This window comes from Triticum aestivum, chromosome 3B, assembly GCF_018294505.1.
Source record: "Triticum aestivum cultivar Chinese Spring chromosome 3B, IWGSC CS RefSeq v2.1, whole genome shotgun sequence".
Classification (NCBI taxonomy): Eukaryota; Viridiplantae; Streptophyta; class Magnoliopsida; order Poales; family Poaceae; genus Triticum; species Triticum aestivum.
Genome location: NC_057801.1, coordinates 172,487,702 through 172,549,865, shown reverse-complemented (window position 1 = coordinate 172,549,865; position 62,164 = coordinate 172,487,702). Strand labels below are relative to the sequence as shown.

At 47.2% G+C, this 62,164-nt stretch overlaps 1 protein-coding gene and 1 long non-coding RNA gene across 2 annotated transcripts; one reads left to right on the top strand and one right to left on the bottom strand.

Moving 5' to 3' along the window:
* Positions 1-8,494: 8,494 nt before the first annotated feature.
* LOC123069213 (uncharacterized) lies at positions 8,495-12,787 on the top strand. The gene is made up of 3 exons (XR_006432355.1): positions 8,495-8,865; positions 8,957-9,050; positions 12,772-12,787. It is a non-coding gene; the product is annotated as an uncharacterized lncRNA (long non-coding RNA).
* A 7,178-nt stretch (positions 12,788-19,965) lies between these two features.
* LOC123069211 (protein trichome birefringence-like 38) lies at positions 19,966-23,144 on the bottom strand. Its single transcript, XM_044491999.1, has 5 exons — positions 22,680-23,144; positions 22,405-22,588; positions 21,011-21,186; positions 20,749-20,907; positions 19,966-20,518 (listed from the first exon to the last, which is right to left on the bottom strand). Exons 1-5 carry the CDS (start codon positions 22,982-22,984, stop codon positions 20,212-20,214), a joined length of 1,131 nt encoding a protein of 376 aa, XP_044347934.1. The 5' UTR covers positions 22,985-23,144; the 3' UTR covers positions 19,966-20,211.
* Positions 23,145-62,164: the final 39,020 nt, after the last annotated feature.

The window sequence follows — 62,164 nt, the reverse complement described above, 5'->3', positions numbered from 1 at the left end:
TTGTTTAACTTATGTCTGTACTCAGATATTGTTGCTTCCGCTGACTCGTCTATGATCGAGTACTTGTATTCGAGCCCTCGAGGCCCCTGGCTTGTATTATGATGCTTGTATGACTTATTTATGTTTTAGAGTTGTGTTGTGATATCTTCCCGTGAGTCCCTGATCTTGATCGTACACGTTTGCGTGCATGATTAGTGTACGATTGAATCGGGGGCGTCACAAGTTGGTATCAGAGCCGACTGCCTGTAGGAATCCCCTTCCACACTCCTTGGCCGAAGTCGAGTCTAGTCATTGCAAAACTTTTACTAACATGGCTGTGTGCCTTACGGGCCCACGTCGCCATTGGGTGGTATTAGGATCTTTTACTCCTCGACCTTTATTCTGGGATTCTGAACTCTCTTCTATTCGGGTTAAACGATTTTGCTAAAAAAAACTAACTTTAGGTTCTCACAAGTACTTTCTCCCGGAGAGCCCCTTACTTCAGATGATCGCCTGCTACATCGGAAGATTCCGAAGATACTCTCTGATGTTCTCTCGAGACTTTGTGCCCATCACTTATGCTATTCCTGACCACCGATAAATTCGTATGGATAACTACTTACACTTGCCATTCATACGATCATCCCCCATTGATCTTGTTATTACAAGATACCCCGAAGTTTTCTCTATTGTTCCGAAAATACTTTGTGCCTACTGCCTAGCAGTTCTTTGCCACATGAATACCCCTTCAAATAAATCCTTGCACTTGTCGAGTATCCGCTCATCCCCAGTTGTTCATGTGTTCCACAAAAGTCTTCAAAATACTATTCGATCTTCCGAAAATCCTCTGGAGCCTTTGGCTCTTGAAATTCTTGCTTGTTTGCATTATGGTTAATCCTATAAGTCTCGTAGTCTTATTGACATTCCTTGTCATTATCATTTTGAGTCTGTCGACTCAATATGTTTGCGAATACCCGCAATCATCATTGATCCTTATAAATTACCTTTCCGGCTAAGCTGCCATTCTTTTAACTGGAATTGGTTCTCGACCAATCCAATTGTCGTTGATTGTACCCTAAGTCTATTCAACTTATCCATCCCTAATCAGAGCATTGCTTCTGATCCCTTGATTTGGAAATCATAATTCCTTGGCATTTGACAATTGAGTTAGTCAGTTGTTTCTATAATTTGATCTCCTTGCATTCTTCTTCCTCTAGTTGAGTACCGATGCTCACGTCAGATCCCTTGTGGACCACCAGATCCTTTGTTGGATTTTATCTGACAACGCCCTTCATATTCAATAACCTTGTGAGCCTTTCCTCTGATACATAATGCCTTTGGTAAATTGTATCCTCTGCTTTCTCAACCATGCTCTGCCTTCGAGCTTGAGTTAATTATTTCTAAAGATTCTGGTATATGATTCCAAGAAGCCCCTATGGGTTGAACATATGCCTTCACTAAACCGTGTGAACCCGAAAGTTTTCACGAATCATACTCTTCTGGTGCTTCGCCAGATAAAATTTCAACACTGCAACTTCATCGAACGTGAGAAGTGAATGAAAGGTTATGCATTGGAGAAGTGGGAGTCGACCTTGAACTTGTGTTCATGCCCATGGACACGATGTAGATCTTATCATTAAAGCTTCTCTTAAATTAATTATTCCTTTGGTATAAGTTCATCTTATATCAGGGATCTGGCCTTTTGCAATCGTGGTTCCGACCATGTTCTCTTTTAAATACCATTTCTCGTGCAAGTTTTAACACTTGTCTTCTGTAGAGCAATACCCCCCGTCCAACCTCTACTTTGATATGTCATCGAGTATTACCCCCTGGTATCTCGAGATTATCTTGGAACTGCATAACTTCTTATGAGTTCTTCATCAAGTGCTACCTTCCCACTGATTCCAATTTTTCACGGGCTCTGAGTTATTAAACACTCAAAGACACCGATAACTAAACCGAGTCCGCTCTACGGTTCAATAACTCTTCAGTAAGCTTCTATAAGTACGAGTTTGTACCCGATCACGCCATTCCTAGCCTGTTTGGCTATATCATTGTCGTGATGATCTTAACTGTGCAACCCGACCCTTATTCTCGGAGCACCAATTTGCGACGATAGCTAAGCTTACGTTGATTTTCCTCGTCATACCCTTTCACCTTAAACAACAAGGTTGAGTTCGAGTTTGTGTCGTACCTATGGTTCCAATAACCTCTTGCTTCATCATTCTTTTGACTTGATGTGATCGCGGATCGATTACATCTTCGTGGAATCTCTCGACAAATGTGTCATGATCACCATCTACATTCTGATGCTCTTCCAGGATATCAATTGAATTAATGATGAGAAATACCATCCTTGCCCTCGATGATTTGTGTTGTCATCGACCTCTTTATTGCGTTCCCTCCAACAAAAACTTGTTTGTGTTCTGTGTTATACCTCGAGTTCCTTGCTACCTAGCATTTGTTCTTCTTTACCATGGAGTATTACCATCTTTTATGTCAAGAAGGTCGTGAGGATTACTCCACCTCTTAAGAATTCTTGGTATGGTGATACTTCTCACCCTCACCATTCTTTCTTGGTACCCGTGTTGTTTCTAACCGGAATACCGACAATTGAACTATGAGGTGTGAATTCAAAACTTCTAGCAACCCTATTGCTTTGAAGTAATGGTCGAGTTTCATTCTAATTCTTTTGTTCGTCAAGTCACCACTCTAACATTGATCGTGCGACCCAACCCATATTCGGGTGCACCTTTCAACCAATGTTTAATTGAGTATGTTTCCTCGAGCATACATCATTATACCATTTGATCTGACAAATGTTATCTCCTTGTTCACATAATTGTGGAAATCCATCTTGTCGGAAATCTCGATGGATTATCGCCGAGCCCATCAGCCACCTCCTCCTCTCCTTGGTTTAATGATGAACTATTGTTTCAGGAACCCACTCCCATAGTTCATTTCCTGAGAATCCTGAAATGTCATTTCGTCTATTTGTGTTGCACCTTTTATTCTCGGACATCCTGAGTCTGAGGTATCATTACACCAATCGGATCTGAATCTCGGTCAGATATGATGGTTGGGACAACTTTCCAAGAGTTATGTTGTTGGCCCTTTGATGACCTGGTAACAGGATGTCATGCCTAGCACCCCCCCCTGGCTGGAGGACCTATCATTATGATTTCTTTTGCAAGGATAACCATTCCTCCTAGAGGAAGTGGTAGGACTTATTTTATAAGTTACTCCTGATGGGTCATTGGTGTATCCGAAGTCGGGCCCTTGATTGAAACACCATATCATTGCTACCTGAAGCATGTCTGTGGTACTCCGTTCATCACCAAGAACATTTGAAGCACAATGCTAAATTCTCTTTATCAATTATCCAAACACCGTTGTATGGGTAATGTCATGAAATTTTTCTCCCCTTACCTAAAATGGTTTTCTACCTACTATCATGTCATGGATATCATCTGCTTGTCCTTGGGAAGGATATACCCCTGGAAAATGTGTTTAAACACATTTTTCCTTTCCATTGATTTGGTTAAATCCGATAATCATATCTTCCTTTCCATTGTTTGGTTTAACCTTTCTTGTGATCTATGAGATCTAAGCAGTAATATTCTCCTACTTTTGTAAACACCTCGGTGTACAATTATGTCAGAAAGACCCTGTTATTTTGGTGAGGACATTCCGGTAACCACCGATGGACGAGAACTTTGCCTATTGGTCCGCCTCGTTCAACGAGCAGGAAGATGGTTCTCTTCGTCCCTCGCCCTTGGTACCGACATTGTTGCCGACATAACTGTCAGGCTATCCTCTAACATGCCTTGCTTACATGATTGTGCAAGACGTCACTGCCTTTCCTACTTTTAACCCACATGGTGGGCCCATAACCCACAGTTCCACAGGATCGAAACCTGACTCTCCTGCACACCCCAGTTTCCAAAGTTATTCCTCCCGCGTGGACTCGTAAGTAATTCATGAGCCACCTTTCCGATGAGATCATCAATTCTGGCATCGGACACAATAATTATCCCGTTGCTTTGAAACCACTTTCACCTTCTGACTAGGCATTGAACGATTGCCTGGCTACTTGAAACTTCTTATTGTACCTCCCAACTTTACTCTCGATGTCTTTTAAATGTTCAAACTCGAGAGGTACTCATATGCTCATTCATGGGTTAATCCCAGATTATAACACTTATAACATTCTGTCGTTGCCGACCTGCCCCGTTACCTATTCGTAAATGCGATGGAGTTCCCGAAGAAAAGAGCCGACTTCACCATGAGGACCTGAAACAGAGAAATGAAGACATCAATGAAAGGGATCAACCTCTTCGAAAGGGCAGCCAAGACCGAGAAGACTCGTTAGGTTTTTCGCTACCAGCACCTTTCCCCCATTACTCCACCGCTTAAATCTCGGGACGAGATTTCTTGTAGTGGAGGAGAATTGTGACGCCCGGATACTTAAGCTACAGTAAACCACTGTTAATGATGCCACGTCAGCACAATTACTGTTGCTAATCTCGCGTTAGTTCGAAACTGATTCAAATTCAAATTCAAAATCAAATCAAACGGTAAAAGTTTTCAAACTTTAAAACTAAAATATTCGAGTTGTGCCAAATAATGCAAAGTTAATTGTGGTGAAGAAACCCCACTTTTATAAAATGTTTTAATACCCTAAAATGATTAAAACAGTAGGTAAAACAATTAAATAAATGCATTTTGGGTTTTATAAAATACTAAACTATTTTGTTCAGGGATAAAACCTTTCGTGGCAGTAGTTATAATTGTAACTCTATTTTAGCTATGGGTTTCACTTTTTGTAAAACTATAAACTATTATATAAGAAAAATAAAACAGAACAGAAAATAAATAAAAGAAAGAAAATACAAAAGAGAAACAGAAAAAAAGAAGAAGAAAGGAAGCCCCCCTGCTGAACCGCGGCCCAGCTGGCCATTGGGCCAACCAGGCCGGCCCAGGTCGGCCCCGCTCCTCTCCCTTATCCCCTCGGTCCAACCCACGTTCCCCCCCCCACCGACACTCCCCCCTCCCGAAAATATCTCTCCCCCTCTCCCCCGATTGGATCGGGATCGAGGGAGGAGACCACCGCCGCCGCCAGGCCTCGTCGCCGCCGAACGCCTCCTCGTCCTCCTCCTCGCCGGTCCTCCCCGACCGCCGTCACGCCCGCTGCCCGTGCCCTACATTTCCCCCCCCCCCGTGAGCACCTCCCCTTCGTTCCCCTTTTCCCGCGCAGTCACCGCCCGCGCTCCGACCACGCCGTCGCCGGTTCCTCCCCGGGCGGCCGTGCCCGTGCCGGCCTCGTTCCGCACGGCCGCGCCCGCGTGCCCCCTCCCCTCGCGCCTAGCTGGCCATGGCCACGGCCGGGGCCTCTTCCCCCCTGCCGCGCCGGACCGTCCCGCCCCCGTCTCCTCCTTTCCCCGCGCTCGTCGCGCTCACCGTGGCCCTCGCGCCCGTGGCCGCGCCCTCTTCCCCCCAGGTCGCCTCGCCTCCAACCCCGGCGGCTCCCAGCGCCCCTGCGCCATCCCTGCCGTCGCCCGCTTCCGCTCCGGTCGGCGCCCCTTGGCCCCGTGCCTCGGTGCGCCTCGTCTCCGCCCTGCCCTCCTCCGCGGCCGCGCCACCGCGCCCGCCCGCGCGCCACTGGCCGCATCGGCGCCACCCCTCGCCTCCGCCCGCCGTGGCCCCGGTTGGCCGCGCCGGCGTGCCGCGCCGTTGGTGCCCCGGCGGCCTCGTCCCGCCCTGCGGGCGAGTGCTCGTTCGGGCGGCGCCCGTAACCGCACGCCCGCATAGGCTCCCCTGGCCCCATGACAATTGGGGCCCAACCCAGAACGTCAAAAAAAAGGAGATAAAAAATATATTATTAATAATAAAAATATAATTAAATTAATTAATTAATTAATTAATTAACTTAATTAATTATGTTTAATAAACCTAATTAAATAACTAACCTAACTAATCTGTTAATTAATCTAATTAACATGGTTAATTAGTTAACAGACAATGACAGTGGGACCCACATGTCAGTTTGACTAGGTCAACTGACTAGTTGACTGCTGACATCACCCTGACATAATGCTGATGTCATAATTCCATTTTCGGGTTAAATTAAATAATTAGTTAAATTCTAGAAATTAATAAAATCTTTAGAAAATCATATCTTTTAATCCGTAACTCGGATTAAAATATTTTCAACATGAAAGTTACTCAGAACGACGAGACGAATCCGGATACGCAGTCCGTTCGTCCGCCACACACCCCTAACCTATCGAACTCGCAACTTTCCCCCTCCGGCTCCTCTGCCCGAAAACATGAAACACCGGGGATATTTTCCCGGATGTTTCCCCCCTTCACCGGTATCACCTACTACCGCGTTAGGGCACACCGAACACCGCGTATTGCCTTGATATATTTTGTGGTGCTTTGTTTGCTCTGTATTCATTATTTCTTCCCCCTCTTCTCTCCGGTAGACTACGAGACCGACGCTGCTGCTGACCAGTTCGACTACGGAGTTGACGACCCCTCTCTCTTGCCAGAGCAACCAGGCAAGCCCCCCCCTTGATCACCAGATATCGCCTACTCTTCTCTATACTGCTTGCATTAGAGTAGTGTAGCATGTTACTGCTTTCCGTTAATCCTGTTCTGATGCATAGCCTGTCATTGCTGCTACAGTCATTGATACCTTACCCGCAATCCTAAATGCTTAGTATAGGATGCTAGTGTTCCATCAATGGCCCTACACTCTTGTCTGTCTGCCATGCTATACTACTGGGCTGTGATCACTTCGGGAGGTGATCACGGGCAAATACTATATACTTTACACTGTTACATTACCTGTGATACTGTTCGGAGTTGGGGGCTGAAGGGGCAGGTGGCTCCATCCCGGTAGAGGTGGGCCTGGGTTCCCGACGGCCCCCGACTGTTACTTGGTGGCGGAGCGACAGGGCAGGTTGAGACTACCTAGGAGACAAGTGGGCCTGGCCCTGTTCGGCGTTCGCGGATACTTAACACGCTTAACGAGATCTTGGTATTTGATCTGAGTCGGCTACGAGCCTATACGCACTAACCATCTACGTGGGAGTAGTTATGGGTATCCCGACGTCGTGGTATCAGCCGAAGCACTTCAGACGTCAGCGACGGAGCGGCGCGCGCCGGAATTGGAACATGGAACGCCACTAGGCTAGGTCTGCTTTCGGCCGCCCACGCAACGTGCAGGTGTGCTCAGGGCGATGGGCCCAGACCCCTGCGCGCTTAGGTTTAGACCGGCGTGCTGGCCTCTCTGTTGTGCCTAGGTGGGGCTGCGACGTGTTGATCTTCCGCGGCCGGGCATGACCCAGGAAAGTGTGTCCGGCCAAATGGGATCGAGCGTGCTGGGTAAGTTGGTGCACCCCTGCAGGGAAGTTAATCTATTCGAATAGCCGTGATCTTCGGTAACAGGACGACTTGGAGTTGTACCTTGACCTTATGACAACTAGAACCGGATACTTAATAAAACACACCCTTCCAAGTTCCACAGACAACCCGGTGATCGCTTTTCCACAGGGCGACGAGAGGAGGATCGCCGGGTAGGTTATGCTATGCGATGCTACTGGAGATGCTACTTGGAGATGCTACTTGGAGATGCTACTTGGAGGACTTCAATCTACTCTCTCCTACATGCTGCAAGACGGAGGCTGCCAGAAGCGTAGTCTTCGACAGGATTAGCTATCCCCCTCTTATTCTGGCATTCTGCAGTTCAGTCCACTGATATGGCCCTTTACACATATACCCATGCATATGTAGTGTAGTTCCTTGCTTGCGAGTACTTTGGATGAGTACTCACGGTTGCTTTCTCCCCCCTTTTTCCCCTTTCCTTTCTTTCTGGTTGTCGCAACCAGATGCTGGAGTCCAGGAGCCAGACGCCACCGTCGACGACGACCCCTACTACACCGGAGGTGCCTACTACTACGTGCAGCCCGCTGACGACGACCAGGAGTAGTTAGGAGGATCCCAGGCAGGAGGCCTGCGCCTCTTTCGATCTGTATCCCAGTTTGTGCTAGCCTTCTTAAGGCAAAGTTGTTTAACTTATGTCTGTACTCAGATATTGTTGCTTCCGCTGACTCGTCTATGATCGAGTACTTGTATTCGAGCCCTCGAGGCCCCTGGCTTGTATTATGATGCTTGTATGACTTATTTATGTTTTAGAGTTGTGTTGTGATATCTTCCCGTGAGTCCCTGATCTTGATCGTACACGTTTGCGTGCATGATTAGTGTACGATTGAATCGGGGGCGTCACAGGTAGGTATTATTTCATCAATTTTTGGAGTCATTTAGTGCTTCAGGAGTAGGATTTGTGTAGCGAAGTGAACTACAAAGTTAAAGATCAAGGTATGAGCTTTGCAATACATTTATTTATTTCTGCATGCAGGGTGGTAATTAGTTCGTCCTTTAGCTCGTTATTAGCTATGTGATGGTAGTGCTTAGAGGTTAGAAATAATTTCAGACGAGAGATGTAGCATTTAAACTATTTTTTGAAATAGTAGGTTGAAGATGTTGCATCAATGTTAGGTGCGTCCATTAGTATTGACATGCGGGAAATCTTAATACGGTAATTAAGAAAAAATTGTACTGTAATTGTTTATTGCATGCGGTATGTTATTTCATGTGGTATGTTATTTTATATGGTATGTTTATTAATAAGTCTATAGTTAGGAAACCGTAGGCCTACTTTGTTATGTCGCAATAATCTAAATTTTATATGTTAAGATTAGGTGCTAATGTACTTAATGATGTATGTAATTAGGTAAAATAATTCATCTTAGTAGCAAACAAGGAGGAGAAGACGTGATTGAAGAAATTGTGTTTCCATTTTCGCTGTCCCATTTTGAGGTGATGAACACATACATGGAAGTGCTATTTTCATACTTTTGTTAGCAGGAAGAAAAATCCGTGTGTAATATTGTTGTTAATGTGATAATAGGTTGACGAGGTTCATATAGTACTGGCGACGGATATTTATTGGAACTATTTTGACGCTTAATTGCATTCGCAAGCACATCCATATTGGAGCTAAGGTGAAAAATGACACTGTAATTTTGTTAATATTTTTTGTATTGATGTACTATTGTGAATAATGTGCATGCTGCTGCAAATATTATTATTTGTGGATAAATGATTGTTATCGTATGATGTGAAAAAAATTATATAAAGCCGAAAGAAATTAAATATTTTACTCATATGATATTAAAATGTTATTATCGTACTATTATGTTTACTGGTTGTTTGGATAGCGAGTAATTACCATGGGTTTTGTCATAACCTGTTGTAAGAAAAATAGTTTTTACTAATAGTCGTTAGAGAAAAAAGAGAGTTTTAGTTTGTGACGCTCGTAGACGAGTTTTATTTGAACTATTTGGACTCTTAATTGCATTCGCAAGCACATCCATATTGGAGCTAAGGTATAAAATGACACCGTAATTTTGTTAATATTTTTTACATTGATGTACTGTCATGCCGCTGCAAATATTATTATTTGTAAATAAATGAATTTTATCATATGATATGAAAAACATTATATCATGCCGGAAGAAATTAGATATTTTACTCATATGATATTTAAATGTTATTATCGTAATATTATGTTTAGTGGTTGTTTGGATAGCGAGTACTTACCCTCAGTTTTGTCATAACCTGTTGTAAGAAAATTATGTAGAAAACCATATTTTACTAATAGTCGTTTTTCCAAAAGCTAAGTTTTTGCATGTTATGAGAACTATTTTAGGATATTTTTGGGGTAGTTAGAGAAAAGCAAACAGAGTTTTAGTTTGTTACGCTCGTAGACAAGTTTGAGAAAAATAGATCTTTAAATACCCGTTAACCAAACAACCCCTTAAAGTCTAAGCAAATGATTCTAAAAACAAACCGAATATTTATAACGAAAATACGGTTATTATTTTAGTCGTAAGATATGTAAATGTTGTCATCGTTACTAAATGTTCAGTTACTAATTATTTGAAATGTAAACATGTATGTTGGTTAGGTAATATGGAAAATTTAGTAGTGTACTATGGGAACGTCTTACGCGACGGTCCATGCGGGGTGGATGTGTCCTTCTGCGAGTCGATTACAGTAGTGGTGAGAGACATGGTCAAAGTGGGTTACACAGCTATTAGAAGGTGCATCCGAGCGGTGTTTGGCCCAGTGATGCAGGAAAAAAAATGACAATGGAGGCCTTCGTCGTTGACGGAGGAAATGATGGGACAGTTGCCCGTTGGGGTTTGCGGCCTGTCATAGGTGATCGGTCGTGGGGGTCGTACATGAGGTTTGCAAGCAATCCCAATAACTCAATGTATGGTCAGCCGATGGTGTATGTGGAGTTCATTTCAGTCACTGATGTTGCCGGATGCAGTAGCAGGGGTGGTGAGGTCGAGTTGGCCATCACATCAGCCCCTAGCATCGGCCCATCGGAACCGACGGGCGGCCAGCCTGTGTATGACACAGGATATTGGTCGGCGGCCGTTGACATGAGCGAACACGTGGAGGGATTGCCGGAGGCGCTAGATGATGATGATCATTCTTCTGCATCTTCGGAGTCAAGCGGAGAAGAAGATGTTCCTCCTCAGAGGGCGGTCGCGGCGGCACTGCAACCTGGGTTTTTACAGGATATGAGCATCACCAACGAATTTCACTCTGCTTCTGGCCTAGAAGCGGGAAGCCTGGAGGTTGGGCAAGTTTTCCCAGATAAGAAGTCTGCTTACCAGGCAATGGGTAGCTATGCAATCGGCATCCACCGCCAGCATAGAGTGAAGCAGTCTGATAAAAAAGAGTTGAAGGTCATATGCATCCACACCGCGAAAGGTTGCCGCGGAAGAGTTCTCGCTAGACTGAAGCCTGGGGTATGTCAGTCATGGCATATCACAAAAATAGTGGAGCATACCTGTGAGCAAACTGGGACTCTTTCAGATCACTGCAATGTGACAGCAAAATTTGTGGCACAGACGATGGAAACAATTGTGCAGGGAAGTCTCAACATTAGTGTTACGGCTCTGCAAAAAGATGCAGAGGATCTAATTGGATTCCCTGTTAGCTACAACAAGGCTAGGCGTGCGAAGGAAAATATATTCAAAAACTTGTATGTTACCTATGAGGAGGCATATTCTTATGCCCCTAGAATGCTTCATCAAATAGCAAGTGCTAATAGGGGGACTCAAGTTTGGCGGAGAGAACATCCAAACCCAATGAACCCGGGTGAGCTAATCCTGGACCGCTTATTCTGGGCATTCGCCCAGACTATACAAGCCTTCAGGCACTGTCGCCCGGTATTATCTGTTGATGGTACCTTTCTCACTGGAAAGTACAAGGGCACACTATTGGTGGCGATTGCAGCGGATGCAAATAATCAGCTTCTTCCTATTGCATATGCATTGGTCGAGAGCGAGAACAAAGATAGCTGGTTGTGGTTCCTGAGCTGCATGAAGATTGGTGTCGTGAAAGAGCGTAAAGGTGTTTGCATCATTTCTGATCGCAACACTGGATTATTAAGCGCTCTTGAAATAATTAAGGCGTCGGAAGAAGAGTGGGGCTGGCCCGATCTAGAGGGAAGGTGGTGCATGAGGCATTTGGCAGCAAACTTTTACTCCAAATTCAAAAACAAGGATTGGTTCAAGTTATTCAAGAGGATGTGCATGCAAAAAAATGAAGCCAAAATGAATGCGATATGGGCAGGTATCAATGGTGAGATCGACCGTGCGGCCTTGCCGCAGAGAGAAGACCGGAGGGGTCGTAGGACGGCCATAAATTTGAGCCAGTGGATCACAGAGAATTGCCCTCATTTGGAGAAGTGGGCGTAGGCTCACGACACCGGGGCTCGGTATGGAATAATGACCAGCAACATGTCAGAGGTGTACAATGGTGTTCTTAAAGGGGTGCAAGCACTGCCTATCACAGCCCTAATTGAAGAAACTTGGAACCGGACCCTGTCATACTTTGCAGACAGGGTCACCGTCGCCAAAGCACAAGTTGAATTGAACAAGCCATGGTCCGAAAAGATGCAAAGACATCTGGACGAGAAAGCAAAGAAGTCCCAAAGTCATGGCTGCAGGAAAGTGGACGCACTTAGGAATAAGTGGGAGGTCAATGTGCGAGCCAAGTACGTTAAGGGTCACCACAGAGGATCAAAAAAGCAAGCTGTCACCCTTGGCTCAACCTCCTGTGAGTGCACTTGTAACAAGCCCAAGCTTGAGGGCTACCCTTGCAGTCATGTGCTCCGGGCGGCTGCTGTTCAAAAATAACATCCAAATATTGTTCAGCTTGAAAATGTCAACGAAGTAGGGCAGATGGCTATGGATAGCATGCCGGCCCAGGGCCCATATTGCAAGACATTCCAGAAACTTCTGCAACAATTCGTGGCAAAGAAGTTCATATGCGGTAGAGGCGACGACGTTGCCACTGGAGCATACATGCCGGTAGCGAGGTCAGCCAGACCGAGTGCGGCACCGTCGTCCAGACCGAGCGAGGCGCGTACGAGCCATGAGCAATGGGGGGAGGGTCCGAGTACTAGAACGACATTGCCACGACATGACTCATCTCTGCCACTGCATCGCTCTTCTTCGATGCAGCTTCGTCAGGGGCAGACATCTCAGGACCATGGCACGGGCTTGGATTCGAAGCCCGAGCAGTTTCTTTCCCCTAACCCATATGCGTACACAGGATATGATGCATACACCCAACGTGAGGGATCTCAGCCGTATCTCTCCACGCGAGGGATCCCCATGCCCGAGGAGACTCGTGTACCAGATTTAAACCAGCACCATGTACAATGGCCAGACAGTATAGGAGAGGGATATGCTCGGGTAGTCATGTTTACATTTCAATGCATTTACAATGATATCATATATTATCCTCTAATAGTTTGTTTAAAATGTTTCTATGTGCAGGACACACCTGATGTTAATTGGGGCGATGAGAACACCCAACGCGGCGTCAACACAGGCCTCCGGGGAGCATCACATGATCATGGCGTCAACACAGGCCTCCGGGGAGCATCACATGATCTTGGCGACACGGTTACATCATTAGTTACAGAGTTCTTCGGAGGGGACGTTATTGGCCCATCTTTTATCCCCGCGGAGTCACAACCATACGCCTACAATTACGCTTCAGGTTCATAACAAGGATTCGCGACTCCACCACCTACGCAGGACTCGCAGACACATGAAGCCGAATTGGAGTACGGCCGCGGTCTTTCTGTGACCCGGCCACCTAATCGCTTGTCGCCTTCCGGTCGTAAGGAAAGGCCAGGTGGTCGTCGTAAAGTAGGGTGGTTCATCTATGCATGTGCGCGACCCATTGTATCTACATATGTCTGTATAAGACTTTTCGATTTGAACATCTATGTTTGCTGAAATAAAAATGCACCAGTCAGGAACAATTTTTCCCGCCTATATCTCCCGCCATACTATCCCGCTCCACTCTTTTGCTTATGTTAGGCCGAAATGCATTTTTTTTAATATTTTGGCTGATGAATACTGTGCAACCATTGCCCGTCTTAGACATTGAAAAAATATATTTTCAGGCAACGCTTTCCCTCCATATGTTCTGCCACCCGTTTCCCGCCAACCCCTTCCCGCCATATCTTCCCGCCACTCGTTTCCCGCCATATGTTCCCGCCAACCCTTTCCTGTCATACTGCACTCGTTCTTTCCCGCCATTTTCTCCTCTCTACCTGTAAAACCCCCTTCAGACAGAGGTGGATAAGCATTCGAGTGTAGTGTAGTCGAGATGTCTCATTATCCTTTCGATCGTAGTTTTCACCCTGGGATGAGCAGGACTCTTCTGAGGCTAGCTACCGATTTCAGGATGGACAATAGGATAGTTCCATGGGACGAACTCACCGGTAGTGACACCATAATGAATGAGTTGGCTCACCAATTACGTAGGTCTGGGTGGCCTGAAAGGACCTATGAGGAGGTACGTAAAGAACTTCTTAGGTTGCGTGCAAGGTGGAAGAATGTAGTGGAGCCGAAGAGTGAAACTTTCAGAAGGACAGTAGAAAATCATCCATTTTTATGGACTGAGGAGAGCGAGGATGAAGATGATATCTTCATGCCGCCGCTTCCGGGTGCTGCATCATCAAAGGGCAAGAGTTCTGCATCGTCTAAGGGCAAGAGTACTGTATCCTCGAAGAGCAAGAGTTCTGCATCGTCCAAGGGTAAGAGTTCTACATCCTCGAAGGGCAAGAGTTCTGCATCGATGGAGGATGATGATGATGCCTTCATGTAGCTTTATTCCAGTTCTACCGTTTAATTCGGATGTACTTGCATTATTAGTTTGTACTCTCTTATTGTAGGGCATTATGTTCTATCTTAATTTTATTTTGTAGTTGTTGCACGATGTTCGATATTAGTGGAGGGAAAGAAAATGCCACTACTTTATTCTTAAACTATATTTTTTTCCATTACAACACGACACAACTGAAAATAAGATACATTGTAGGAATAAACCTACATTTAACTCCTGAAATAAAGCTACATTAAAGTGCAGAAATAAAGATACAAATGATTGCGAAATTTAAAATACTACCACAGGAATCTACTGAGTCCAGCGTGGATATTTTCCTTTTTCATCGCCAGCTTCTTCTGCTGCCTTGGCCTCACAAGCCCTTTCTTTCTTTCTCTGCCTCTCAGCCTCACGAGCCTCCTTTCGTTGTCGTTCCTGCTCCTCCATGCGACGAGCCTCTTCCCTGTTTTTCTTTCCCATTTCCTAAAAAAACGGTGTTGCTCCGCATAGTATTCTTTTAACTCTCTCTCTCTTGCTCTGCTTTCTCCTCAGCTTCCGCCTTCTCGCGTCGCTCTTCCGCAAATAAACTATTCCACGCACGGCGACTTCTTTCACGAATCTCAGTCACTGCCCAAGCCGGCTTCTCCGTGTCAATCCAACGATAGTACATGCACAGAGGCGGAGGAGACTACAACAAGAAACAAGAATGTTACTAAAGAATCAATGAAAATACCAACAATATCTATTCGTGATGGTTAAAGCATACCGGAGGCTTGTCGTACTCTGAAATAGCTATGGGTGGATCTTCCTCATAATTGGCGCACATGAAAAACTTCATGCCCAACCAATCTGAAAAATCCGTAACCTCCTTCACCTTGCAAAGATCGCCACACCACCATCGCAGGACTGCCACCCCCGGAGGCAAACTTGCATTCTTCATTTTCCTCGGCCTAATGCTTTGATCCGAGCAAGGCAAACTCATACCGACTGAAAAAATGTGTTACACACTTTGCGCACTGCCGATTTCGAGGATGGCTAGACGAGAGCCTCGGTGTCTCATTTTATAAGCTCAGACGATAAATGATGGCGAGAAAATTAAGCGGGGATATTTACGATCCCTGTAGTGTCGGCACAACAGCTTCCCGTAGCCTCGGATTCCCAGTGCCATCGCATCCGCTGAGGCAAAAGAAGCAAAGGCAGGATTGATTCCCGTGCGAAAGAACCAAAAGCGTCCATATTCCCGCGCGTCGGAGTCACAGCCGTCACTGTCGCGCCTTAAAATTAGCGCCGTCTGCGCACTGTTGCGTCTTAAAATCAGCGCCATCTGCGCACTGTCGCGGGTGCAACAGCACAGGACAGGCCGCCTCGGCTGGTGGCGGCGTGGCCCACCTTCTGGGCCCGCACGCAGCAGGCCTTGTCGGCCGGGTAGCGACAGCGGCAGCGGCGGCCGCCTCACCCGGTGGCGGCCGGGCCCACCAGGCGCGACCCGTTCCGTCCCGGCACGCTGGCCTGTGCTGCCCTGTGCACACACCGTAATACACCGGGCTGCCGCCTCCTGTTGTGGCGGCCGGGCCCGCCGCCTCATGGCGTGGCGGCAGGTGACACGTGTCGCCTGCCGCGCCTGCCGCCACTTGTGAGGGGGTCTCTTTTGTCAATTTCGTCCGCAAGGGGTCTCTTTTGTTAATTTTAGTGGGCAGAGAGTCTCTTTCGACAAAAAATCTATGAGCGCATCCCCGCCGGTTGGCTCTGGGGCCCTTACGGGCACCCGCCTATTCTCAAGGCCATGCGTCAGTAAGCAAACGTGTCGTCTATCGGTCTATGGGAATATCGACGCCTGCATGGTTCTGTTTTCTTTTACCCACCGTTCAGCTCTGTTCATCGTTTTGTGATGAATAAACTATTTTTTTTCCTTTTTTGTTTGAGAATATGAACAATCTTATCATGATGCAGTTTATGCTAAACTGCTTGTGTACCCACACGAAGCACAATTAGCCTTACTCGCATCAAAAAAAGAAGAAGCACAATTAGCCTTCTTCAGTGGAGAAAACGGTAATGGCAACTTCGTCTTACAGAGCAACTAACTAAGAGGTATCCTATTTTTTTTTAAAAAAGAGGTACCCCTTGGGATAGCCCCTCAAGGGTCACTTTGGTGGTCTGAGCTCTCAGCCGCCATCACGTGTCCTGTGGGTGCTCTCTCGGGATTTTTTTTTAAAAAATCTGCACACTTTTTCGGCATTTAGAAGTTTTTAAGTTTTTTTCCGCTTTTATGTTTTTGCACGATTTTTTCTAGGATTTGAACAATTTTTAAAAAACATGTGCTCAAAAATATTTTTTTTCTTCCACAAAAGGCACAGATTTGCTTCTCGTGGAATCATAGATTGCTTTCGCAAAAGGGACAGTTGTGCATGTCGATATAGAGGCATAGTGCCTCTAGGAAGAGACGAAATGCACAAATGTGCTTTACATAGAGGCGCAGTTTTGCTTCCGCAATAAGCACAGTTGTGCTCAAAAATACGTTTTTTCCTCGCGAGAGGCATAACTGTGCCTCTCACGTAAAGAAAAAAAATTCCTTCAGCAAGTGGCACATATTTGCTTTGCCTGGACGCACAAATTTGTTTTCGCGATAGGCACAGCCATGCCTCTCAGAAATGGAAAAAAGTGAGGAGAAAATGTGCTTCCTGCTCGTCTTTTTTTCCGGTTTTATTGTAAAGAAATGTTCGTCGAAACCTATTAACCTTTTATCTAGTCCCAAAAATCTCGACGCGATAAATTCTTCAGAAGCTGAAGCAACCTGATCTGCTTCCTCGTCGACCACAAGGCCAAGGCATTGGCTACCACCTGAGGATGGTCATGCAAAAATCAATGTTGATGCAGCGGTGGCCAGGGCAGGGGGCAGCGGGGCTGTAGCTGCTATTTGTAGAGATCAATCGATGGTGTACCAAGGAGCTTCGGTGGTGTCGTTTAATTATATTGATTACAAATAGAAATCTTAGCATGTTCAACGAAATAGAAATCTTAGCGACAAGGGGGGCCTTGGCGTTGCACATGACTTATATATCACCAAGATTTCAATGGTATCTTATTGCAATGTGGCAATTGAAAAAAAATCTGATTGCAAGGTGGCAATTGAAGTAATTAGGGAGCGCCCTGTAGCGACGTATGGATGAATCGCACATGAAATCACAGGTAGAACTAGTACCTTAATTTCTTGTTTATTTAGACATGAATTTAGGATTCAAGGCATACAATCTCGCCAAGCATGCACTCTCTTTAGGGGTTGGCCTGCATACTTGGTTAGGCCATCCCGGTAATCTTTTATTCGTTCTTGTAAATGTGGCGACGTTATAATAAAGCTTGCGAGTTTGCCTAAAAAAAAGATGGAATTAATATCGATGCAAAAAAGGACATTACGCCACCATGGCACTGCAATGAAATTATTTTATTTAGTCCATGCAACGAAATTACTTTCTTTTTAGAAAATTGAACGAAATTATTTTACAGCTAAATAACAAGAGCGCCTGTTTGCCGCCTTCAGCGTCAATTCCTCCAACTCACGCCCACTATGTGACTTAGTGGGCTACATCTAAACAACCCACTCGGTGGCTGTTATTTCTTTGTTCTTATACATTTTTGCTAGATCAGTTCCTATTTCATTGATCAGTTCACCGATAGGAAAAGAATACTGAAAAAAGTAGGACGTGTTGTGAATCAATTTGACTATTGACTTTTGGAAAGAAAAAAAGGTAAACCATTGACTTCCGGCGAGCAAAATTTCTGAATTCAAAATATCAAAATCAGACAAGTTCACGAATTCGAAAATGTTCACGGATGAAAACAGTTCACAAATAAGAAAAAGTTCACATTTTTCAAAAAAAAATCAAGAATATCAAAATAGTTCATCAATCTTGAAAAATAGTCACGAATTTTTAAAAATGCCAGATTTTAAAAGCATTCAGAATTTTTAAAATATGTTTACAGATTCAAAATATCACGTATTTTGAAAAAAAGTCATGAATTTGGAAAAAAGTTCACCGGTTTGGAAAAGTTCGTCGACTTGAATATATTCGTGCATTTGAAAATGAATTCATGGATTTGAAATAAAATTCACATGTTTTGAAAAAAATCACGAAATTGAGAAAACTTCATGAATTTAAAACTATTTTAAATTTAAAAAATCCACGGAATTTAAAACTTCATGAATTTGATAAAGTTCATGCATTGAAAAGATAAAAATGAAAAAAAAAGAAAGAAGAAAAATTGGACAGTAACCCAGCCGAAAAAAACACAAATAAAATTAAAAAAAATCAAACCAAACGCTTCTTCAAGCTTCCCAACCGGTGTACTGCCATGTACTTTTGTTAGTGTGTACTACCGTTTACTTATAAAATACTTTCCCTTCCCAAACACGAGTGAGATGACCGCTTGCTGATTAGTTTATGTTAGATGTAGTGACATGTGTGAGGTCTCCCTAAGTGCCTTATTTATTGTGTTGCTTATAATCTTTTATGCAAATACTTCCTCCCTCCCATCCCGCAAAAAAAATCGACTTGAATATATTCGTGCATTTGAAAATGAATTCATGGATTTGAAATAAAATTCACATGTTTTGAAAAAAATCACGAAATTGAGAAAACTTCATGAATTTAAAACTATTTTAAATTTAAAAAATCCACGGAATTTAAAACTTCATGAATTTGATAAAGTTCATGCATTGAAAAGATAAAAATAAAAAAAATAAAAATTGGACAGTAACCCAGCCGAAAAAAACACAAATAAAATTAAAAAAAATCAAACCAAACGCTTCTTCAAGCTTCCCAACCGGTGTACTGCCATGTACTTTTGTTAGTGTGTACTACCGTTTACTTATAAAATACTTTCCCTTCCCAAACACGAGTGAGATGACCGCTTGCTGATTAGTTTATGTTAGATGTAGTGACATGTGTGAGGTCTCCCTAAGTGCCTTATTTATTGTGTTGCTTATAATCTTTTATGTAAATACTTCCTCCCTCCCATCCCGCAAAAAAAATCGACTTGAATATATTCGTGCATTTGAAAATGAATTCATGGATTTGAAATAAAATTCACATGTTTTGAAAAAAATCACGAAATTGAGAAAACTTCATGAATTTAAAACTATTTTAAATTTAAAAAATCCACGGAATTTAAAACTTCATGAATTTGATAAAGTTCATGCATTGAAAAGATAAAAATAAAAAAAAAGAAAGAAGAAAAATTGGACAGTAACCCAGCCGAAAAAAACACAAATAAAATTAAAAAAAATCAAACCAAACGCTTCTTCAAGCTTCCCAACCGGTGTACTGCCATGTACTTTTGTTAGTGTGTACTACCGTTTACTTATAAAATACTTTCCCTTCCCAAACACGAGTGAGATGACCGCTTGCTGATTAGTTTATGTTAGATGTAGTGACATGTGTGAGGTCTCCCTAAGTGCCTTATTTATTGTGTTGCTTATAATCTTTTATGTAAATACTTCCTCCCTCCCATCCCGCAAAAAAAAAATATACTTCCTCCCTCCCAAGCGTTCTTATATTATGGGACGGAAGAAGTAGCTTGCAAAAACGTCTTACATTGTATGACGAAGAGTAGTAGAGATGAGTTTAAACCTAATGAGTCACCATTTAACTATTTAATTATAAGGGATATTAGATAACTTGTCGTAACTGCTGTAAATCTGGAAAGAAGAGCCAAATGTGGGATTTGCCAAAACAATCTACATTTTTATATAAGTACAAATCACTTAACAATCATGCCCTCCTTGACTACTCACACCATGCTAGTATATCTATTTCTTTAACTGTGATCATCCTCTATGTCTTTTGTTGCAGTAAAAGGAAGAAAGTATCTTCACAACCCTATCAACCAATGTGCTATCTTCAAATCTTCAAATACGGTTTGATTATTGACCTATATATTCTGCACATACATATCCAAACGAGTTCAAGCATCTTGGCCGGTGAGCGCGGCGTAGAAGAGGATGTTCCAGGTGTCCGGCAGGCCGGCGATGCACCAGTGGGTGCAGTCCTGGCCGAACATGCCGCCGTACTTGCCCGGGTGCGCGTCCTTCCGCAGCTGCGACAGGTAGGTGAAGTCCAGCAGGTACACCGGCTTGGCCATGCGGGCGAGGGCGTTCCTGATCACCGCCTGCTGCGGGATCGCCCCGCCGGGGTACGGCCCCCCGGTGCTGTTCAGCGGCTCCGTCTCCCCCGCGCACGACTTCCTCGGCGAGGCGCCCCATTCTTGCCCCCTGAACCATTGCAGCCACATCGAGACCTTATTACAGAATTGATAGATAGATGTGGATGCGACACACGAGCACGTGAAATTTTCAGGACAAGTTGGTGTGGCTGTGGTTCGGTGGTTCAGTGGTAGCAGTCGAGGGCCAAGAGATGTCGGCTACATAGTCCGCATATTGCTTTGAAGGATTCAGTTGGCAAAATCATGGAAATTGTGGAGTAGCGAGGCAGATTGGATTACCTGTAGTGAGAGGGGGAGATGCCCTGGAAGAAGACCTTGGCGCTGGTCTGGACGAGGTTGGCGTCCACCCATCCGGCCCAGGTGTTGAGCGCCTTGGTGAAGGCCGCCGTCCGGTCCATGTCCTTGGCCACCTGGCTGCCCTCCTGGATGTAGTCCCAGCTGCAGCAACGACACACACACACACACACCGTGCGAGTTCAGAGTTGAGTCATAATTAATAACCTGCCTGAAAAAGAAGCAGATGACACGAGGCCGGTCGTACGGCTGGTCCTTGCCGGAGCGCGGCCACCAGTGCCAGGAGTCGAAGACGAGCACGTCGGCGCCGAGCCAGTTGCGGCCTTCGTCGATCTTGTCGAGCTTGAGCACGCGGCCGGCCTTCTCGCTCACGATGTCCACCAGGTAGTGCGACAGGTAGTACACCAGCGTCACGTTGTACTCCTGCGTGCACCACACCTCGTCAGCTCTCAGCTTCACCCAGCCATCAATCAAACCCCCCAAACACCGTCCGGCACAGCTGGGCAGAACTTTTCATGGCCCCATTTGGCCTTGCAGGAAGGAGGCAATCAATCACCACCCTATAGTTAACAATGTAGTACTATAAAAACAGCAGCACGATCAGCACCGAACTGCACGTGGGTGTCCTTGACTCGTTGTATGCGTCGGCGCTGAATGGCGCCAACGCAGAGCCCAGATCATGTTGTACTCGTCGAAGCCGGCCACCGGCAAAAGGCCAACGAGGTACACTGGGAGATCAATTTTTCTGGTCCTGACGGTCTGACACAAACACGCAAAAACGCGTAGCAGCAAGCAACACGGCAAGCAACAAGAACAGCTGATGGAACCACCGGACTCAAGTGAACAGAGTCAGTGGTAGCAGTTCAATATAGAATCATGGAAATGGGGGGAGCACCCACCACGAGCATGTCAAGCTAGATCTGAACTAAATAGGGTTAAGTCATAGGAGTAGATCGCACCATCCCGGCAACAGCAGCACCGGCAAGCGCACGGCAGTGAGCAGACAGCCCATTTAGGCCAGCTCACTTGGGGCACTTGCCATGCCCGGCTCGTTGAGATTCTGTTTCTTTTCTTTATCAGATTCTGTTCTAATCCAAGAGTTAATAAACAGTGAAAATAATTTGCCTCGAGAGAAAAAGGACAAGAAAACAGAGGAAAAAGAAGGAAGAAAAGAACAGAAAACAGAGAATATAATCTGGCCTGGAGGGGAAAAAACAGAGGAGAACGAACGAAAAGAAACGCACGTGCGGCAAGCAACCCGAAATTCGTCCGGCATTGCCGTTTTCTAGTCCTGTTGACTTGTAGTATATCGCGAGACCCAAAGGGAGGCTTCGTCGACATCGGACACGCTGGCCATGCAGCGCAGCGCAGCGCACGAAATTGATGCGGTGGCGTGCGGTCCAGCCGCCGGAGTTGTCCCTCCCGTCGCGCCGTAGGTCTTTGAAGCTCAGCCCTCCATTCCCACTTCACCCGACGCGGCGGCAGACCCCACTGGGCTGATCACCTCATCATGGCCGCCTGTATCGCCCAGGCCCCAGCCCCACCCGCCATCTTTTTTACCGGACGATCTTACGTGGAAGAAAGGAAACCGACGAAAGAACAGCGGGGCAGAGAAGGAAGGAAGAATGCGTCGGCACGTACATCGAACGTGACGGTGGTCGCCGGGTCGATCCTCCCGGAGCGCGGCGAGACGGTGGCCCGGGCGTCGGGCGCCGCCGCGTGGAGCATGCACAGCAGCGACTCGTACTGGTTCAGCGCCAGCGAGTCGCCCACGAACATCACCTTCTTGCCGCCCCACATCCGCAGCAGCGCCAGCCCGTCGAACCTGCGCGCAAACACCATCATCTCAAGTTCTCAACGCCGCAATTCGATCTCACGATAATCGTCGTTTCGGCGACGCCATTACAGTTACGAACCTGGGCGGGGAGCAGGGCGGGCTGGGCTGCCACCGGTACTTGAGATACTGCTTGTCGGGGCGGCTGAACCGGCGGCAGTCGAACTCGCCGCGGACGAAGGGGCAGCTCGCCGAGTCGTAGAGCGGGTACGACTCGTCCGCCAACCAGGCCCCGGCGAACATGTCGCACGAGCCGCCGGACGACTCCGACGCCGGCCGGTGCTGGTTTTTCTTGGAGATCGTCAGCGCGGCGGCCGCCGCCGCCGCGGTGCATGCCACCAGGAGCAGGGCCACGATGGTCGCGGCGATCACCGTGCGGCGCCTCATGTCGCTCCTCCGGCCCAGGAGGCGGCGGACGGGCAATGGTGGTGAGGAAGATCGGGCGCGCCGGCCGGGGAGGTTCTTGTGACGGCCAAGGAGTGGGAAGCGTGAAGGAGAGGGCGGGTATATGTAGGTGGAAGTGGAAGGCGTCCGGGCAGTGCTGGCAGTGGCAGATGCGCTCCGTTAATGGTAGGTGCTGCTGTTTTTCCATGGATGGATCGATGGACCATCGTATGGCCTGGATGCCCATTCGGCGATTCAAATCGACGGCTGTTTCGACGCATGCATGGTGTAAACGATCAAACCTTCCGGTAAGTGCAGGCAACCCAAAAGGGATCTTGAGGAGGTAATGTCAGTTCGGTTCATCGACTGACGTTAAGGTTTGGCCTAATGCAAATGCCATTAATAATAAGCCTAACGCAAATGCATTACTAGTAATAAGGATACACCAACAAAAAATACGTTTTGCAAACCAAAAGATAACAAGGTACGTACTATTAAATGAGCACATATCCTTTGATGAACACCACACCCATCCTGTTTCAAGATTCTTGCCTTGCCAAACCAACCAGCTTGCTGCCATTTTTACTCGGAAACTCGAAGAGGAAAGGGGATGGCATATGGCACCAACAAAATGGAATGGTATAAACTGGGCGTATCGGGTGGGGGGAATATTAGGCCGGCCAATATATCCTCCTCCCACACGTTATTCCAAGTTCGTCCGTCTCATCCTTCCTGCTAGAACTGTTGACACACCATCATTCCTTAATCCTGACCAAGATGGAGATTCGTTCTCTTTCTCCCGATGACAAATAATGGTAGCATGCGCTTTATCTGAATGAAAGTCACCTTTCACTGCTCCTGCTTTATGTATCCTTGGTCCTGCCACGAGACGCAATTTGTCAGCCGCTCGCTCCATCGCTGGATAGTACTCTTAAAGGAGCAAACAAGATTAGGTGACAGCTGAGCAGGAGAATCCAGGCACAGACCTAGATCGAGAACATGCAGAGCGGCGCAGGGGGAATCAACTCAAATGTGATATCGGCTGCCCTCTCGATCCGATGCAGTTGGACCACATGCGTGCAAACTGTACAACCAGTTCATGTCAGATCACAAAATTATCAGTAGACGATACGCTCTGCTGTCTTAGATTCATACAATACGTGTGTGCTTGGTCCCCGAAGGCAGAGGTTGTTAACTGACGCCGAAAACTTGCATCACAAGCGTTAATTGACACCCTTTCCAGTAGTATCAAATAACACAAGGGGTCTACATCAGTACATTTACTAAACTCCCATGAATTGGAGCCTTGTGGTTAATTGCGGCTGTTGGGACCACCTGGCACCTGGTTTTCAGTCGGTAATTCGTTGGTAGCTGCCCTCGTATGAGCCCAAGGCCCAAGCCTGTATCCTACCTTCCCGTCTCCACCTTCCCATCTCTCTTCTCTTCTTCCAGCCGCCGCCACGCTAGGGTTTGCGGCCGCCGCTAACCTAGCTGCTGCAGGCTCCGCCCCCTCCTTCTCTCACGTGATCACGTCCCTTCCTTCCCCGTTCTCGATCCAGCTCTCCCCCGACTTGGTGATGGTGTAGGCCTTCCTGGTCTTCATCTTGGCCTCTGAGGGAGTCCTGAATTAAGGGTGTCCTCGGACAGCCGGACTATATACTTTGGCCGGACTGTTGGACTATGAAGATACAAGATTGAAGACTTCTTCCCGTGTCCGGATGGGACTCTCTTTTGCGTGGAAGGCAAGCTTGGATATTCAGATATGTAGATTTCATTCTCTGTAACCGACTCTGTGTAACCCTAGCCCCCTCCGGTGTCTATATAAATCGGAGGGTTTAGTCCGTAGGACAACAACAATCAGAATCATAGGCTAGCTTTTAGGATTTAGCCTCTACAATCTCGTGGTAGATCAACTCTTGTAATACTCATATCATCAAGATCAATCAAGCAGGAAGTAGGGTATTACCTCCATAGAGAGGGCCAGAACCTGGGTAAAACATCGTGTCCCCTGCCTCCTGTTACCATTAGCCTTAGACGCACAGTTCGGGACCCCCTACCCGAGATCCGCCGGTTTTGACACCGACATTGGTGCTTTCATTGAGAGTTCCACTGTGCCGTCGCTGCAAGGCTTGATGGCTCCTTCGATCATCTTCAAGGATGCAGTCTAGGGGGAGGTTTTCCTTCCCGGACAGATCTTCGTATTCGGCAGCTTCGTACTGTGGGCCAACTCGCTTGGCCATCTGGAGCAGATCGATAGCTACGCCCCTGGCCATCAGGTCAGGTTTGGAAGCTTAAACTATACTGCCGACATCCGCGGAGACTTGATCTTCGACGGATTCGAGCCCATGTCGGGTGCGCCGAACGGTCACGAAGGACTTGACTTTAATCTGTTGTCAGGCAGTATTCGGGAGATCGCGCCTGCGGTGGCGCCGGGAATCAATCCGGAGTAGATCATACCTTCCGAGGGCGGGTGGATGAACCCCGTCACGGAGGTCGCACACTCATCGGCGTCGGAGCCGAACACTGATCCCACCTCCTGTGAGGGTGGTGTCATCGGACCCACAGACTCGTCTCCGGCTACAGGATCCGAACCGCGTGCGTACGTGCCTATCGAATCGGATTGGGCACCCGTCATGGATTCACCGCCACGGATATTTTTCAGAACTCTCCTTTAGGAGATGTGCTAAACTCATTAAGGTCTCTTTCCTTGTCGAGAGATTCCTGGCCAAACTATGTCCGGCCCGAGTGGGAGGCGGACGACGAAGAAATTCGTTCCCCGCCCACCACCCACCTAATAGCCACTATCAATGACTTAACCGACGTGCATGACTTCAACTCCGAAGATGTAACACCCTCAGTGTCATGCTACAGTAATCCCCTGTTAATGGTGCCAGGTCACCATGCTTACTGAGCTAATTATCACTTGATGAACAATCAAAGTCAAATTCAAATTCAAATTATGAGGGAAATTAAAAATTTATCAAACATGAAAACAGAAATGTTCATCATGTGCCAAATATTCCACAACTAATATTGGTGGTGAGCCAACATTTTTGCAAAGGGTTTAAGTGGCCTAAACTACTTAAAACAGTGACCAAAGCAATAAATTAAATGCCCTTTTTAATTTATAAAATTGGCAACTATTCCAAAAGCCTCCCATCCTTTTTGTAGCAGTGCACTTTAATTCTTTGAAATTGTTTTGGTCAGTGGCATAATTTTGCAAAGTCATTATTGGTAAAAAGGAAAATGCATAAGCTGCTGAAAATAAATAAAAAGGAAAACTAACAGAAAAGGAAAAGGGAGAGAGAGAGGGCAACCCCCCTCCTCCCTGGACTACACCCACCTGGGCCAGCCCACTCCAGCTGGCCAGCCCACTCCCCCTCCCCGGTCGTCTCCCCCCTCGCACTGTTCCACGACCCGAGTCGCTACAGCGCGCCCGTCGCCGCCGAACCCACCTCGTCGGCCACGCTGCTACAGGCGCCGCGGGGAGGATAAGGCCTCCACGCCCTGACGCCTTGAGTACCCCTCCCCTCACCTACGGCCACTCCCACTCCTCTCTGCCTCTGCCTCTCCCCACCAGATCCCCTCTCGAGCTCTCTCCATCTGCTCCGAGCGCCATCGCCGCCGCGTCTTCGTCATCTCCGCGGCCACCGTGCCTTCGACGCGGCCTGGCCGTGCTCCTCGGCATCGCCGTGGACTGCCGCATCTTCTGAAGCCGCTGGAAGGAGCCGAGGAGCTCTGCGTTGCCGACCACGTCGTCGTCTTCCTCGGGTTGCCGGCGATCCCCTTCTTCCCCGACGAACACCGTAGACTCCTGCTGCTCCTAAACTACCACGGGCCTTTCTTGCGCCGCACGGTGAGCCCCTATTCCCCTTACCTCGCTCCCCTGGACTCGTGCGCCCCCGTAGCCACCGCGCCGCCATGGCCGAGCTCAGCTCCGCCGCATAGCACACCGTCGTCGCTGTGGGCGTCGTCATGCTCATCCGAGCACACGAGCGTGCTCAGGGCGTCTCCCTGGTGCCGCCCGAGCCTCTAGCTCGTCTCCCTGCGCCCTCTAGCTCTGTTTCCGTCGCCGCCCGATCTCCGGCGTCCGCCTCGCTGCTCGCCGCCGTCATTTTAGTCCATCTCCGGTCGTGCTAGTGCCACCGCTGGATGCGCCGTCTCGTGCACGTTCGAACGCGGCCATCCGCGTCCAAAATGATGGCCTATGGCCATTTTCCGGTGGATCCCGAGCCGCGCCGCCGCAGGAAATGGCCGCCGGTGTTGCTCCGGCCGCCACGCTGACCTGGCAGCGGTGGGTCCCGCCCAGTGCCGCTGACAGTGGGCCCCTGCGCCTGTGTTTGACCGCGTTGACCATGGTCAACGCGGGATGCTATTCCCCCAACCACTGACTAATGGGGCCCACACCCATAATTAGGCTAATTAAACGTTTTTATAAGTAAAATTAACTTGTTAGACTAATTAGTCACTGACATGTGGGGGCCAACTGCTAACTAACCCCTGTTCAATTAAAATAACCCATTGTTAGCCCCCTGTCAATGACAGGTGGGTCCCCCGTGTCAGTTTTGACCAGTCAACCGGACTGTTGACTGCTGATGTCACTCCTACGTCATGCTGACGTCATTTTCCATTTCTGTTAAAATAAATAAATCCAGAATATGTTTAAAACTTTGAATAATCATAGAAAATAAACCGTAGCTCGGATGAAAATGTTTTCTACATGAAAGTTGCTTAGTAAAATCCAACGAATCCGGATGCACGGTCCGTTTACCTGTCAGATGCCTCTAACTATCTGAACATGGAACATTCCCCCTCCGGTCATTTGTCTGACACAGGTCCGGAACCGGGAATACATTCCCGGTTGGTTTTCCCCCTCTCCTATATCGTGTAGCCTTACATTAGGTCACACCCGGCACAGCTTATTGCCATGTTATGCTTTGTGATGCTATGCCTGCTTTATATTTACTGTTTCTTGCCCTCTTCTCTCCGGTAGACCCCGAGACCGATGCCGCCCCTGTGATCGACTACGTTGACGATGACCCCTTCTTGCCAGAGCAACCAGGCAAGCCCCCCCTTTGATCATCCCGATATCGCCCATTCCATTCTCTCATGCTTGCATTAGATTTTGTTACTATTATTGTTTGCTCCTATTCTGCTGCATAGCCTGTTTATTGTAACCTGCTATTGTTACCTACCTGCTTATCCTAAACTGCTTAGTATAGGTTGGTTAGTGATCCATCAGTGACCCCCCACCTTGTCCTTGTTGCCCCTGCTTCATCATAGAAGACCCGATCAACGGGATCGAAGACCAGACCCCGGCACTGCACATCACTTTCCCCTTAGTTGCTCGACACTACTAGGTTACTATCGAGTGCCGAGGGTGACACCTCTACAGCACTTCTGATGTTAACCCTGTAGTGTAGTTACTCGGTCGTGGTCATCGAGGGTGATTTCCTCTTTAACCACTTCCGATACGACTCTGTCGTGCAACCCCTCAAGTGTGAACCTCGGGGGTGATTCCTCTTACGTTCACCTTGATGATTACATCGAGTGGAATTCACTGGGGGTGATTCCTCGGGTTTTCCCCTTAATGTTTTGGACACACGGATACTTGGACTTTACAGCTGTTACTTGGAAAGGCGGGTTGACCCTGAGGGGTACCCGCGAGTGATGTGGAGTCGGGTTGACCTGGAAGGTGCCCGCGAGATAATTACGAGGCGTGGCCGGGCATTCCTAGCCCTTGCCGCAAGTCCTCGAGACGGGGCAACGGGGTCACATCTTTCGTGAGTCTCTGCTTGTTACCGCGTGCTCCTAATCCACCACGATTTGGATATTTGATCCGAGGGGCCTCTGGCCTGATAGCACTAACCATCACGTGGGCATAGTATGGGCGTTCTACGTCTTATACATCAGCCGAAGCTTAATAGACGTCAGCGACTGAGCGGCGCGCGCCGGGTTGGACTGGTAAGCACCTACCTTTTTCAAGGAGGTAGCTAGGTCTGCTCACCGGCCGCGTACGCAACGTGCAGGAGTTCCCGGGGAGATGGCCCATGACCCCTGGGGGCATAGGTTTAGTCTGGCGTGCTGACCTCTCTATTAAGCCTAGGTCGGGTTGCGGCGTATTGTTTGGCCGAGGCCGGGCATGACCCAGGAAAGTGTGTCCGGCCGGAGTTAATCGAGCGTGGTGGGTAAGTTGGTGCACCCCTGCAGGGAAGAAACATCTATGCATAGCCTGTCCTACGGTAACGGACACTTGGAGTTGTATCCCGATCGATACAACTAGAACTGGATACTTGTGATGAAAATTGGATGGTGATGAGAATTGAATTGTGATGATAACTGGATAGTATGGCTCTGGGATTGCTTTCTCGCAGGGAGTCGAGAAAGGATCTCTGGCCGAGGTTGATAACACTTCTACTACTTTACTTTATGCTACTCTACTCCCTCCGGTTGCTGCAAGATGGTGGTTTCCAGAAGATGCTAGTCTTCGATAGGACTAGGCCTTCTCTCTATTCTGGCATTTCTGTAGCCCAGTCCACACGTACAACCTTCCTTTGATAATGTTGCATATGTAGTGTAGATCCTTGCTTGCGAGTACTTTGGATGAGTGCTCACGGTTGCTTTGCTTCCCCTTTTCCCCCTTCCTTCTTCTTTTTGGTTGTCGCAACCAGATGGTGGAGCCCAGGATCCAGACGACACCACCGACGACTACTACTACCCCGAGGGTGCCTACTACTACGTGCAGGCCGCCGACGACCAGGAGTAGTTAGGAGGCTCCCAGGCAGGAGGCCTTGCCTTTTCGATCGTTGCTGCTGTTGTGCTAGCCTTCTTAAGGCAACTTGTCTAACCTATGTCTGTACTCAGATATTGTTGCTTCCGCTGACTCTTGTGTTTTCGAGCTAATGTATTCGAGCCCTCGAGGCCCCTGGCTTGTAATATAAAGCTTGTATTATTTTAATTTGTGTCTAGAGTTGTGTTGTGATATCTTCCCGTGAGTCCTTGATCTTGATCGTACACATTTGCGTGTATGATTAGTGTACGATTGAATCGAGGGCGTCACAAGTTGGTATCAGAGCCGACTGCCTGTAGGAATCCCCCTTCCACACTCCTTGGCCGAAGTCGAGTCTAGACTTTACAAAACTTTTACTAACATGGTTGTGCGGCTTATGGCCCCACATTGCCATTGGGTGGTATTAGGATCTTTTACTCCTCGTCTATACTCTGGGACTCTGACATCTCTTCTATTCGGGTTAAACAATTTTGCTAACTTTAACATTAGGGTCACGTATCTACTTCCTCCCGGAGAGCCCCTTATTACAAATGATCGCCTGCTGCACCTGAAGATTTCGAAGATACTCTCCGATGTTCTCTCGAGACTTTGCGCCCGTCGCTTTTGCAATTCCCTACCTTCGATAATCCCCCTGAATAACATCCTTGCCGCTTGTACCTTCATCCCTAGTTGCTCCTGTTATTACAAGATACCACTAGTACTCTCCGTTGTTCCGAGAATCCTTTGTGCCTTCTCCTTTGCAGCTTCTTTTCGAACTGCGGATAATTCACTTAACGGGGGTTCGTTCATCCCTAGTTGTTCATTTGCTTTCCAAAATACCTGAAAAGGCTATCTGATCTTTCAAATTCCTCTGTAGCCTATTGCTCTTGATTCTCCTTGCCTGCTTGCATTAGGATTAATTCCATATGTCTAGCAATATTCTTTAGAATTCTTTGTGATTGTCATTCTGTTCCTATGGAAACAGCGTGTGTGCGATTACTCACAATCATCAATTAATCTTTCGAAAATTTCTTTCCGGCTTAGACATCCTTCCAGATATGAGCTGGTTCTTGCCCAATCCAGATTTGATCGGGTACACCTCTAAGTCTATTCAACTTATACATCTTTTGATCAGAGCCTCTGCTTCTGATCCTTCGTCTTGAAATCATAATTTCCTTTGTATCCATGCATCGAATCATTCAGACGTTTCTATAAGCCGATGCCTTTGCATCCCCTTCTTCATCTGATTGATTACCGATACTCACATCAACTCTGTCATGAATCGCCAGATCCAGTGCTGGGTTGTTATCCAACAATGTCCTTCACATCCAAAGTCTTGTGAGTTTTCCCCTGATACATAATACCTTCGGTAAATTGTATCATCTGCTTTGACTCCGATACTCTGCTTTTGAACTCGTATCTTTTGCTTGGTTGATGGTTGTATAGATTCGTAAAAATGCCCCGATGGGTTGAACTTATGCCTTCCATAAGCCGAGTGAACCCGAGAGTTCTCACGAGTCTTACTCTTCTGGTACTTCGCCAGATAAATCCTCTGCACTACAATTTCTTCGAAAAATGAGGAGTGAATGAAAGGTTATGCATTGAAGAAGTGGGAGCCGACCTTGAACCCTTGTGTTCATGCCCATGGACCCGATGTAGAACTTATCGTGGAAGCTGCTTGCAGAAATGATTACCCCTTGTTATAAGTTCATCTTGTATCGGTGGTTTGACCATTCGTAACCGTGGTTCCGACCATAGTTTCTCCTTAACTCCATTTCCCGGACAAGTTAAAATACTTGTCTTCTGCAGATCATTTCATATGTCTAACCTCTATTTTTGATCTACCTCGAGTATTGCCCCCTATTATCTCGAGGATATTGTGTCATTGCACTACCTCTTGTGAATTCTCATTGGAATGATACTTCATCACATCATTCCTATCCTGGTCGGCTATATCATTATCGAGCTAATTTTAACTGTGCTACCCGGTCCTTCTTCCCGGAACACAACTTCCGACGACGAGCTAAGCTTACGTCGACCTTCCTCATCTTGTCATTTCACCTCAAACAACAAGCTTGATTTTCGAGCTTGTGTCACATCCGTGGTTCCAATAACCTTTCGCTTCATCATTCCTTTTGCTTGATGTCGTCGCTGTTCGATGGCCTCTTCATAGTACCTCAACAAAATCTGTCGTGATCCCCATCAATATACTGACCTGTTTCAGGATATCAACCGAATTCATGATGAGAAATGCCATCCTCGCCCCTCGATGATTGGGTTATCATTGACAACGTCCTTGAATTCCTGCCAACACAGACCTGATCGTGTTTGGTTATACCTTACGTTCCGAGATAATCTTGGATTTGAATCTCTTATGATCTACATACCCAATCGTTAATTGAAACACCATATCAGTGCTATCTCAAAGCATGACTGTGGTATTCCGAATATCAACATGAACATTTGAATTGAAATGCTAAATGCTTCTTGTTCAATTATCCAAACACCATGGTATGGGTAAACCTCATAAATTCCTTGCCCCTTTGTCTAAATGGTTTCATACTTGGAGCCCTGTCATGTATATCATGCTCCGCCTTTCCTTGGGAAAGTTACATTCCTAAATCTTGTGTTTAAACACATTTTCCTTTCCATTGGTTTGTTTAACCTTTCTGGTGATCTATATATGTTATAAGCAGAAATAATCCCCTACTTATGGAAACACCTCGAGGTACAAATCAGTCGGTACGACCCTGTTATTAATGTTGGTGACATTCCGGTAAACCCCGATGGACGAGAACTTTGCCTATTGGTCCGCCTCGTTTTAACGAGCAGGAAAATGGTTCTCTTCGTCCCTCGCCCTTGGTACCAGCGTTGTTGGCAACATAACTGACAGTCTATCATCTGACATGTGTTGCTATCGGCCCCTTTCTACTTTTAACCCACATGGTGGGCCCATAACCCACATTTCCACAAGATCGAAACCTGACTCTCTTGTATATCTTTGATTCCGAAATATTCTTGCATTTGGCTTTGTATCATGTCATGAGCCACCTTCAGAGAGATGATCTATTCCCGATGCCCTGAACCCCTTTCTCACACTCAGTTCAGGTATCAATCGTTTGTCCATTCGCTTGAAACTTTCTATTGTACCTTCTTACCTTGCTCTCGATGACTTCCTTGAATTTCAACTCGAGAGATGCCTCTTTGCAACGTTCATTGAGATAGTCCCCAGGTAACTATCTTGTGTTGAGCTCCGTCCTTTCCGAGTCTTTCCCCCTACTACACCCCTTAAATCTCGGGACGAGATTTCTTGTAGTGGAGGAGATTTGTAACACCCTCAGTGTCATGCTACAGTAATCCCCTGTTAATGGTGCCAGGTCACCATGCTTACTGAGCTAATTATCACTTGATGAAAAATCAAAGTCAAATTCAAATTCAAATTATGAGGGAAATTAAAAATTTATCAAACATGAAAACAGAAATGTTCATCATGTGCCAAATATTCCACAACTAATATTGGTGGTGAGCCAACATTTTTGCAAAGGGTTTAAGTGTCCTAAACTACTTAAAACAGTGACCAAAGCAATAAATTAAATGCCTTTTTTTTAATTTATAAAATTGGCAACTATTCCAAAAGCCTCCCATCCTTTTTGTGGCAGTGCACTTTAATTCTTTGAAATTGTTTTGGTCAGTGGCATAATTTTGCAAAGTCATTATTGGTAAAAAAGGAAAATGCATAAACTGCTGAAAATAAATAAAAAGGAAAACTAACAGAAAAGGAAAAGGGAGAGAGAGAGGGCAACCTCCCTCCTCCCTGGACTACACCCACCTGGGCCGGCCCACTCCAGCTGGCCAGCCCACTCCCCCTCCCCGGTCGTCTCCCCCCTCGCACTGTTCCACGACCCGAGTCGCTACAGCGCGCCCGTCGCCGCCGAACCCACCTCGCCGGCCACGCTGCTACAGGCACCGCGGGGAGGATAAGGCCTCCACGCCCTGACGCCTTGAGTACCCCTCCCCTCACCTATGGCCACTCCCACTCCTCTCTGCCTCTGCCTCTCCCCACCATATCCCCTCTCGAGCTCTCTCCATCTACTCCGAGCGCCATCGCCGCCGCGTCTTCGTCATCTCCGCGGCCACCGTGCCTTCGACGCGGCCTGGCCGTGCTCCTGGGCATCGCCGTGGACTGCCGCATCTTCTGAAGCCGCTGGAAGGAGCCGAGGAGCTCTGCGTCGCCGACCACGTCGTCGTCTTCCTCGGGTTGCCGGCGATCCCCTTCTTCCCCGACGAACACCGTAGACTCCTGCTGCTCCTAAACTACCACGGGCCTTTCTTGCGCCGCGCGGTGAGCCCCTATTCCCCTTCCCTCGCTCCCCTGGACTCGTGCGCCCCCGTAGCCACCGCGTCCGCCATGGCCGAGCTCAGCTCCGCCGCATAGCACACCGTCGTCGCTGTGGGCGTCGGCATGCTCATCCGAGCACACGAGCGTGCTCAGGGCCTCTCCCTGGTGCCGCCCGAGCCTCTAGCTCGTCTCCCTGCGCCCTCTAGCTCTGTTTCCGTCGCTGCCCGATCTCCGGCGTCCGCCTCGCTACTCGCCGCCGTCATTTTAGTCCATCTCCGGTCGTGCTAGTGCCACCGCTGGATGTGCCGTCTCGTGCACGTTCAAACGCGGCCATCCGCGTCCAAAATGATGGCCTATGGCCATTTTCCGGTGGATCCCGAGCCGCACCGCCGCAAGAAATGGCCGCCGGTGTTCCTCCGGCCGCCACGCTGACCTGGTAGCGGTGGGCCCCGCCCAATGCCGCTGACAGTGGGCCCCTGCGCCTGTGTTTGACCGCGTTGACCATGGTCAACGCGGGATGCTATTCCCCCAACCACTGACTAATGGGGCCCACACCCATAATTAGGCTAATTAAACGTTTTTATAAGTAAAATTAACTTGTTAGACTAATTAGTCACTGACATGTGGGGGCCAACTGCTAACTAACCCCTGTTCAATTAAAATAACCCATTGTTAGCCCCCTGTCAATGACAGGTGGGTCCCCCGTGTCAGTTTTGACCAGTCAACCGGACTGTTGACTGCTAATGTCACTCCTACGTCATGCTGACGTCATTTTCCATTTCTGTTAAAATAAATAAATCCAGAATATGTTTAAAACTTTGAATAATCATAGAAAATAAACCGTAGCTCGGATGAAAATGTTTTCTACATGAAAGTTGCTCAGTAAAATCCAATGAATCCGGATACGCGGTCCGTTTACCTGTTAGATGCCTCTAACTATCTGAACATGGAACATTCCATCTCTGATCATTTGTCTGACACAGGTCCGGAACCGGGAGTACATTCCCGGTTGGTTTCCCCCTCTCCTATATCGTGTAGCCTTAAGTTAGGTCACACCCGGCACAGCTTATTGCCATGTTATGCTTTGTGATGCTATGCCTGCTTTATATTTACTGTTTCTTCCCCCTCTTCTCTCCGGTAGACCCCGAGACCGATGTCGCCCCTGTGATCGACTATGTCGACGACGACCCCTTCTTGCCAGAGCAACCAGGCAAGCCCCCCCTTTGATCATCCCGATATCGCCCATTCCATTCTCTCATGCTTGCATTAGATTTTGTTACTGTTATTGTTTGCTCCTATTCTGCTGCATAGCCTGTTTATTGTAACCTGCTATTGTTACCTACCTGCTTATCCTAAACTGCTTAGTATAGGTTGGTTAGTGATCCATCAGTGACCCCACACCTTGTCCTTGTTGCCCCTGCTTCATCATAGAAGACCCGATCAACGGGATCGAAGACCAGACCCCGGCACTCACATCACTTTCCCCTTAGTTGCTCGACACTACTAGGTTACTATCGAGTGCCGAGGGTGACACCTCTACAGCACTTCGGATGTTAACCCTGTAGTGTAGTTATTCGGTCGTGGTCATCGAGGGTGATTTCCTCTTTAACCACTTCTGATACGACTCTGTCGTGCAACCCCTCAAGTGTGAACCTCGGGGGTGATTCCTCTTACGTTCACCTTGATGATTACATCGAGTGGAATTCACCGGGGGTGATTCCTCGGGTTTTCCCCTTAATGTTTTGGATACACTGATCCTTGGACTTTACAGCTGTTACTTGGAAAGGCGGGTCGACCCTGAGGGGTACCCGCGAGTGATGTGGAGTCGGGTTGACCTGGAAGGTGCCCGCGAGATAATTACGAGGCGTGGCCGGGCATTCCTAGCCCTTGCCGCAAGTCCTCGAGACGGGGCAACGGGGTCACATCTTTCGTGAGTCTCTGCTTGTTACCGCGTGCTCCTAATCCACTACGATTTGGATATTTGATCCGAGGGGCCTCTGGCCTGATAGCACTAACCATCACGTGGGCATAGTATGGGCGTTCTGCGTCGTATACATCAGCCGAAGCTTAATAGACGTCAGCGACTGAGTGGCGCGCGCCGGGTTGGACTGGTAAGCTCCTACCTTTTTCAAGGAGGTAGCTAGGTCTGCTCACCGGCCGCGTACGCAACGTGCAGGAGTTCCCGGGGAGATGGCCCATGACCCCTGGGGGCATAGGTTTAGTCCGGCGTGCTGACCTCTCTGTTAAGTCTAGGTCGGGTTGCGGCGTATTGTTTGGCCGAGGCCGGGCATGACCCAGGAAAGTGTGTCCGGCCGGAGTTAAGCGAGCGTGGTGGGTAAGTTGGTGCACCCCTGCAGGGAAGAACTAATCTATGCATAGCCTGTCCTACGGTAACGGACACTTGGAGTTGTATCCCGATCGATACAACTAGAACTGGATACTTGTGATGAAAATTGGATGGTGATGAGAATTGAATTTGATGATAACTGGATAGTATGGCTCTAGGATTGCTTTCTCGCAGGGAGTCGAGAAAGGATCTCTGGCCGAGGTTGATAACACTTCTACTACTTTACTTTATGCTACTCTACTCCCTCCGGTTGCTGCAAGATGGTGGTTTCCAGAAGATGCTAGTCTTCGATAGGACTAGGCCTTCTCTCTATTCTGGCATTTCTGCAGCCCAGTCCACACGTACAACCTTCCTTTGATAATGTTGCATATGTAGTGTAGATCCTTGCTTGCGAGTACTTTGGATGAGTACTCACGGTTGCTTTGCTTCCCCTTTTCCCCCTTCCTTCTTCTTTCTGGTTGTCGCAACCAGATGGTGGAGCCCAGGATCCAGACGACACCACCGACGACTACTACTACCCCGAGGGTGCCTACTACTACGTGCAGGCCGCCGACGACCAGGAGTAGTTAGGAGGCTCCCAGGCAGGAGGCCTTGCCTTTTCGATTGTTGCTGCTGTTGTGCTAGCCTTCTTAAGGCAACTTGTCTAACCTATGTCTGTACTCAGATATTGTTGCTTCCGCTGACTCTTGTGTTTTCGAGCTTAGGTATTCGAGCCCTCGAGGCCCCTGGCTTGTAATATAAAGCTTGTATTATTTTAATTTGTGTCTAGAGTTGTGTTGTGATATCTTCCCGTGAGTCCTTGATCTTGATCGTACACATTTGCGTGTATGATTAGTGTACGATTGAATCGAGGGCGTCACAGAAGACATCGACGGTACGGACGACGATGCAGGAGAAGAACAGGAACCACCGCCTATAGGGCGTTGGACAACCACCTCTTTATATGATATATATATATATATATATATATATATATATATATGGTGGACACACCAAGAGAAGGCGATGGTGACGGTACAACGAAGGATAATCCCCTCGATAAGCCACCAAAGTGGCGCCGTAGACGCCGCTCTAAATCCCGCCACAGTAAAAATAGCCACAACATCACAAGAAATAATAATACCCCGGTTGACTCCAAAGGAAATGACGACCCCATGGACCCAGCGACCGAGCACGATGAGCCAGGGGACGATGAGCATAGTCCTGAGTCGACGTCAGATGACGCCGATCCCGAGGGTAAAATCCACCAACCTGTCTCCGGAGAACAGAACAGCCTGGACGATGATGCACTCATCATCCCAGAAAAACTCTTGGAACAAGAGAACCTCCACAGAAGGCTTATCGCCACCGCGAGGAGCCTAAAGAAGCAGAAGCAAAGGCTTACGGCTGTGCAGGATACGCTCAACCGCAGGTGGAACAAAGTGCTTGACACAGAAGAAAAATACGGCGATGATCGTCACGCAAAGAGCTATCCAAGGCGCAAGCTGCTGCCCGAATTCGACGACGAGGCCATAGAGCCCATTCAGCCAAAAACGACCGATCAGTCGGACCGACCGTCCCGTGGCCGTAACAAGACGGCTAAGGATGCCGCACACAAGTCAGCACACGATTTACGTGAGCTCCTGGACAAAAAGTCCGGTATGGCCAGATCCATCTACGGATCTAGGAAGCACGCTCCGGCACAGGATCAGATCTACCGAAACGATCACATTGATCGAACACCAGCTAGGAATCAAAACCGAACACAACAACTGTCGACGGCATGCCATGACATGACCAAATACAGGGGTGCCGCACACCCCCTGTGCTTTACCGATGAGGTGCTGGATCACGAATTTCCGGAAGAATTTAAACCCGTGAATATAGAGGCATACGACAGAACTACAGACCCTGGGGTCTGGATCGAGGACTTTATCCTTCATATCCACATGGCTCGTGGAGACGATCTCCACGCCATTAAATACCTACCCCTTAAATTAAAGGGACCAGCTCGGTACTGGTTAAAAAGCCTTCCCGAAAACTCAATCGGAAGTTGGGAAGAGCTCGAGGATGCTTTCAGGGCCAATTTTCAAGGGACCTATGTCCGACCTCCGGACGCAGATGACCTAAGTCACATAATTCAACAGCCCGGAGAGTCAGCCCGAAAGCTTTGGAACAGATTTCTTACTAAGAAGAATCAAATAGTCGATTGCCCGGATGCCGAAGCCTTAGCGGATTTCAAACACAGTATCCGGGACGAATGGCTTGCCAGACACCTCGGCCAAGAAAAGCCGAGGACAATGGCAGCCTTAACAAGCCTTATGACCCGCTTTTGCACGGGCGAGGACTGCTAGCTGGCCCGTAGCGGCACCATCGACCCAAGCACATACGAAGTCAGGGATGGCAATGGGAAGTCGCGACGCAACAAAAAAAAGCGTCGAAACAATGATGGCAGCCCAGAGAACACGGCGGTCAACGCCGGATTCGGGGGCTCTCAACCCGATCAACGGAAGAAGCCATTTAAAGGCAACAGAGATGGACCATCCATCCTAAACAAGATTCTAGACAAATTATGCCAGATTCACGGCACCCCCGAAAAACCTGCAAACCACAGAGAGTGTTGGGTTTTTAAGCAGGCCGGCAAGATGAATGCCAAACAAAAGGGGAGGGAGACGCCAAGTGAAGACGAGGATGAGCCTCGTCAGCCAAACACTGGAGGACTGAAAAACTCCCAACAGAAGTCAAAGCAGTGAATATGATTTACGTAACTCACATTCCAAAGAGAACGCGCAAAACGCGCACTCAGAGACGTGTACGCTGTTGAGCCCGTCGCCCCCAAATTTAATCCCTGGTCGGCCCGATCACCTTTGATCGCAGGGACCATCCGACTAGTATCCGACACGGAGGATCGGCTGCCCTGGTGCTCGACCCAATAATTGACGGATACCATCTCACACGAGTCCTCATGGACGGCGGCAGTAGTCTAAACATGATATATCCGGACACTGTCCGCAAAATGGGGATAGACCCCTCAAGAATCAGCCTAAGCAACACTACCTTTAAAGGAGTAATACCAGGGCATCGAGGCCCACTGTACGGGCTCTCTAGTACTAGAGGTTGTATTCGGTTATCCTGACAACTTCATAAGCGAGGAATTAACCTTCGACATCGCTCCATTCTGAAGCGGCTATCACGCACTACTCGGAAGAACGGCCTTCGCTCGTTTTAATGCAGTATCACATTACGCCTACCTCAAACTTAAGATTCCCGGTCCACGCGGCGTCATCACAATTAGCGGAAATACAGAGCGTTCCTTACGCGCGGAGGAATACGTGGCGGCTCTAGCAGCCGAACACTGAGCGGTCCCTCTAGCCAGGACAAATGGCCGGTCGTCAAGACCACGGACACAGTTAGACGAGTCCGGTGCTCCACCCAACATAACAGCCCAGTTGGGATTTCCCCATAAAAGATGTTACAGACTGCTCGCAAAAAGAGCCCATAGTTTGGCTCGACCCTATCAATACAATAGCATATTGCATTTTCATGGTTCATTCAGATTAACGAACACCTCGCACGAAGCCTTTCACCTGGGTTTTTTTGTTTCTTTTACAGATGATCATCGTGCTACACCCTTCCAGGATACGGCACAACGGAGATAAAGGCGCAGACGTGCAACAGGGCCCCGCTCAAAGGTTTCTTTTTAGATTAAGACCCTGCGTAAACCTTTTTAATGTCTCTTGTTGCTTCTTCCCCTCCGGAAACTTTATACAACCGGTAGGGATACTGGCGTTTTCGGCATTTTTGTCACAGCAGACTACTGCTCATACCTGGAAACTCAGGGCTTATCGTAAAGGGCGTTATTCAGCCCAGTACACATTATAAAGTCCGAATACCTTAGGGAGTATTCGGCATCGCGAGTTTGGCCTTATATGCATCAGCTCTGAATCATGTCTTTGGTCAAATGTTGGGTTTGCCTGGCTCCCGTGTTTTGCTACCTTACGTTCCGTTCTATCGGCTAAGGCGGCACTGGGAGAACTACTGCGATTGTGCCCCAGTTCATCTAGACGAGCACCTCAGTAGAGAAAGCCGAAAACTGACTGTCATGATACAGCGCGAGACTGGTCAACCACTCGATGACCCAGCGGAATGTTCGCGATTCCTCCGCATTAACGAAGGACTGGTTTCCCGGTCACGTACATACGCGCACCATATCCGGCCGAATGCGAAAAGTAGCAGGGGCTATATAGTAGCCCCACCATCATACTCCTATGGCTAAGTGAAAGTGTTAAAGCTATATAGTCCGATTGCCTGGTTTGCCGTGCTATCACCTCCTTAACGGACCAAGACTTGGATCAAGTGTGACTATGCGTTTTCTCGAACACCCCCGCATTATATGCGTGGGGGCTGAAGTCGACGACTGCAAACTTTCAGGTTATATACATACATAAACGGCCGCATAGGAGACATTATAATACTTTCGGGCAAAAGTATAAACACAACCTTTATAATAAAAATAGCATTGTTTTTACAATCGCGATACATGTCATTCGAACATGCCACTCTTCGAGCACTGAGCCTCTATTAAACGGGCGCCTTCTAAGACTTCTTTGAAATTGTGCTCGGCCGGGTCCTAGCCGTCCGCTGCACTCCGGATTGCAATAGCGGTGGTTTCCATCCTGGCCCAGTATGTTTTAACACGAGCAAGAGCCATCCGCACACCCTCTATGCACACCGACCTCTTCACAACATCGATATGCGACACAGCGCCAAGGAATTGTTGCACCAATCCAAAATAGTTGTCCGGCGTTGGTCCTTGTGGCCAAATATGATCCACGACAGACCTCATAGCAAGCCCGGACAACCTGTGGAGTTCGGCCCATGCGGCCATCTTTTTCATTCAATGGCAACAGATGCGTCGGGGCACTGAACTGCGACCAGAATAACCTCTCAGCCTTATGGTCTTTCCGATCTTTGAAAAACTCGGTCGCATTAGCAGCACTCTTTGCCAGGTCCGCATACGAGTCCGCCTCACTCCACAACTGATCCAGAGGGTCATACTTCGAATCTCCAAATTTCATCTGCAACAGATAGGGCTTCCCAGCCACGATATCTCTAGCTTCACGAAGCTCCTCCCTCATCCCCCTCATTTCAGAGCGGGTTTCCTTGGCTGCCTCCAGGGCCTTCTTTAGGTTAGCCGCTTTTGCTTGATTTTCCTTTTCAAGGAGCTCACGGCAGTTGGCAGCATCTTCCAGCTCGGTAGCCATCTGGGCTATCTTTTCTTCGCTCTGGCGATGAACAGCCTGTTCGGCTCTTAACTCCTCGACCACCTTCAGAGCGGCCGCATCACTTATCTGGGTTTGCTCCTTGGCTCGGGCAAGCTCCGCCCGAAGGGTCTCTGATACGTCTCCAACGTATCTATAATTTTTGATTGCTCCATGCTACTTTATCTACTGTTTTAGGCAATATTGGGCTTTATTATCCACTTTTATATTATTTTTGGGACTAACCTATTAACCGGAGGCCCAGCCCAGATTTGCTGTTTTATGCCTTTCAGTGTTTCGAGGAAAAGGAATATCAGATGGAGTCAAAACGGAACGAAATCAACTGGAGAAGTTATTTTTGGAAGGAAACCCACCTGATGGACTTGGACCCCACGCCAGAAGATACGGGAGGTGCTCACGAGTGTGGGGGGCACGCCCCCTGCCTCATGGGGCCCCCGTAGCTCCACCGACGTACTCCTTTCACCCATATATACCTACGTGCCCTAAAATTTCCAGAATAGAAGATAGATCGGGAGTTCCGCCGCCGCAAGCCTCTGTAGCCACCAAAAACCTCTCAGGAGCCCTTTCCGGTGCCCTGCCGGAGGGGGATCCCATCACCGGTGGCCATCTTCATCATCCCAGCGCTATCCATGACGAGGAGGGAGTAGTTCACCCTCGGGGCTGAGGGTATGTACCAGTAGCTATGTGTTTGATCTCTCTCTCTCGTGTTCTCTCTCGTGTTCCTCTATGGCACGATCTTGATGTATCTCGAGCTTTGCTATTGTAGTTGGATCTTATGATGTTTCTCCCCCTCTACTCTCTTGTGATGAATTGAGTTTCCCCTTTGAAGTTATCTTATCGGATTGAGTCTTTTATGAGAACACTTGATGTATGTCTTGCCGTGATTATCTGTGGTGACAATGGGATATCATGTACCACTTGATGTATGTTTTGGTGATTAACTTGCAGGTTTCGTGACATTGGGAACCTATGCATAGGGGTTGGCACACGTTCTTGACTCTCTGGTAGAAACTTTGGGGCACTCTTTGAAGTACTTTTATGTTGGTTGGATGAATCTGAGATTGTGTGATGCATATCGTATAATCATGCCCACGGATACTTGAGGTGACAATGGAGTATCTAGGTGACATTAGGGTTTTGGTTGATTTGTGTCTTAAGGTGTTATTCTAGTATGAACTCTTTTATAGATTGATCCGAAAGAATAACTTTGAGGTGGTTTCGTACCCTACCATAATCTCTACGTTTGTTCTCCGCTATTAGTGGCTTCAGAGTGACTCTTTGTTGCATGTTGAGGGCTTGTTATATGATCTATCTATGTTATTATTGTTGAGAGAACTTGCACTAGTGAAAGTATGAACCCTAGGCCTTGTTTCCTATCATTGCAATACCGTTTACGCTCACTTTTATCATTAGTTACCTTGCTGTTTTTATTATTTCAGATTACAAAAACCTTTATCTACTATCTATTTTGCACTTGTATCACTATCTCTTCACCGAACTAGTGCACCTATACAATTTACCATTGTATTGGGTGTGTTGGGGACACAAGAGACTCTTTGTTATTTGGATGCAGGGTTGCTTGAGAGAGACCATCTTCATCCTACGCCTCCTACGGATTGAGAAACCTTAGGTCATCCACTTGAGGGAAATTTGCTACTTTCCTACAAACCTGTGCACTTGCAGGCCCAAGAACGTCTACAAGAAGAAGGTTGTGTAGTAGAGATCATTCTCCATGGCAGCAGCTCCATCTGCAGTCACAACATATTATAGATACTAGCATCATGTTCCTCTTAAATATTTGCTGACAAGCCGAATATACATACCCTAGGCCTCGTCAAGCCGCTTGTTAACAAGTGCGATGTCGGCATCGGCCACGTCCAGCTGCCGCTTTAGTTCAGCAAAATCAGCAGATCGGTCGGCCGCCGGACCCTCAGCCACCTGCACATAAAGCAGCGCGCTTATTACTAGAGATTACAATCCTCTGTTCGCCACGTTGATGACAACTAGAGTCTCAGGGGCTACTATCTATACAGAGCACACTTAGCATGTGCGGAACCATCAAAAACACATTTTTTGCATACCTCAAAGCCTCTCAGTAGACTCATAAAAGCTTCATTCAAACCGCTTTTCGCGGATGAAATCCTCTCAACCACCGTACCCATTAAGGCACGATGTGTCTCTGAGATGGCCGCTCGCTCCAAAAGGCCCATCAGTGTGTCCGGCTGTGTGCCGAACAATCTCGGACTCCTCCTGAAGCTCTCTTTGGGAGCCGGGTATTCCAGACTCTGGGCAGCCGAACTGTCAACTTCTGGCCTTGGTGGATCAGGAGAAATCCTTCGTGAAGACACCTCGGGGTCATCTGCCCCATGTGACGGGGAGGCAGGGGAAGGCGTCTTGCTCTCCATCATCTCCGGAGGAAGATATCCCGAGGACAAACTCTGTGGGGAAGGGCTACGAGCCGGACTGCAACAAATATGTTTTGGTCATTATCCTTAGAGACAAAATGGGGTATGTCTACCAAAGTACTTTTTCACTTACGGCTCGATGGGTGGCCGGCCCTCTTGCGAGGTTTTCTTCCCTCGTTTAGAAGCCTTCGTTTCCAAATCTTCAGAGGCGGCCCTTTTCTTACCTTGAGGAGAGGGAACTTTAGGTTCCCCTCCCCGATTATCCTCCTTCGTGGAGGCGCTTGCTCCCCTAATTTGGATGTGTAAAAAATGAGGCCCACCTGTGGCTTCTCTATTCCTCCCTTGCCTTCAACTGATGGCACCTGATACGGTGCACGCTCAAGCATCCTGGTCAACAAAGGATCTGGCGAGCCTTCGGGAAGAGGGGTCGAACACCTAATCCTCTCTGCCTTCCTTAGCCAATCCTAGCAGATTGCGATTTCTCAGAATGGTGTTGTAATAAACATAAAGGATGGTGTGTTCGGTAGAAGGATTACTTACTTGGGTATCCGGGCAGTTGCAATTGAGACCCACGTCCTCGGTGGTGTCCGGACACTTTATTCGTGATCCAAAGAATGAACCATACATCTCTTTGAGCGTCATGCCGAAGAATTGTTGAATGGTTCGTGGTCCTTCCGGGTTGAATTCCCACATACGAAGAGGACGACGCTGGCAGGGCAGGACTCGACGAACCAGCATCACTTGCATTATCTTGACAAGACAGATATCCCTCTTAAGGAGGTTTCGGATGCGGCTTTGCAATGGCAGCACGTCGTTAATCGGTCCCCAATCCAGCCCCTTGTTGACCCATGACGCCAATTTCAGCGGGGGGCCCGAGCTGAACGCTGGAGCGGCCGCCCACTTTGTGCCTCGGGGAGCTGTGATGTAAAACCACTTCTGCTGCCATAAATCAGATGTTTCCGCGAAAGAACCCTTTGGCCATGGGGCGTCGACGCCTTTGCTTATTATAGCACCTCCGCACTCCTCGTGACGCCCTTCAATCACCCGCGGCCTCACATTGAAAGTCTTGAGCCATAGGCCAAAGTGGGGGGGTAATGCGGAGAAAAGCTTCACACACGATGATAAACGACGAGATGTGAAGGATGGAATCCGGAGTTAGATCGTGGAAATATAGCCCGTAATAGAACATAAGCCCCCTCACGAAGGGATCGAGGCTGAAACCTAGCCCTCGAAGGAAGTGGGAAACAAATATGACACTCTCGTTGGGTTCGAGAGTGGGGATGACCTGCCCTTGGGCAGGCTGCCTGTGCGGGATTTCAGCGGTGAGATACCTGGCCTCCCTAAGCTTCTAGATGTCCTCCTCTGTGACGGAGGAGGCCATCCACCAGACTTGAAGATTGGATCCAGACATGGTCAAAGGTCCGAAGTGCTTTAGCTTGAGCCTTGGGTGCTGGAACTCGAGGTGCGGGAGGGGAAGGATCAAGCCTGGGAAGAGAAGGACATGCCTTGGCCCCCCTTTATAAAGAGGACGAATATCAAGCGTCCCCCGCATGACCGTTTGGGACTTTCCTAAAATTGAGGAGTCATATTAAACAAACACGGTTGGGTTACCCACACCTGTATTGATGAGAATCCCGTGATAAGGGGGACACGATCTCTGCTTCGACAAGACGTGCCAATAAAACCGCCTCGCAACGCATGTAGTGGCTGGTTATGAAAACGGTTCGAATAAAGACCGGACCATGGCGTGATGCTATAAAAAGCTGTCAGCAGATTAGATTTGTGGAATGATATACTCTCTACGGTGGTGTGTGGAATTTGTTTTGCAGAGCTGGACACAATCCTTGTGTTCTAAATCTTTTACGAAGTATTCGGAGAAGGAACCCGCCTTGCAATACCGAAGACAATCTGCGCGCCAGACTCATCGTCACTGAAGCCTGGTCCAGGAGCTACTGAGGGAGTCCTGGATTAAGGGGTCCTCGGACAGCCAGACTATATACTTTGGCCGGACTGTTGGACTGTGAAGATACAAGATTGAAGACTTCTTTCCGTGTCTGGATGGGACTCTCCTTTGCGTGGAAGGCAAGCTTGGATATTCGGATATGTAGATTTCCTTCTCTATAACCGACTCTGTGTAACCCTAGCCCCCTCCGGTGTCTATATAAACTGGAGGGTTTAGTCCATAGGAGAACAACAATCAGAATCATAGGCTAGCTTCTAGGGTTTAGCCTCTATGATCTCGTGGTAGATCAACTCTTGTAATACTCATATCATCAAGATCAATCAAGCAGGAAGTAGGCTATTACCTCCATAGAGAAGGCCCGAACCTGAGTAAAACATCGTGTCCCCTGCCTCCTGTTACCATTAGCCTTAGACGCACAGTTCAGGACCCCCTACCCGAGATCCACCGGTTTTGACACCGACAGCCTCCTCCGCCGCCACGTCAGCCAGCACGGCCATCGGTGTGAGTTACTCGCTGGATTCACTCGCTCATGCCATGGAATTGAGGTAGATCGAGCTACGAATTTGAATTCGGTAGTGGAATACCACCCAACCACCCGCACCTCTATCCGGTACAAGCCAACCGGCCTGAGCCGTCCAAATCCTAGACAAAAGTTGGCGAGGGGAAGAGACGACTATTTATTGTTACACTCGCTCAACGGGCCCAGTTCGGGCCTGCAAGCCACTGGGGAAGAGTCTTGGGCCGGGACGACTTGGGCCGAAGCTCCGGGCCTGCTTCTGGTTCAGTGTTGTCGACAACCACTTGATCAGCTATAGTGCCCCCCGGTGTATCTTTAGTGGTGTCACCTGCAGGGCTGCTGACATCCACCCTCTATTGAGAAATGGCTTGACCCCAAGCCGGAGCACGGGGGAATTGCTGCTTGAGTGACTCCAGATCCTCCTATGTTGCAGCTTCAGGAGTTGAATCACTCCGCAAGATCAACTCTTGTGCAACTGTGTGCTTGCCCTTCTATCGAACACGCCTCTGAAGCACACTGACAGGAACCTGCAAATGAGAATAAGCAAAGGGTAATGTGCTGGATATCGGACAGGCCGACGCAACCACTTTCTTTAGCTGAAACACATGGAATACTGGGTCTATTTTGCTGCCCTCCGAAAGCTCCAACTTGTAAGCCACCTCCCGAATTCTGCCCACTATCTTTTATGGTCCATAGTACTTGAAAGCAAGCTTATGATTTGCATGGTGCACCACTGAAGACTGCACATAAGACTGCAGTTTAAGGAAAACCTGCTCGCCCACATCAAAACTTCTCTCAGTCCTGTTTTTATCTGCCAACTATTTCATCCGCTATTGTACCTGGAGCATGTGTTGCCTGACAGACTCAACTACCACCTGTCGATCTTGCAGCCACTGTTGGATGTCCAAGGGAGGAATGGTGTCAGATGGGGAAATACCAAAGTATCTGGGAGGTTGTCCATACAAAACCTCAAACGGTGACTTGCCCATAGCAGAATGCCATTTCGTGTTGTACCAAAGCTCACAAAGCGATAACCACGTGCTCCATTTAGTGGGGTGAGAGCTGATGAAGCTTCTCAGATAGCACTTGACCCGCTGGTTGACTCGTTTAGTCTGCCCATTAGTATCCGGATGATAAGCCGAGCTCATATTTAAGTGAGTACCAGTTCTATTGATCAGGGTTTGCCAGAAATTACTAGTAAAGAGAGGATCTCTGTCAGACACAATGAGTTCAAGCATACCATGCAGTTTGTAAACATTATCCAAGAAACCCTCAACAACCTTTTGAGCAGTAAATGGGTGTTGCAGAGCCATGAAATGGCCATACTTGGTAAATTTGTCAATAACCAACAGAATGCAATCAAAATTGCACGAAACTGGCGAAATCCATAGTGACAGTTTCCCACACTCTTTTAGGAACTAGCAGTGGGGAAAGGAGACCTGGATAGTGTACTCGTTAAGCTTTAGCTTGTTGACAAACCAGACAGGATTGCACTTTGTTCCTGACAAAACTTTTCATGCCAGCCCAACAAAATAGGGAGTGAATTTTGTTATAAGTCACAGGAAACCCTGAATGCCCCCCCCCACAGGACTGTCATGGAATGTAGAAAAAATCTTATGCTGCAACTCTATGTTGTTACCAATCCAGATGCAGCCCTTATATCTTAGCAGACCATGCACAAGCTGGTAATTGGGTTTAGCAGATGGATCAACAGACAATTGCTATAATATTTCAGTAATCTTGTCATCATGGGCATAGTTGTTGACAATTTCCTCCAGCCACACTCGTGGAGCTCTGGATATGTGGAAACCTTGAGGATGTGGTTTCCTAGAAAGTGTATCAGCTGCAGAGTTGTCAACACCTTTCTTATGTACAATTTGATAGTTCAATCCCATAAGTTTGGTGAGAGCTTTCTATTGCCATATAGTCTGCAACTTCTGATTCTGCAAGTGTATCAAACTTCTCTGATTAGTTCTGATAGCAAACTGCTACATTTGAAGATAAGACCTCCATTGTTCCACAACCAACAAAATAGCCATGTACTCTTTTTCATATACTGACAGTGCTCTATTTTAGGGCCAAGAGCCTTGCTAACATAAGCCAGGGGGTGTCCTTCTTGCGTTAAAAATAGCTCATATTCCAGTATCACAAGCATCTGTCTCAATCACAAAAGGCTTATCAAATTGTGGCAGTGCCAGAACTGGTGCTTCCACTAGAGCCTGCTTGAGTGTATTGAAAGCTAGATCAGTAAAGAAGTCCACAGGAAGGGGACCCCCTTCTTAAGCAGATCTGTCAGGGGCCTTCTAATAATGCCATACTGCTTTATGAATTTCCTGTAGTACCCACTAAGCCCAAAAAATCCTTTGACCTCCTTTACATTACTGGGAGTAGGCCAGTTCTTGACTATTTCTACTTTACTAGGATCTGTTGAAACCCCATATGCACTAATGGTGTGTCCCATATAAGCAATCTGTTGCTGAGCAAAAGCACATTTAATGAGCTTGACTTTACAATGGTCAGCCTTCAAAAGACACAATACCTCTCTGACATGTTTCAAGTGCTCTGCATATGTTTTTACTGAAAACCAGGATATCATCAAAGAAACAGAGAGTGGGTTTCCTATTAGTAGGAGTAAGTGTACTGTTCATAGCTCCCTGGAGAGTTTCAGGTCCTCCACAGAGCCCCATGGCTAGTACAGTGAACTCATATTGACCATCATGTGTTTGAAAAGCAGTTTTGTATTCCTTTCCTGGAGCCAGTCGAATATGGTGATAGCCTGCCCTTAGATCAAGTTTGGTGAACCAAGCTACTCCAGACAACTCATCCAGCAACTCGTCAATAACTGGCAATGGAAAGTTGCCTTTGATAGTGATGACATTCAACATTCTATAATCAATTACCAATCTCCACTCTCCACCCTTCTTCTTAACTAGCAGTATTGGAGAAGAGAAGGGATTGTTACTAACCCTGATTATGCCAGCCTGCAACATTTCTTTAATTTGTTTTTCCAGCTCATCCTTGAGTTCTGGCACAATTCTGTAAGGTCTCATGGAAATAGGCCTTGCTCCTGGAATGAGAGGAATCTTATGATCACAATGTATCCTGGGAGGAAGCTCAGTTGGATTAGCAAATACATCAGCAAATTCTTCAACATGAAGTTGCATCTCTGGAGGTATTTTATCTGGTTCTCCCATCTGAGTAGTAGAACGAGCAACACAAGTATAGTTATGTTCCTTAGAAGTAAGTCCTTGCAAAGTAACAGTTTGGACCTCTTTAGTAAATGACATCCACTTCTCCACCCAATCGACATACATTAGACTATGTTGTGCAAGCCAATCAAACCCCAAAATCCCATCATAAGTTTGCAGTTGCAACAGTATGAAATCAGAATAAAACTCATGTCCATTGCACTCCTAGCTACAGTCTGCTATCTTATGCAGACACTAAATTGTTGTGCCACCTACAACAGTAACTGTGACAGGTTTGATAGCAGTAACTGTTGGGGACCACGGTAATTTCAAAAAAATCCCTATGATCACGCAAGATCTATCTAGGTGATGCATAGCAACGAGAGGGGAGAGTGTGTCCATGTACCCTCGTAGACCGAAAGCGGAAGCATTTCAATAACGCAGTTTATGTAGTCTAACTTCTTCGGGATCCAACCGATCAAGTACCGAATGCACGACACCTCCGCGTTTAGCACACGTTCAGCTCGATGACATCCCGCGTGCTCTTGATCCAGTTGAGGACGAGGGTGAGTTCCGTCAGCACGACGGCGTGGCGACGGTGATGATGATGCTACCAGCGCAGGGCTTCGCCTAAGCACTACGATGGTATGATCGAGGTGTGTAACTGTGGAGGGGTGCACCACACACGGTTAAGAGAAACTTGTGTGTATTTGGGGTGCCCCCTGCCCACGTATATAAAGAAGGGAGGGAGAGAGGCTGCTCCCCTAGGGGTGCGCCTAGAGTATGGAGTCCTACTAGGACTTCCAAGTCCTAGTAGGTATCCCTTTCCCTTTTGGAGTAGGAGAGAAGGAAACAGGGAAAGAGAGAGGGAGTAGGAAAGGGCAAGGGGGGGCGCCACCTCCCATTTGTCCTGCCTCCTCCTTTCTCGCATGGCCCAATAAGGCCCATTACTTCTCCTGGTGAATTCTCGTAACTCCCCGGTACTCTGAAAAATACCCGAATAACTCGGAACCTTTCCGATGTATGAATATAGCCTTCCAATATATCAATATTTATGTCTCGACCATTTTGAGACTCCTCGTCACATCCGTGATCTCATTCGGGACTCCGAACAAACTTCGGTCATCAAAACGCATAACTCATAATACAAATCGTCATCGAACGTTAAGCGTGCAGACCCTACGGGTTCAAGAACTATGTAGACATGATCGAGACACATCTCCGATCAATAGCCAATTGCGGAACCTGGATGCTCATATTGGTTCCTACATATTCTTCGAAGATCTTTATCGGTCAAACCGCATAACAACATACGTTGTTCCCTTTGGCATCGGTATGTTACTTGCCCGAGATTCGATTGTTGGTATCATCATCCTAGTTCAGTCTTGTTACCGGCAAGTCTCTTTACTCGTTCCGTAATACTTCATGTCGCAACCAACTCATTAGTCACAGTGCTTGCTAGGCTTATAGTGATGAGCATTATCGAGAGGGCCCAGAGATACCTCTTCGAAACACAAAGTGACAAATCCTAATCTCGATCTATGCCAACCCAACAAACACCTTCGGAGACACCTGTAGAGCATCTTTATAATCACCCAGTTATGTTGTGACGTTTGATAGCACACAAGGTGTTCCTCCGATATTCGGGAGTTGCATAATCTCATAGTCTGAGGAACATGTATAAGTCATGAAGAAAGAAGTAGTAATGAAACTGTAACGATCATAATGCTAAGACAATGGGTCATGTCCATCACATAATTCTCCTAATGATGTGATCCCGTTCATCAAATGACAACACATGTCTATGGTTGGGAAACATAACCATCTTTGATAACCAGCTAGTCAAGTAGAGGCATACTAGGGACACTATGTTTTGTCTATGTATTCACACATGTACTAAGTTTCCGGTTAATATAATTCTAGCATGAATAATAAACATTTATCATGAAATAAGGAAATAAATAATAACTTTATTATTTCCTCTAGGGCATATTTACTTTAGTAACACCTTGAAGAGAAGCGTACTTGACATCCAAGAAGGAATGCGTACTTCCAGAGTCTACCAGGAACTGAGTTCTTGTCCTTGCAGTATAATCTCTAGCTGTAACACAGGTTCTTCTGGTTTCTTGCCCAAAGCTGCTGCAGATAACTTGATCGTGTGGATAGAAGAAAATGAATGTTGTTCAGTATCAGATTCAAAATCTTCACTATAACTGGACTGCAACTGCTCAATCATCCCTTGCACAAAATGCAACTGAACTGCAGACTTACAGACATGGTCCTTTGCCCATTCCTCCCCACACACAAAACATAAACCCTTAGACTTCTTGTAATTCCTCAACGCCAACCATTTATCATCAGTTGGAGCACTTCTGGTAGTGTCTCTCTTTTCCTCTGGCGACTTGACCTTGCTGTTACGATAAGAAGAAACAAAAATATTCCTCCTAGGCACAGAACAAGATGAAGTAGTGACACCTTCCCCTAATTCCACATGCAGTAAGGCCAGCTCATAAGCTGCATCAAGGTCCTTGGGCTTCTGCAATGCAACAGCTATCCGAACTCCATGTTTCAATCCATCTAGGAATCTGGTAGTATAATGGAGAGAGTTTGGAGCATGTTCATAGGCTGTCAACTAATCATAAAGCTCCACAAAACGCTCTACATAATCCTCCACAGTACTGTCCTAAGCTATGCGAAACAACTTCCTGAGGATTGTCTGATGCTGATTCCGACCAAACCTGCTATGCAAAGCACTACAAAATTTACTCAAGGATGAATTGTGCTTGCGCCGCTGAACAGATTCTAACCATTTGGCTGTCGTGCCCTCAAAATGCGCTGTTACTAGAGAAGTCCATCGATGTTGTGGTGTATTCCATAGACGAAACCGGTCCTCACACTGATTTTGCCAGAGACGGGGATTGGAGCCATCAAATTTTGGCATTTCTAGTTGAGAAGAGAATGATGAATGGTCAGATACATACACATACTAGAAATCGTGGGGAGAAAAAATTCGGGGAGACGGTAGTGAGTCGCGCGCACCTCTGACCGGAGGAGGAACATAAACATTATGTGACTTCCCCTAGTTTTCGTTTTCGAAGCCAAGGGAGTTGGTCATGCCACCATTACCACGCCCAGCGCCGCGCGAACTCTGCCTGCTGTCAACTTTCGGATCTTGTTCAGCTCCCTTGTGCTTGTACAAATCCGCATTCAATTGCTCCAGGTCGAGGGTGATTTCGCCTCGGATGTGATCCGCCCGCGCGGACATGAGCTTGTCGAGGGTGGTGTTGTTTGCATCGATGATTTTGGCCATGGATTGGAGGAGCGTCTCACCTTGCGTCTTGAGCTTCCGGTCCAGGTCGTCGTTGAATTCGTGGCAAAGCAGCTCGTAGACGGGCAACTCTCAGGACTAAGTTCTTGCATCGCTTGCCATCACCGCCGGTCGCTGTAGCGCCTGTGGTGGGGGTGGATTGGAAGCTCCAGGGCAGAGTCTCTGATACCATATGTGAGCTACTTGCTAGATTCACTCGCTCACTCCATGGAATTGAGGTAGATCGAGCTATGAATTTGAATTCGGTAGAGGGATACCACCCAACCACCCACACCTCTATCCGTTACAAGCCAACCGGCCTCGGCCATCCAAATCCTAGCCAAAAGCCAGCGAGGGGAAGAGACGAATATTTATTGTTACACCCGATCAACGGGTCCAGTTCGGGCCTGCAAGCCACTAGGGAAGAGTCTTGGGCCGGGACGACTTGGGCTGAAGCTCCGGCCCTGCTTCTGGTTTAGTGTTGTCGATAACCACTTGATCAGCTATAGTGCCCCCCGATGTATCTTCAGTGGCGTCGCCTGCAGGGCTGCTGACAATCGGCGGCCCCGCGACCACCACCACCTGCTGCTCCTTCCCCTTCCCCCTCCGTCGTCCCCGCTGCCTCCTCCCACAGCAGCCATCGTGGCCTCGAGTGGCTTGGGCGTTGTGCTCATCGACACCATCGGACGACCAGCGTGCAGACCCCCGCGACTGACCGTAGGCCTGTTGAGCACGCGCTATGGTGGGTGCACTACGTGAGCTAGGGTTTCCGCCTCCTCGCTCCCTCTGCGGCACACACGTGCGTGTGGCTTGGCTGCTCGGGAATGCGCAGTGGAACGGCGGGTTCTAGATTCTGGAGCAGGATGGCTCGGGTTGGGTTGGGTCACTCTTTTCATTTCTTTCTAGTGTGGTGCGCGCGCGTGTCCAGGTGGTCATGTGCAGCTGCGGTCATACTCTACTTGCGGTGCTGGCGGACGTCTTTGGGGCCTTCGCCCCGCCTCTGGTCGCCCGTGGCCACAAGTGTGGCGTGGCGTGGCTGGCCGGTTGGTTGGGACGGGCATGATGCAGTTTGCGTGCCCAATGTCGGTCTGCTGAGCTGACCCGTGCGGACGCGAACCACATGGGCGGTGGTGCTCAAGTCCGGCCCGGGTGTGCTCGAGGTGGCGACAGGGACAGGGACGGTGAAGCGCAGGTTGGGTGCGGCCAGTGGGGAAACTTGGACATGGGCGCCCGTGTGGTGAGCAAGGAAGTCATCGAGATCACCCCTACAGAGCTACTCAGGTTAGTGGTAAAGAAATTTCTGTATAGAAATAGACATGAGTGGATCCATCAGTATGAGTTATGTGTGTTGCTTGCATGACATTGCTCTTGTTGATTTGGCTCCGACTCAAACTAAGCTCGGGGTCAATTTCTCTGTATTCTAAGTTAAGATCCTGAACTCCTCTGGCCGTGCCTGCACCTTGCAAAACATGTTTGCTGCTTTCTTCATCTACATTTCTTTCAGTTTTCACAAATATCAGGTGAGTATTCAATACCTGCTTGCTGTGACTATTTCGTGATGTCTGGCATCCGTTGTGGGCTGGGCAACATATTACTTTGTTCTATATTGTGAAGTGGAGACATTTCAGTTAGATTGAATCCTACTCCAACTCTTGTTCCCTTGGAAAATTAAGCACGTAGGCTTAAGGAAAACATCAATTTACTTTGGTAAAATTCCATACATTTCCCAATCGTCTTTCAACATGGAAGCATTTTGTGCTAGGAAACTTTCATATTTTTTTTCATGTGAACTTTAGAACTGCTTAGTCTGAAGATACACAATATAATTTATCATGGATTATGGATATATTTGAGAAATGATAAATTAACTTTTTCCAACAATTTTCTGGGTTACTAGCATGTTACGGACATTTTTGTTCCATCGGTAGCTTGTGTTGATCACTAATTTAAATTCTGGGCCGTCTACCCATCTCGCAATCATTATTTTACATTGTCAAATAAAAGGATCTCCAATAGTATCGCTTAAATTTGTCATACCTTTAATACTGGTAATCTGAACCACATATGCATGCCACACAAGCATGGACAAATATGCTGGAGGTAGGAGGTAGATACTCCTAGCATATCGCGCTTCTTGTGGCGGTTTAACAATGTTGACACTGTGGAGGGGCTGCCATAGTGCCGTGGTGGGTTACGCTCTTTCATTTTGGGCCTAATTTCTGGGTTTCTGCAACGGTTTCATCTTCTCCCCTGGATTAGCCTACTTGTTCGCATGCTTACTTCACGTGTGTTTCTCCTGGGTCGTGTGGGAAGGACCCCCCTATCACCCACACTCACTTGGCGATGGTTCCAAATGCCGTAGCGGAAAGGGCTTTAAAACCGTTTGTATAGCACCGACGCGTACAAGTGACATACTGCTATTTATCTATCATACCAACTTAGCCTTCTCATGAATTCATTTTATGAAATTTGCAGGACATCATGCAAGGGGTGTTTTTTGGGTTCTCTAGATCCAAGGTATTATTTTCATGGTAATTATGCAAAATAATGAGCAATGGCGATTGCTTTATTGCAGCTAAGTTCCACATATGGTTGATTGCTTGGATGTGGTGTGTCGTGGAATTAACACGTCAGATGTCCTAGTGGAAGGACTTAGTCGTGGAGCCATCGCAACGAGATTAGCTTAAAGGGGTTAAACCAGAACAAAGGACACGGGAAGTTTATACTGGTTCGGCCCCTTGCGGTGAAGGTAAAAGCCTACTCTAGTTGTTGGGGAATTGATTGATCTCGATGAGCAGGGAGCGAATCCGCTTTACCTATCTCTCGAGCTGTTGTTTCTTGTCCTTGAACCGCTGCCGGGTCATCCCTTTATATACACAGGTTGACGCCCAGCCGGTTTACAGAATCCCGAGGCCGGCTCATACAAGTGTCCGGCTCGGTCTCTTCCTTTCCCTAACTTACAATACAAGTTATACATCTATGCCGGTTTACTACTATGGGCCCTAATCCGCCATTGGGCTCTGGGCCTAGAAGCCTCCATAGTTAAAGCGCCATAGCCTTCATCTTCATGGGCTTCAATATAGATGAGCGTGAATCAGCCCCTCTTGGGCGGTTTACACTCAGGACTATATCCCCAACATTAGGCCTCAGATTGATTTGAACCTGTTCATGTCAATATTCAACTTAGGAAAATTCTGACTCTGAAACATCTTCATATTAACCTTAAACCGCCATGACATCATCTTCAGAAATCACCGTAAACCACCATGACGTCATCTGCATAAAAAACTCATAAAGATTCCCTTCCATTAACTGACTCCGAAGATCCAGGCGACAGTTGTGCCCCATTTTACCGCTTCGGGCTCCTCGATTCTCGCTCTTGCCTACTTATCCATTCGCCTTATAAATAGGCCCAGGGGTCTTTCCCTTTTCCCCTTCCGCGCTTCTTCTTCTTCCTCTCGATGCTCAAGCCCGACAGCTCTGCCGCCGCCGTCGACCTTCAAGCGCTGCATCATCCCTGGCTGCTACATCAACTTGAATGTACCAGAGATCCACGACTCTTCTCCGCCACTCTTGTGAATCCGGTAAGCCTCCTTCCCTCAACCCTAGATCTGCATTAGGGTTTCAGTGTTCATCTGTGTTCATTAGTGTTCGTCCGCGTTCATCGTTTCACCTTTACTGTCTCATCGAATCTAGATAATCTTGACCTTTTTCTTTTGCGGCCGAAGCTATAATGTATTTTACCTCACCATAGTATCCTTTTGACTATGAACTGACCCCATCTAGATCCTTTCTGTTCTGCTGTCGCCATTTTAGGGCTTTGATATTTTTCCTTTTCCTGAACTATGCTAGATCCATAATAATAATCCTTCGCTTCTAAAACCTGTTTGTGTAGCACTTAGCAATTTTCAGATCTGTTGTCCTTCATACCACTGTAGGCGGTTTAACCTATAGAAAACGACAATCCGGCTGGTACCATTAGCCCTCACGTAAACCACCGTCTTTTCTTGAACATCCATATCCGGTTTAATGTACACACACGCTTTGATTAAATTCTCCTGTTTAATACCGGTTTGTGCATATCAACCTTGAACCGTGAACCGGCGTTTGCACTTCCTTTACAGTTTGTCATAAAAAATGTCCAAGCAATTTTCATCTTGCAACTGGGTACCCTCCCGGATCACAGAAGAACAACTCACTAGATATGTTATAACTGGCGCTTTAGCAAAAAGGAAGTCATTCATTGGAGAGTCCCTGGTGCCGAAAACCCTCCTGAACCTCAAGATGGAGAAGTGGTTGTGTTTATGCAGCATCTGGACCGAGGGTTTAGCCCTCCTGGATCAAAAAATTCCCATGGTGTACTTGCCAACTTCCAACTCCATCCTCAAGACATTGGTCTGAACTCTGTGTCCAACATCTACAATTTCCAAGTGTTCTGTGAAGTTTATCTACAAGAAGAACCGACGGTTGAACTCTTCAGAGACTTCTTCCACTTGAACCGCCGTACTGAATTTTCAGATGGCCCCAATACTGAACTTGGCAGAGTATCGATTCAAAAAAGGAAAGAAGTCGATTTTCCTCATGCCAAACATCACAGCCACCCCAAGGATTGGAATCAAACATGGTTCTACTCAGTGGCGGAGCCAGTGTTGAGTCGATGGGTTCAGCTGAACCCAACGATTTTTTCGTTGCTCCACGTGCATGCATGTATTTTTCTGGCATGAACCCAACAAAAAACCGTGGCTGAACCCATCAAATCAGGATCCCACGTACAGAGAAAAAAAGAAAAAAGATCCCATGTAGTAGCAAGTCAAAAGCCCAAAAGCCCACATCATGTGAAGTGCCTAGGTCTATTTGTGCGTCTTCTCTGTACGAGTACTTGGCCGCCGCCTCTCGGTTCGTTGAATCGCTTCCTACAAGAAAACTCAAACAATCTCATCTCTCCAGTTGGGTGTTTCACCGTCGATTGGTCGCCAAAGGCCAGCTGCTAAGGGACAACCGAACCGCTAATACAGATTCAAGGTAATGAATCACAATCTGCGCATCTCCTCTCTCATCTGCAGGTCCTATCTAGTCTACTACGATCCAAGTATCGATTTTTGCGCGAGTTTTCTAGTTCCTTATCCCCTGTACTTTGATTATATGGACATTGGGATTATCCCCAGTACTATTGAATGATATTTCTTAACTAAAAAAATAAATCGCCAGATCCAGATATGATGCAGACATTTCAAGGCCAACTATTATGCCCAGGAAAAATGCATCAAATTTCAATGCTGCAAGTAATCCGCCTGATCGAAAGAAACTTTGGTAGTACATAAAAATTTCTAAGAAGCAAGATGTGATTAGGTGAAGATATTTAATCATTGGATCTTATGGGCAACCACCTAACTTTGATTATCCACTTAGGGTCATTGAAGATGCTTCACCAAGATTTGATCCAGAATGATGGTTCACTTGAGTATAGCGACAATATGCATAAGACCTTATGTTCATGCTGCTTTCTTTTCAGGGATAACAATAAGGGACAAGTTAAGAGTGATGCATTAGCAAGTATAATGGTAGTTATTTTAGATGGGTCAAACTAACTTTTCAATTTCTTCAACGTTTCAGCAAGATGAGAAAGCTATACTTGAATCTATGAAGTTTTTTGGTCCTGGACTAGCTATAATATCTAACCGGTATGTCTGTCGTGCACTCTTCAATTTTTTATGTAACACAATATATGATAAGTGATGTCATATTTTTCATTTGTATCTTGCTTTTGAGTGCTATAATCTTTTGTTGTGAGATTGTGTGAAATTAGACTTTACACTAGATTAATTTGTAGCAATCTTCACAAGTCAATAAATGAACACAATGGCTAAATTTGCTGGCTCCGTCCCTGGTTCTACTGTCAGAACACCGCTCCTGTTGATGAAAATCCTCTGCCGAGTTACCGTGATTACCGACTTAGCAATGGACATCTACTGCCTCAGCGGCTTACTGCCAAAGAACGAGAAACATATGCACCACAACTTGCTAAGCTCTGGGATCTTCTGGCAAACGGCTTAACCGGCATTGACCTCGTCCGTTGCTGGGTTTCATGGGGTATCCTGCCCTTAAGCCGCCAGACCAGGTTAATGCATGAGTATACCGGGGATGTCAAAGACCCTCAACGGCACACTGAAATACAGATGAATAATGATGAAGTCACTGAGTCTGTCAAAAAGATGCTAGATGAACCGATTTCTGAGTGCAGCAAGACTGGGCTGCGTCCCTTTTATGCCTCCAACAAACCGCCAGTTGTAAGAATTTATCTTTCTGCTTTTTAACCCGTCTCCGCTTTAACATTTTTCTGATAGCCTTTTGTTTATTCTTACAGGCCAAAGATCCTTTCTGGAAGAGGAATACTCAAGACAAACCGGTGAGAGATCCTCGTGGAAAGAGCAAGGCCCCAAAGCGGCCAGCAAAGAAGAAAACCGCCGAGTCCTCTGATCCGCCCGAAGATGTTGATGATTCGGAACAAGAGGTAGAACTTGACTCCCTTGGTTCATTTTTCATACATCTTATTGACAACGACCATTACCAGGATGATGCGGAAGCCAGCCGTGCTGACCACGTAGAGGTAATCTCCCTTTCCTCCAATTCCGATCTTGTGCCAGTACAAAAACTCCGTCGCGCAGTCTGGAAAGTGAAACATTCACATCCTCTCCCTCATTTGGATCCACAATTTTCTTTGAATACACAGCATCCTGAAGCTCGTCGCACAACCCGGCACAGTGGCCAGCCAGTCACTTCCTCTGGTTTACCAGACACCCCAATCCGGAAGCGCCGTGCAGAGGTCTCTTGTAATTCTAACAAATCTTATCCCTTGGCGGGTTACTTCTGATACCCTCTTAATCCGTCTGACTCAAATTATCAGGTAACTTCCAATTCATCCTCTGACGATTCATCAACCACACAGATGCCTCCCCTCAAGACCATCCCTGGGTAAGTATAATAATTTTAGTTTTTGCTTTCTTGCACCGGTTTACCATATGAACCTCTGTTTGTTACTTTGCAGTGCCAAAGCCCGACTCAGCAAAAAAGCAAAAACGAGTTCTCCCACTGAGGAGTTTGAACCGGAGAGGACCTCAGAAGGTGTTGGTGGAGATGCTGATATGGCTATGGATGATCCTGTGCCACAAGGTCAGGACACTTATGTTGATCCGCCAGAGGTTAACCCGGCTAGTCCTCATGTCGATCCACCAAGCCCAACTGCCAATCCTCCAAGTCCAGCTGCTGATCCCCTGAGCCCAGTCAAAGCCTCGGATAAACCGGCGAGCCCAAATAAAGCAACTGATGATGTTGTGATTACCGGGTTTGGCCACACTTCTCCTGGCAACCCTGTCACTTTGTCAAAGCACAGTGCCAAAGTGGAATCTGCTGCTGAGGAGAAAGGCAAATGGAAGACTGATCTGTCAAGCTGTGCTCATCTCAACGCTCAAGAGCTTCACTCTGGATACCTAAACCGCCTATATACAAGTCGTGACCATGAGGCCGATTTAGTCAACTTGATGAAGGAGCGCTATGAGGTAACTTCCATTCCAAACACTTCATAAATTTTCTTTGTACTGTATATCAACTCCATTGTAGCCCCCAAGGGCCGGTTTATCTCTTCAAGATGAACCGGGACTTTAGATAAAAAAAACTTCAACTGTGTAGCCCCCAAGGGCCGGTTTACCTCTTCAAGATGAACCAGGACTTTCTGTTCAAAACTTGCCCTTGTTGAATTCCTTCACCTTTGATTTTTCTGATCAATTATGCATTAGCCCCCAAGTGCCAAGATTAATACTTGTATTGAGCCTTGGGACTTTGAATAATAGTCAAAAAAGAAGCAATCCACATTAGCCCCCAAGTGCCAAGTGTATAACTTGTTATGTGCTTGGGACTTTGAGAAAAATCTTAACATCTTCATCATCTGTCTTTTGCAGGCTGACTTGAACAACAAAGATTCCCAGATTGCCGATCTTCAAGAAAACATCAAGTCCCAGCAAGCCGAAACCTCCAAGGCCAAAGATGAACTGAACGGCGCTTTAACTGCCATGGAGCAATTAAAGGATGGTTTCAAAAGCGAGCGGGAGGATATGGAAACCGAGAAGGCTGCTCTATTAAAGCGGGCTGAAGACGCCGAAGCAGCTCTGAAACCGATGGCAGAAGAGCTAACTGGGCTAAAGCATCAAGTCAATGCTATGACTTCAACAATATTTGCTAAGTACTCTTTGTAAGAACCTTTCTTAAACATCTTTGAAGTTGCCGGTTTAACAACAAATTCTTAAACCGTTGCAGGTAGTCGTGTTGCTCATCTGGGCTCGGATATGCAGATGAAGTTGAAAGCAGCCTATATGTTGATAGAACAATTGTATACTAGTGCTCAACGAGTCATCTGTGCGGCCTCCTACAACAAACCGGCACCAACTTTGATCAAGGATAAGTTGGCCAAATTATCTATGACCCCTGCCCAGATAGAAGAGGTAAAGCAATCTGCTGCAAGGGCTGGCGCTTTAACAACACTGACTCGGGCCAAAGCTTGGATTGCTGATCTTGATCCGGCAGATATCGCAAAGGGCTATCCTGGCCAACAAGAAGACGGGTCAGACTTTGATAATGAAGCCCTCAAAGCCTTGACAAAGGAGATGCGCCCGCTGGCAAGCCAATTAGCCGAAGAGGTTGACTTGTCTGTCCATCGGTCCAGCTATGATGCAGACAACAAACGAGTTGATGAAGTTGTGAAAGAAGCACATAATCTTATCCCTCCAATCCGTAAGCGCACCTATGCCCCTGACGTTGAACCATCCAATCTTATAAGCAATGAAGCTGTCCTCCAAGCCTTAACCAGGATTGATTGGGCCACCCTTGACTTCCAGCCACTGGGTGAGGAGGAGGAGGTTGAACCGACACGAGATGATCCTTCAACTTCACGTCAACCTGGTGACGAATCATAATCCGGCAGCCGGTTTGATTTTCGCATATAGCGTTGTGGGCAACAAACAATTATTCTTTTCGGCATCAAAGCGCCTTGTAATAGGATAGTTGAAATACTTTGATCTTCTGCCATCATGCACT

Bases quoted from the DNA above. Each gene is read 5' to 3' on its own strand.
- LOC123069211 (XM_044491999.1), bottom strand. From the start codon at position 22,984: ATGAGGCGCCGCACGGTGATCGCCGCGACCATCGTGGCCCTGCTCCTG. The intron at 21,187-22,404 runs GTACGTGCCGAC...TGGTGCACGCAG, and splicing joins CGACCACCGTCACGTTCGAT to GAGTACAACGTGACGCTGGT. The intron at 20,519-20,748 runs GTAATCCAATCT...GCAATGGTTCAG, and splicing joins ATCTCCCCCTCTCACTACAG to GGGGCAAGAATGGGGCGCCT.